We start from the raw sequence: 72,089 nt of genomic DNA on the forward strand, positions 1-72,089 counted from the left end.
ATAAATATGCTGCACATCAGATACCACTGAATGACTGCAATACATCGACTATTCTTTAGAAAGTTAGCGGAGTGTAAGCTGCAAGTGGAGCCACAATGTTTCTGACAGGAAGATTTATAATTCTTAGCTTCCCTGGGGGAAAGCACAGGCAGGAAAACTGTCACTGTAAAAGTGTGGGACAGAGAAACCATGGAGAGACTTGATGACTTGATCTCAATTCCTGTGCTACCAATCTGGGGAAATGCTATAATAAAAATGCTTTTGGCTGTCTGTGTGTGTGTGTGTGTGTGTGTGTGTCCAGAACAAAGAAGCAAAGTATATACTCTTTTTTTCCCTAAAGACTTGTAGGTTCTTTTACCATCATGCCCCTGTGTATCACTCTGAAGACAAATGAAAGTCATATATAATAAAATATAAAAATATTGAATTTGGTTGTACATTTCCAAGCTGTAAATTGGAATATCTTCTGTTCTCCATGGACACTTGATTACAATCAGTTGATGTCCCTCCTTTCTGACATTATCCACCCCAAGTGCATACAGTTCAGACGTTTAACATGAATGCTGTAATTTTGTTTCTAATGTTCAGAGAAAGAGGTTTCTTACTGTTAAGTGATCTTGAGGGTCTGATGCCCTCGTGAGACACAAAAGAACAATTGTCATCACCATTATTGTTCCTTTTATTTTCAGCCCATCCTGATTTCATTCTTTCTGTCTTCATTTAAAGAAAGATAAGCACAATGAGGCATTATCTCTACTAAATTTGGACACCATTTACTAGTAAATTTCAACAAAATAAAAATGAACTTGTCATATTTGGGAACACATGTTTTAAGAAGAAAATTGAAATTTGAAACTTTCAATAAAACATTATGAAAACAAAATCTAGAAGATATACAAGTATATTTATAGTAAGGAAATGCTATGTTCTAAATATTTTGGAAAGTATTAGTTTCTCATCCTTAATGTCATCCAAAGAAATATACAGATACTTCATACTTTTTAGTTTGTTAAACATATAAGACACTAAAACACAATTTATTTTAGGGAAGTATTTAAAATCATGCAGAGTATTTCAACCTCCCATTCCTGTGATGTAATCATTAACACTACAGAAAATTCATAAGTGGCAAAAAGATACACGTCCAGACAAGATTTTTTGTAACCACCACAACAAAAATTATGCATTAGTAATAAGTATAAGACAATAAATTTTTTAAAGGCATCTTCTAAGAGCTAATTAATTTAAAATATTGAAAAAATGATTTATAACAACTTTAAATGGTTTTAAAATATTATAAACATACTAAAGTATCTCCAAATTTCAAGAACAAAGAATTATGACTAAATTCTTCTGAATTTTTTCAGATTTCTCCTGTTTTAAGACATAACATTTCACTGAAGTACACACTAAATTATAACTGAAAAAAAAAAACCAAAAAATTGTAAAACAAGAAATTCAAATGCAATGGCTACTCATTGCCAGCAGTGCCCTGTTGCTGGCCTGTAGGGCCTGGGCAGGAGCAGCGGTGCCCCCCTGGGCCCGGCCAAGCACTTGTCGCTGTCGCTGCAGGGGCCCAGTGTCCACCTCTCTCATCTCATGTTAGGCGCTCTGACTCCAGGCGCAGCAGCAGCAGCACCATGTGGCGGTCGCGTTCGGTCCCTCGGCCCCCAATGCTGCTCACGCACCTGACGCTGCCCGCCAGCAGCCTGGTCAGCGCAGGGACCCTCCGATTAGCAGCGCTCAGGCAAGAGCTGACCACGCGGCTTCTGGCGCAGAGCGCCCGACGGGCTGGCGCCCTCGCCTGGCTCGGAGGCTCCGCGGCGCGCCAGCTCCATCAGCACCGGCGCCCACAGCGGCGCCCACGCACCTTCGCCCCTTTCCTCGCGGGGCTGCCCTGAGGGCCGCTCGGACAGCCTGCCCACCCCCCGCCGTGTGGAAAGTACCGTGCGACGGTCCCGCTTCCTCCCATCCTTCCCTCCTGCCTTCTCTGCACTGCCCTCCTCACTCCCAAATAGGACAGTCACCACTGTTTTGGTGGGAAATACTGGATATTCAGTATAAATTTTCTCCTGTGTTGTGCCAAAAATAAACAGCCAAATAATGACCAGATTTCTCATTTTTCTCCATTTTTGTTTACACTTTTCTGTTAGCAAAAAATATTTGAGCATCCATCTTGTAGGAGACATTATAATTATTCATGTTTTACGTACATTGCGATACTAATCAATTACATACACTCTAACATGTACCCCCAAAATACTTTAATAGAATGAGAGAAACAAAATGGAAATAGAAATTGCAGCAAGATATGGGATGGTTTGAGATAACATAAAACAGACAACACAACAGTTCCTCACCTGTAGGTTGGTGTAGAAACTCCTTTCTCCATTGTGTGCCCTGGGCAGTTTCTGGACCAAGTGCTCGCCGGCCTGTCTACAGTCTGAGTCTTAGAGTCAGCGTCACCTCCTGGAGTTAACTACAGTCTCCAAGAAGGAGACGATGGAGATAGTGGAGAGATAGCAAGGTGAGCCACACAGGTCATATGTGAAGGACACAGAGGGTTTAGGCATGTTAGAAGGTGGCAGTAAAAGAGAACTTCCTTTAAAACCTATAGCAACATCATACGTCATGGCAAAATATTGAACACTTTCCTCTTGAATCTGAGAACAATACAAAGATGTATATTATACTATTGTCATTCAACATTGTACTGAAAGTACTATTCAATGCAATAGTGCATGAAACAGAAAACAAAGGTATAAAGATTGAAAAGATTTGTAGATGATGATTGTGTATGTAGGAAACCTAAATGAATCCACAAGCAATCTGAATCAGCATAAGCATTTAGTAAGGTCACCCAGTACTAAGTCAGTACACTAAAATAAATTGTATTTCTATATATAATAAAGAATTAGAAAATGAAACTCAAAAATATCATCTACAGAAACATTAAAATCAACAAACATCTAGGATTAAATCTAACAGAAGAAGTCTTGTATACCTATACGGTGAAATGTACCAAACATTGCTGAGAAGAATTAAAGGAGAACTAAATGTTTATGGGTTAGAGGATTCGATATTGTTAAGATTAACAATAATGATGAAAAAAATGGTCTACAGATTGCATATAAGCACAATGAAAATCTCAGCAGGATCTGTACATGTTTGTAAGTTAACAATTTGATTCTAAAATTTATATGACAGAGCAAAAGTCCATGAAAACCTAAACAATCTTGAAGAAGAACAAAGTCAGAGGACTTTAGGTAGTAAGACATACTGTAAAAGTACTGTAATTTAGACAGAATGGAATAGAATATGGATGGGCGGAAATATCAACAGAACATAATGGAGAACCCCAAAATAGACCTGTACCTGACTGTCCACAAAGGTGACATTTCCAGGCAGAGGCTGAGTCAACTGGATATTCATGGGGGGAGGGAGCAGTGGAATGAACAGTGACCCACTGGCCCCTACCTCACTCCAGACACAACACCCAAAACCCCAGCAGGATGTGCACCTAAATGTGAAATAGTGAAAATTCTAAAAGACAACAGGACATTGTCTTTGGACAATGGAATAGGCAAGGATTTCTTAAATAGGACACAAAATGCACTAAGCATATAAGAAAAGATTGACAATTAGACTTCACTAAAATTAAGAAGTTCTGATTATCAAAAGGAATCATTAAGTGCCTGACGAGGCCAGCTAGGTGTATAATACCTCTATCTGATAAAGAACTGGTATCCAGAATATACAAAGAATTCCTATAAGTAAGACCCACAACCCAATTAAATAATGGTCAACAGATCTGGAAGAGGCATTCCATGAAACAAGAGCTACAAATGGCCAGTAACACGTGAAAAGGGGCTCAACATCATCAGTCGTCAGGGAAATGCAAATTCAAACCACAGGGAGATACCCACATACACCCACCAGCGTGCCCCAAATGACAATGACAGCACCAACTTGGCATTGAAGGGGAGTGACTTGAACTCTTATCCCCAGCTGGGAAACTGTTTGGTGGTAAATATATGCCTACCGTGTGACCCACCAACTTTATTCTTGGTAGTAGTCACCAACGAAAATAAACGCCACGTCTGACAAAAGGCAAGCATGGGCACTTCGGAAGACAGGGGCAAATGCAGGGCTCTCCATAGTGCCACCAGGAGAGACTTTACACACCAGCACATTGAATTTTTCAGTTTCCCAAGAGGGAAGGTGACCAGCGGGGGCGCTCGGGAGCAGCGGGAGTGGCCCCTTCCCACACAGAAGCGCACACCAGCCCCGCGGGCCTTGAGCCCCGGACAGTCCTGGACGAGGCACTTGCGTTCGGCAGAATCAGTGATTTGGGCCACCCGGGTTCACGGATTTCATTACAGCTGACTACAGCGAGGGCAGCCCACCTGAACAGCCACTTGGCTCGGAGGGAGTGCACTGGGGACCCAGGCGAGACAGATCTTCTCTCCTGTCTCCATCTGACGAAGCGGACCAGAGCCTCTTCCTCTCCGACTCCGTGCTGGCCTCCAGCAGCCCGCCCTTCCTGCCTCTGGCCCCGGGAGGAGAGAGATGTGGTTGTTACCAGTTAAGCTACGGAAGGCATGGAGGGGGCAGGGGTTCTAAGGCCCAGATTGAGGGACGGGTCTGGGTTGGGGGACAGATGTGTGTTTAGAGGTACGGGTTTGGGTTTGGGGAGGGGAGGTCTGGGGTTGGGGAGGGGAGGTCTGGGGTTCCGACGGCAGAGGGAGGTGGGCAGTCATGGAATTCCAGGAAGAGCGGAGAAGGTAGGGAGAGCAGGTCCGGGGCTTCAAGGGGCAGGTGGGTGGAGGTGGGCAGGTGTGGGGGGGGGAAGTTCTGGGGTTCTGAGCAGGGCAGATCTGGGGTTCCCAGGTAAAGTGGAGTAGAATTCCAGGGGTTAGGGGCGGTGGAGTGGGAAGGTCTGGAGTTCCAGGGGGAGCAAGGGCTGGTCAGGGGTTCCCAGGGCGGGGTTAGAGGAGGAGGATGCTCTCCGCAATCTTGGGGGAGGGGGGACAGGCCTTGGGTTCCGAGGGCTGGGGACTGGTGCTCAGCCCAGATCTGCCGGCTGGCTTGCGCAGCGCCCCAGCCCCTAGTCCCCTGTCGCTTGGCGTCCTGCCGTTGCCCGGGGAGACGGACCCTGGCAGCGCAGCGCAGCGCACTCTGCGGTCACAGGGAGGGGGCGGCGGGTACTGGGCGCGCGGCACTGAGGGCGGCCGCGGTCTTTTAGATTCATGGGTGCGCGGGGGCGACAGGGATGCGGGGTTTACTTGCGCTGTGCCAGGGGCCGGGGCAGGGAAGGCGATACCAAAAGGCTGCAGTCAGTGGCGCTCAGGCTGAGCACCGGTCCAGGTTCAAGTCCCGGGCTGCGGTCAGAGATGCAGCTGGAGCAAGGGCGGAGGCGCGGGCCAGGACCAAGAGGGTCTGGGTTTCCGAGCCGGAGAATCCGCTGTGGCCAACATGTCTCCGTCCCGGGACCTGCGCTCTGTCCCCACGTCTAGGCTGTCCTGGTCACACAGATCCGCCCTGGCATTCAAAACTGCTTTTCAAACAAAAGACTGGGCAGGTCACACCCCGCCCCTTCCTCCTCATCTCCCAGGACCGCCTGGCTCGCCCTACTCGCCCCCACCCTGGGACCGTCTCCAATCGTTGCTCGCCTTGCCCCCCAACGAGACGCCCCTGCCCTGGCCCTGATGTCAGGCTTCAGGTGGGGCGATGGGAATGCGGGTCAGGAGCTCTGATTCTTGGCGGCCTGGGACCTGGGTGTCCTCTCCCAGGTTCTGGGTGTTTCCATACCTGGAGGCGATGAAGTGGCCAGATCACCTCCTACGTCCAGCGAAGAAAACTGGAGTGGCCTTGGACCCCGAAGGGTGACTCTTCGGTCCCCGCCCCTCCCCCGGGTGTTCTGAGTTCCTGCCATCTATGCAGCCAGTGTTCCACGCCACCCAGACCCCACCCTCCAGGGCAGTTTCCTGGCTTCTTTGTCCCGCCTCTGGTCTGGCATCTTGGCGGGGTGGGAGTTTGGGGGGGAGATGGGAAAGACCCATCCACTCCTTCAGTGACTCTACTAGATCAAAACCTAAATGCCATCTTTATTGTGCTTAAATCAATTTTATTTTACGTTTAATTTTCCAAGATATCCCACAAGGGAGGTTCTTGTAGTGGCTCTTAGAGGACCCTAAGTGCTTCCCTTTGCTGAGATGGTGGCTTTCTGGCACCTTTACTGTCTTCACCCCAGGAAAGCCACTAAACTCTCACCAGCACCCCTTGCCGACTGGCCTCTAGGGGTTACATAAATCATGGCTACATTAAAAGATGGCCCTCATCTCCATCGGCTGCTTCCCAGTTTTATCTCCTTATTTTTTCAGAACTAGGGCAAGCCGATCCGCTGAGACCCACCAGTAAATAAATAGGCCACACACTACATGTACCTGCGAGCGTTTATTGTGCAAGCAGCGTTAAACTGCACCAAGCAAACATGCCCCGCCACCAGGGCACCGCTGTGAGCTCCAGTCTTGATGTCGCCGGCACCCAACGTCTCCCCTCCCTCTCCCCCTCCCTCACCCACTAACAGGGGTAAATTGCAAAATTCTAAGGGTCCCACCCGGCCCAAGGACCCCCTTGTCCGTGCGGGGCGGGAGGCAGGCGCAGGTCTGGTGGTCCCATTGGCCGAGAGTGGCAAGAGCGGCGCGGGGGTCGCGTGTGGGCGCGTGGGGCAGCTGGTGGCTGCACAGGCCAAGCTGGTGGCTTCTTCTGGAGGAAGGCGACGTGCCAGAGGAGGGGACCTGTGCTCACTGCAGGTGCCACGTGGGAGGGGCGCGGGTGGGCGCGGCTCATGGGCGCTGGACCGAGACTACAGTGGCCGCCCATCGCCACCATGCGCTGTGCCGTCCTGTCCTGGGCGGAGCTGCCCCGAGGGACAGTGGAGGCCCATGGGCCAGGGCTGCCTGCTGCCTGGGCCTCACCGCAGCCGGCGTCACTTCATGTTTTATATTAATATTACAGCTGCCTTGGCCGGGCGTGGAAAAGAAACTCAGGGAGCAGCCTCGGGTGGGAGTCACACCCAGTCGCCCTCTGGGGAGGCAGCAGGGCAGGCGCGGGCTGGGGCCTCTGTCTTTGTCTAAAGGCAGGTTCCCCCAAGGACAACCGTGCAGCCGCTGACACCCACCTCTGCCTTCCAAACCCTTACTGCTCTTCTTACACTTACACAGTTAATACGAGGGAAAAGTGTTCGGTGCTGTTTTTAATGAACTTGCTGGTTCGCGGAGCTTTGGTAGAATATGGACAGTTTGAGAAATGCTGGTGTCCTCAGTTGTTTGCTTTTCAACCCTAGAACTAAAGCGTATCCTTTCCTTGTTCCTCTCTCTTCCTTTTCCTAGAATTATTTAAAAAGGCTTTTTAACTATACGCAGCATTTTGCATGATTTTGGACATTTGTCTTTTTTCGGGGTCCGTGCCACCATTGAGTCATTCTTCCGTATTTCCACTCTGTGTGTTATCTGCCAAGCAACGTGAAAAGATGTCTGTACGTATTTTTCCCTTTTCTCTGTCATTGGTTTCAATTGCAGCGTGTGCCTGGAAAACTCTGAAGAAGAGAATCCCAGCCATCTTAGGTTGTCTTTTCAGAATGTAACAGAACCAAGGTCCTCCTTTCTTTAAATTGTGTTTGAACCCATCTTTCTAAAGTCTGGGATATACTTTTGATTCTGGCAGATTGGCCCTCCCTGGTGCTCAAAACTCCAGTTGCTTTCCCCCAAGGTTGCTGATGTTTTGTCCCAATTCTTCTATATAGGAATTTAATTCATGGTAGTGGCTCCCTAGTTGCTTTCTCTAACCTCTAAAAAGATGAAATTCTCCACAAGAGAAGCCAGAAACTGTACCAGAAATGGAGTCACGTATTAAAGGCAGCATTGTGAATGCCATACGTGTAATACCTGGACAGCTGGCTTTGTAACCTGGAGCAAATTGCTTCATTGATCTGGGTCTCATTTGTGAAATACTGGCTTTCACGGTTTGAGCTCCAGGTGTAACTAAGGTTGATGACCAAAGAAAACGTGTTAGAGTAGGGAAAAAACAATTCGCTAACGGAACCGGCTCTTTACTAACAGGGGTTTTCTATAGAGCCCATTGAGGAGGATGGCTGCAAGGAACAAAGGGCCACTGCACTTCCCACAGGAGAGAGGTCCTGGCAGCCAGCGATGAATGAGAACCAGAGTCTGGTACTCAAAGCCCAGGGGCGGGGCAGCGAAGGGCGGGACATTGTCAGTCACGTCCCTGGGCTCTGAGGTGGGGGCCTAGAGGGAACTCTGGGTGTGACGTTTTCCTTGTATCCAGGCGACCACAGGACACTAGTTGGCAAGGACAGGCCATGGCAAGCAGCCTTCAGTATGGAGGCTGCAGCGGAAGGAGGAGGAGCTCTGACCATGCTTTTTCCTGGCCGTGGCGGTGCCCTCAGAGTTTGTTGAGTCTCCATCCCTTTTAAATAAGCCCAGCTGGTCCCCACCCTCAAACCCGAGTCAGCTCAGAGGCGGCAGCGGCCGGCGGGAGCGGGGCAGTGGCCGAGGCTGGAGCCCAGCCCAGGGCAGGGCTGCAGGGACAGCAGGCGAGCAGCGGGCCAGCAGGGGCTGTGAGCGCGGTGGAGCTGGGGAGGGAGCGAGCGCGCGGGCAGCCCCGGACAGCAGCCGAGGCGCCCCGTGGGGAACACGCGGGGCTGGTGTGTGTCTCCCAGTGCCAGCCCCAAGCTGGGCCGGCGCACCCATCCAGCCCCAAGCCGGGCCGGCGCACCCATCCAGCCCAGCTGGACTGTGAGATCTACCAGGCGGTGGGGGGGAACCCAGCAGCAGTGGCGCTGGCACCCACTGCCATGAAGACTGCCAAGTTGGATTTCGGAGCTGGTGAGGGCCACCACCTGCAGCACATCAGTGCCCAGGAGATGCCTGAGAGGCACACTTCTGGCCTCTGCGACCCCCAGGGTCCCCCAGGAGGCATCCACACCCTGGGGCTCCTTCCTGCCCGGACCCAGTTCTCCCGAGGCTGGGCACCCGGGGTGAAGCCTGGCTCTGCCTCACAGCCCCACCCCTGATTCTTTCCCTGCCACTCGGCCTGTTTCTTCCCCTCCCTCCTGCCCAAATGCCCGGTTCTTGCTGCCTCTTCCCATTTCCCCAACTCCGCATGGGACCCTCCCTGAGGCCTTTTATTTTTGTAGCGCTATTCATCATCCCATGGGACTTGATAAAGATGTTTTTGGTATATTCCCTCCCATTTCTGAATGTAAACTCACACGTGCCGGCTTCGGAGTTCCCATCCCATCCTGGGTCCTTCCTGTCCAGATGGAACCAAAGTGAAGGAGCCGGGGAAGGGCCTCATTGTTCCTTCCTCCCACTCATTAAGTATCTGATACTTGGGACAGCTGAGACCCAAATGTTTGAGGATTTCTTACTTAAATTCAAAATAGAGGTTGCCATAGGACAGTCTATATGGTGTTCTTAACAGGCTGCTTTATTCCTTCCAACTGTATTTGAACATGAAGAAAGAAAATTGTGGGGGGTGTTTAAAATAACTGTGAAAGGTGTGAATGTTACTGCCAGAGCTGCAGAAATTTTGTTTTGCTTTGTTTATTTTTAAACAAAGTAGTTTACCGTGGAATTCTGATTACTTTAAAATTCCCACTTTGAAACAGATATGTCTTCAGCCCTCCTCTGTTATATAACCAACTTCATGTTCCTCCTGCAAAGGAGAGGTGGTGTGAAGGTTTGGGAGTTAAAATGCCAGACCCTGCCTGTGCGACACCGCTTGTTTCCATGGCTCCCCCTCCAACACCCCCCAGCGGAATCCCGTGGGAAGGTAAGAATGTTGAGGTTAAAGCTGTTCAGACTTCAAACCATTGCGGGGGCTGGGGGAGAGGAAACCTTTGAGTTTTTACTTCTAGAATTTTGGAAAGGGATGAATCTAGGTAAAAATAATTCAGGCTAACAGGGTGGTTCTTTAATAAAAATGAGTGTTTTGAAGTAGAAAACATTGTATCATAAAGACGTTTAAATGTGGTTGGCTCATTTGTTTCATTTAAATGCCAGTAGTTCTATTACTATAGAGGAAATGTTTTATAGCTCTTGTACTTAAACTTCATTGGCCTCAATCTATTTAAAAGTTGGAATAATGCAGCCTCATGACATGATGGATGTGCCTTTGTCACTGAGAAGTACTGTCTTCACTTTTGAGGATATTTAAAAATTGTGAAAGAATGAACAAAGATGTGAATTAATTGTACCTTTATACACAAAGCATGCAAATGCTTGTGAGAACTTCCGCTCTGCTTGGTGGTGTAAGGCAAGCCTCCCAGAGATTTTACAAACCAGTTAGTGGATGGGTAGCATAGGATGAGAGCTCAAAATAGTCTCTTTATGTTATTCTTCAGAATTTGCAACACATTTCATGTGTATCTCATTTGGCCCTTCCAAATACAAATAAGGCCTATGTACATTTTCCCTGTATTGCTGATGGAGAAACAGGGGCTCAGAGATCGGAATGACTATGTAAGTCCGCTGCTGAGTGGAAACGAGGTTCTAAGTCCTCAGACTGACATGGACGTGGTACATGTGCCAAATCTGGTCCTTAAAGAACTTAAAATCTGAGGGATGCATCTTATATTTTACCCATAAAGTAGACCTGTCTCTCAGAACTTACTCCTGGTTTGATTTGTTCCATTCAAAGTTTATTTTAAACAACTCAGTGGCATCATTTGCCTCTCTGTCTCTTCTTTTAAAGAGATGGGGTCTCACTGTTCCCAGGCTGGCCCCAAACTCCTGGCCTGGGCTCAAGCTCCCATCTCGGACTTCTGAGCAGCTATGACTATCGGTGTGGGCCACCCTGTCTGGTTTCATCTTGTTTCTGTACATTCATTTCAGTAGATGAGAGTAAAAGTAGAGGTAAAAAAATGGCCTAAATTTATGAGTCAAATAAAGGGGCTAATAAGTTTTAAAGAGTTTGTTCTGCTAGCTGTGAAGAATTCCCTGGACAGAAGAATATTAGGAGAAGCTGGCAAGAAGGCAAATAAGACACCAGACGTTAAGCACAGAGTAATGAAGAAGAGCGTTTAATCAGGAAACTTGAAAAGAATAGTTCGTGAGCACGGAGTTTACCATTTTATGTTTATGAGAATGACAGTTAAATTTTCATTCAATGTGTGTCTTAAAATTTAATTTTGTGGCATTCACTAAAGTGATAAGAGAAACCTCAATTTTAGCATTTCCCTATTATTCTTAACTTTCCATAGAAACACAATTAGAACACCAAATATAATGTATGGACACATTGAAAGTTTATGTTTGATATTTTATTTCAGATAATTTTATATTAGTTTCCCTGGAAACTGAGAAATTCCTACTTAGCTATAAAATATTTTAGCTTTTCTACATAAAGAATTGACTTACATTGGTTACTTAGATAAAATCATTTGTAGCTGATGCTCTGCTTTGTTCTTCTCCTCTGAGACATTTTGGAAGAACATGATTTCTTCAAGTCATTTCAAAGGGATATTCCTACCAGATAGACTAAAAAGTATTTTTACTACCTTGCCTTTATGTAACAGTGTATCTAAGATAGCTGATGGTGGTATCAATAATACGGTATAAGATACTAATGTCTATTTTTCAATTTCATTATTACTCATCAACCTTTCATGCAGCCTTTTATGTTCTGACTTTAGGAGCTTTGCTAACTTGCCGGGCAAAGGTGCTCTGTCTAGTGATCTCTTCCTCTCCCTCCCGCTGAGGGTGAGGACAGGGAAAGAATTGGCAATGTGATGTGGAGAAACCTCTGAGCAACAGATCTTTCCTCTTTCCAGTAGCTATTTTAAACACTTTTTATTGTTTGGGTTTTTCCAATAACAATATCAATGTGTTGATGTAAAAGATTTAGAAAGCACAGAAAAGTCATTCGTTATACTCAGAATACCCAGAGCTAACTTCTATTAATATTTTGGTATTGCTTCTTCTTAAACCTTTTGTATGCATGTAAATATAACATTTTGTGTATTTTACAAAAATGAGGCTCACTCTATATGTGCTGTTTGTAACATAAGGCAGTGAGATAATGATACAGTACTTCACCCCTGGAGAGTGCTCCAGGGTGTCTTTCCAGGCCAGTGCACACTGCTCTACCTCGTGCCTTCTGGTGACTCCTTGCTGTACCACCGAAGAGTTGGAGCATTATTTATTTACCTACCCTTTATTACTGAACATCTTCTCTAGTAAAATCCTGTACTGTCCCATTTCCTTTGATTCTGGGGACACAGATAAAAACATATTTTTTTATTTAAAAACATATTTTGATGCATCGTACCTCCCTATAGAATTCATATGGAATTTTTTGTCTTATAATGTAATTCACCATGGAGTGAATCATTTTGTAGTAAAGGCATTTTAGTATTAAATGTTCTTATGATAAAATTATATTGAAAACTAAGTAAAAATGTTGACATGTAGTCTAAGTAGTGAAGTTTTTACTGTGGAGCATTACTTTTTTCATAAATTCATAATTTTGACTAGAAATATTATAGTATTGGCTTTTTGTTTTTGGGTGACTTATAATGATGTTAACAAATCTGGACATATCTAAATAGCAAGAATAGATTTCTTAATTGAAACAGCAAAATGTAAAGCAAAAGTCCCAGGAGACAGTGTTCAAAATGTACTGAGCACGTGCAGCCTGCAGCCCTGGTGATACAGAGGAGAGACTGGCGTTTACCTGTTCGCTGAAACCACGTGCTGTGTGTGCAGAAGGAAATGCGTGCTGCTCCGAGGTCAGAAGCAGGATGAATGAGGTTTGAAAGGGAATATTTACTATGAGGTTTTCCTAAACTCCCGGCCTCCCAGGAGATGTTATTTCTAGCAGACTTGGTGGAATCTTGAGCAGCCCCAGATCCTCAACTAGGTCAGACATCAGCAAACTCTGGCCCATTGCCTGTTTTGGTGGACAAAGTTTTCCTAGAACACAGCCATACCCAGGTATTCACATATTTTCTGTGGCTGCTTTTGAGCAGAGTTAAGTAGTTGCAACAGAGATCATCTGGCCTGCTAGCCTAAAATATTTGCTATCTGGCCTTTGAACAAAAAGTGTGCCTATGTCCCCTGAACCTAGGTGGCCTTATGCCCACCTAAAATCTCTATTATCAAAGAATAGAATCTTTGGGGGCTACTACTATGTAAACAGCAAGGTTTTACCACATAAGGTCATTCTTGTTCCATGAAAGCCTTGATGGCTTGGTTTTCAACCTCCTTTATCTCTCAGAATTTTTTTTAAATGGCTAAAAATTGATTTTATAAACTTAATACTGTTTTAAAAAATATTTGTTTGTGGCATAGCTACAATTTCTTATTAAAAATAAGACCCCCATGTAATTTTAGAGAGAAATGTCAAGAAAAGTTTTGCTCCAGTTTTAGACCATCCTTCTGTTGTGTCACATCCTTGCCACCTATCATGGTCCTATTTCCAAAAACTTTAAATCTTTGAAAGTCTGGAAAACTACATTAAAATGAAATGTCATTGATCTGACATTTCTTGGCTGTCTTTTTTTTTTTCTTCTTCCCTCCAGTTAGATTTAGAAGTAACACAGTTGTTGAGATCTGGCTTCTCACTCCAAGGTGCTTTGTCAATTGTATTCTACCACAGCATATAATTTACTATCAAAAGCTTTTGAGAGAAAGTAGTTCAAAAATAGAGAAAATAAAATTACAGCCATTTGTTTATGAAGAAACCTTTGAAGTCAGCAGTTTCATAATCTCTCCTTTTTTCTCTTCTATGTAAAAGGAAGAAAAGGAGCTAATAACAGGCACAGAAAGAAAAATATTACCAACCATGCTGTTGTACGTGCCTGTCAGCATGATCTCAAGATTTGCCATTTAATATTTAGATTACACTGAGTGGTGGTAAGAAAGAAGTGATTACAGGCCGGGCGCGGTGGCTCACGCCTCTAATCCCAGCACTCTGGGAGGCTGAGACCGGTGGATCATTTGAGCTCAGGACTTGGAGACCAGCCTGAGCAAGAGCGAGACCCCATCTCTACTAAAAATAGAAAGAAATTAGGGGGACAACTAAAAAAAATAGAAAAAAATTAGCCGGGCATGGTGGCACATACCTGTAGCTCCAGCTACTCAGGAGGCTGAGGCAGGAGGATGGCTTGTGCTAAGGAGGTTGAGGTTGCTATGAGCTAGGCTGACGCCACAGAACTCTAGCCTGGGCAACAGAACAAGACTCTGTCCAAAAAAAAAGAATAAGAAGAAGAAGAAGAAGTGATTGCAATAGTACTAAGGAAGTTTATTTTGCATATGACTCTCACCTGACAGCCATAATCATAGTGAAAATTGGGCAACAAATTGAAATGGAGCACACAAAGCTTTTTCTTCAGGCTCCCTTTTTAAAAGCCTAGGACAACAGCTTGCACTTGGGTGCCTTCCTGTGAATTAGACAATGGCATCCACTTCAGGCTGTTGAGTTGCAAAAATCTGTTCTCACTCTGAGTAGAAGAATTCTGTCCGGGTGAGCTGCTGAGGAAAAGGCACCTTTTTCTTCAGTCTGATAGCAACCCCCTCTCTGTGTCCTGCGGGGGATTTTCTATAGAGCACGCGGTGGAGACCATTAGGGAAGCCTGGTCTTTGCCCCACTGAGGAAATTCAAAACTAGCCTCTGGCGGTCAGGTTCTACTCCGTGTCCACCGTTCTCAGGGTTTGCTTGGCATGATGAGGCAAGTGGCTTCATGATGTCCACACGAAGACAAAAGGAGTGAAGGTGACAGTGGAGCACCTGCTGGGTCCCACGCAGGAGGCTCGGGCCGCTGAGCATGCAGGCTGGTGCAGCCTGGAGCCAAGTCACAAAAGGGTGCCCCAGGGCAGATATCGGTGAGTGAAAAAGTGGTACTGGGAGCCTCTAGAAGCCAACCTGAGCCAACCTCAGAAGTGTTGAAACTCTCATGTCTTCTATTTTTCAAGAAAGAACTCTGGTCCTAAATGAGCCAGTCTGTCTGGTGTCTCTCACCCAGCACTTCATTTCTTTCCTACCATTTGTCACTTTCTTATTGAACAGAATTTAAAATTGATTTAGCACTACAGCTCAGACCTGCTTCTTTACATTCTAAGATGGGTCTGTCTTCCAGCTGGTTATGGGGGTAGAGTAACCAGCTAAAAACTAGGGACATCACATTCCCTTGCAGCATAGTTGGATGACGCCAAGGTAAAGGTTTAGTTTCCTGACTTTCTTCCCCTTCCCATTTCTAAGGAGGAGAAGGCTTCTGTGACCTCATTGTGGAGGAGGGTAGGGAGCCTTACCTCCACATGGTGCCCTCTGCATCCTCACTGGATTTTGCCATCAAGTGGCTCATCTGGTCTAGACCCATCTGGCCACTAGGGCCAGCGTGGTTGACCAACCAATTTTAGGAATCTCTTATGCCAGCCATCTACCTCGAGCCACAAGAGCTCTACCCACAGCTGCCTACTTGTTCTGACCACCGGCTGCTCTGCTCCTGTGCGTCCACGCACCGGTGCTTGGAATGTCTGGATCAGCAGTGCCACCCGCTGCTCTGATACCTTGTCAGGTTTTCCTGAGAGGCTCGCAGTTTCTTTATCTGCTCCTACAGGTGTTCAGGCATCCAGGAGGAAGGGGAGAAAATACACATTTTGTATAATAAGCTGAGCTTTCTGCAATCAAGGCAGAAATTCAATTAACATGCATTTATTAAGTGTATACTAAGGACATCCACCTTCAAAGAAAAATAGTCATTTGCATCTTCCTGAGGTAAAGCCACAGCAAAGGCCCAACGTGAGGGGAGTGGAAGGCTTAGGTGCAGAGAGTCTGTAGAGGCCTCACGTTACAGGTGAATCTGCACCACTTCCCAGCTGGGCCACCTTGGCCAAGTCTTGACCTCTTTGAACCTCAGGCTCAGCCTGAGGATGAAATGAAGGAACATGTGGGGATTCTTAGGAGGATTCGGACATGAGGAGGCCTGGATCAATCCCACTGCAGGAGGGTGGTAGAGGATCGAGCCTCAGGAAGCTTATGTAACTTGCTCAAGGCCACACAACTAGTGAGCGACAGGGCCAGATGTAGTATTAGAATGATTAGGACAGCTGGGGCCTTCACAACCAAACAAGAAGCCCTAGCATGTGTGGACGTGGCTCGTGGGTCCAGGCAGTCCTTCCTCCTCAAAGTACCATGGATCCTTGGTATGGGATCCATGGACTTTATGGCCTTTTGCTCTCCCATCTCCTCCCTTCTGACTCCCCTACTCTCTCCATTTCTCTCTTGCTGGCTCATTCATTGATGCCGTTTTTGGTATTATCTTCCGCTGGAAACTGAGAAGTTTGTTACATTAGACTGCAGAGGAAAAATAAACAATACCAATACATATGAAATAAATAAATAAATAAATAACTCAAAGAAATAAAAAAATTAATAAAAAAATAAGCAATACCAATACACATGAAAAAATAAAAAATGAATCAAAACATAAAAAAATTAATAATAGACTGCAGAGGAGCCCCCAGTACAATGTACATTGTAGCATTCAGATATGGCAGGGTCCCAGCAATCTGCCAATGCTTTGCTAATGACACCCTGAGAGATTTTGGTCATGCCCCTGTGGACATAGACCCTGATCACATTTGTTCCTCATATCCAGCATGTCATCCTCCTTTTACCTGAGGGCACTAGTTCTGTGCTATTACACGTTGTGGCACTGGGAGGGTGGGGGCACTGTCCCCAGAGGTGACTGTGGAAGCAGAGGGATTCATCTGTTAGGGCACAGAGTGCAGCAGCAGCTGCTGAAGCGGCTGTTTTTCCAGTCACCCTACGCTGATGGTTTCATAAATGTGCACAGAGTGGAAGACACCACCTGCTTTCTGGACTTCCCCTCCCACTGACCTGCACTTGCCCTTGTGAACTAGGCTGAGGTTTCTGACTCGGCAGTGGATGGAGAGGCTGGTGACGTGCCTTTCTGCATCGCAGGCACGGGTCCTTCCATCAGCTACCGATCTCATCCCGTCCTCATCCAGTCGTGAGATTGGCACTTTCAACATTCCACCCTTATAAATGGGAGAACCCAGGGACAAAATGATGTGAAATGACTTGCCCAAGATCGCACAGCTAAGTGTGCAGGGACCTGGCGTTGAACTGATACCACCAGGCTCCAGAGCCACTGCTGTTGACCCTCACACCATGTTTGCACTGGCCCCCGTGTCTGCTCCTCCACGCCCGCCTCGCTGGCTCTGCGCTCACACACTGATCCTCTGGCCCTTCTCGCTCCTTGCGTTCTCTCTGCCTGATTTGTTGCATGAGGAGCAGACATCACCGCCCTCACCCTCTTCTCCCACCAGCAAGGCAGAGTAGCCCATTTCTTAAGCAGTTTATGTTTCTTACAAATGCTGAGAATTTTACCTCCTCCTCCTAACACTTGACTTAGAATTACAACTTGTGGATGGGTGGCTTTTAAAAAAAATTAGAATAATTTTATGTACAGAAAGTTATCAAAAATATGTACCGGGAGGTCCTAGTTACAGTTCACCTCTTCTCCCCCAGTGTTAGCATCTCTTATAGCTATAGCACAGTATGTTGGTAGAGCCACAGAGCTTATGCAGATTTCACCAGGTACAACATACGCACCTGGCTTAGCTCGTACCGTTGGGCAATTTATGTTTGGATAAATTCAGTCTTTACGGCGGTCTGCTGCCATGGAAAAGGGGCAGGCTTTGGAGCCAGACAGAACTGGGGTATACCAGGTGCTTTACCACATGCTTTTCATATGATCCCTTCTTTAATGTTCACAATCACTCTGTATCAGTCATGAGCATTTCCACCGGCGAGGACCATAATGCCATGCCAATAGTTGCTGAAGTAATTAGGGCTGGTACAGTGGCTAAGTGACATAGACAAAGATCCAGGCAGAGACCTTCTGCCCGGAATATTCATGTATGCATGTGTGCACGTCTGTGCAGTTCTATAACATTTTACCGTGTGTGTGGCTTTATGTAACTACTCCCACAATCAAGATGCAGAATTATTCCATTACCACAATGCTTCCTCATGCTTCCCCTCATTAGCTACCTGTGCCCCTCACCCTGGGTGGGTTGCTTTGGACCAGTCAGGCTTCTTTGAATGGCAGCCACCTTCCCTCCTCCTGCCCAGGCCCAGACCCTGAGCCCACATGGACTCAGCCTGGCTGGTATCATGGGGACATGCTCTGCCAGTGAGGGGTCTGCAGTGAGCCTTGCTATCCACGGTCCAGAGGCTGAAGAGTCAGAATTGAGTCTCTGGAGACCTGTGTGCTCACAAAATTGCAGTCTGCTGCCTGTGACCCGGAACCCAGAAGAAGCCCCTCAGGTTACTAAGTCTGCGGGACTGGGCTTCCTCCCTGCTTCTCACGCTGGCTGCAGTTTCTCAGGCTGAATTTCATCCTGTCACCCTCCTCTGCCACTCTGCTTACTCCAAAGGCTGGCCCTTCCCCCAGCCTCCAACGGGGCTCTCACTTGAGGACATTCCTGCTACAGACTAGCTGTCACCCCCAGAACTTTTGTTCTGGCTGCTGGTGACATCTCTGTGCATGACTGACTGCTCTCACTTACGACCTGCTCTTCCTTCAGGGATTAGTTTCTTTCTGCCAAGACGGTATTTCTTAGTTCTTTTGTTGAAATCTGTGAGAAGTAGTATGTTTTTAGAATGTGTTCCACAAAAGCTTTTTGTTGTTGTTGTTCACTGATAATGGTTTATTTCACTAGACACGGACTTTTAGGCTCACATGTAGGTTCCTCGGTTCTTGGAAGCTCTTTGTGTTCCGGCATCTGTCGTTGCCAATAAAAAACCTATCGCTGGTCTGCTTCATGTTCCTCTGTAGAAGATCTGGCTTTTCTCTCCGATTTTCTCTGCCCCAGCACCGGGACACAAGCAGTTGTTCCGTTTCCAGCCTTTGTCCAAGAGCAGGGAGCACAGCTGCGGCTCGCGCCTGTCCTGCAGAGCCTCGTGTGTCGGGACGGAGCGTCGGGGAAACAGGTGCTCACACGGCCGGCGTTTCTCCACGGTCACAAGGGCTGGATTATTTTATCATCTCGCTCAGGACTCAGTGAAGATTTTCTGAGGACTCATGTCCTGTTCTCTGATTTTAGAACTCCTACTAAATAAATCCTGAATGTATTTTATGGCTCTTAACTTTCCTTTCATACTTTTTTTTTTCTTTGTCTCTCTGTGTTGTATCCTGGGAAATTTCTATAAGTCTGTCTTTTTAAAAAATTATATGTTCAGGTGAAATTCATATACCATAAAATTAACCATTTTAAAACAAACAATTCTATTGCACTTGGCACGTCACAGTGTTGCCACCATTGCCAAAACATTTCCATCACTCTAAAATGTCTTATCCATTAATCGGTTGCTCATCATTTCTCCCCACCCTAATCCCTTGTAACCACCAACCTGCCTTCTATCTTGATGGATTTATCTATTCTAGCATTTCATACACATGCAATCAATTACATAACACATGGCCTTTATGTCTGGCTTCACCTTGCACAATGTTTTGGGGGTACATCTGCGTCGTAGCATATATCAGTACTTCATTTATTTTTCTGACTATGCAATGCCCATTCTATGGACATGCCATATTTTGTTTATCCATTCATTCATGGATGGACATTTGGGCTTTCCCACCTTTTGGCTATTGCAGATAAAGCTGCTGTGAACTCTTATGTGCTTATATGTTTCTGAGTCCCTGTTTTCAGTTCCTTTGGGTATATACCTAAGAGTGGAATTATGGGGTCAAGTGGTAATTTTGTGTGTAACCTTTGGCTGTACCATTTTACATTCCCATTTTTTGCCAAATTATTTTCCACAGTGGCTGTACCATTTTACATTCCCACCAGCAATGTATGAGACTTGAAATTTCTTCACATTTTTACCAATATTTCCTTTTCCTATTTTTTTTTTATTTCAGCTTATTATGGGGGTACAAAAGTTCAGGTTATATATATTGCCCATGTACCTACCGCCCATCCCCCCAAGTCAGAGATTCAAGCGTGACCATTCCCCAGACAGTGTGCAACACACTCATCAGGTAGGTATACACCCATCCACTCCCCCCACCCCCCACCTCAATCTGATACCAAATTGGTGTCATTCCCAAAATGTGCATTTAGGTGATGATCAGGGAAACCAATTTGCTGGTGAGTGCATGTGGTGCTTGTTTTTCCATCCTTGGGATACTTCACTTAATAGAATGGGTTCCAACTCTCTCCAGGAGAACAAAACGGATTCTATATCACCATTATTTCTTATAGCTGAGTAGTACTCCATGGTATACATATACCACAATTTACTAATCCATTCACGAATTGATGGGCATTTGGGTTGTTTCCACATCTTTGCAATTGTGGATTGTGCTGCTATAAACATTTGGATACAGGTGTCTTTGTCATAGAATGACTTTTGTTCCTTTGGGTAGATGCCCAATAATAGGATTGCTGGATCGATTGGTAGGTCCTCTTCAATCTGTTTAAGGCATCTCCATAATGCTTTCCACAGGGGTTGCACCAGTTTGCAGTCCCACCAGCAGTGTATGAGTGCTCCTATCTCTCCGCATCCACGTCCACATGTGTTGTTTTGGGACTTTTTGATAAAGGCCATTCTCACAGGAGTTAAGTGATATCTCATTGTGGTTTTGATTTGCATTTCCCTGTTGATAGGGATGTTGAGCATTTTCTTATGTTTATTAGCCATTCTTATATCTTCTTTTGAAAAATTTCTATTCATGTCGTTTGTCCACTTTTTGATAGGGTTGTTTGATTTTTTCTTGGTGATTTTACTGAGTTCTAAATAGATTCTTGTTATCAGTCCTTTATCTGATGTGTAGTATGTGAAAATTTTTTCCCATTCTGTAGGTTGTCTGTTTATTCTCATGACTGTTTCTTTGGCTGTGCAGAAGCTTTTTAATTTAATCAGGTCCCATTCATTTATTTTTGTTGTTGCTGTGATTGTCCTAAGGGTCTTCTTCATAAATTCTTTGCCTAAGCCAATGTCTGTAGGAGTCTTTCCTACATTTTCTTCTAGAATTCTACTCATTTCACACCTAAGGTTTAAGTCTGTTATCCACTGTGATTTGATTTTTGTGAGAGGTGAAAGGTGTGGGTCCTGTTTCAATCTTCTACATGTGGCTATACAGTTTTCCCATTACCATTTAGTGAATAAGGATTCTTGTCCCCAGAGTATGTTTTTTTCTGCTTTGTCAAAGATTAGATGGCTATATGAGGATGGTTTTCTATTTGGATTTTCTGTTCTGTTCCACTGGTCTGTGTCCCTGCACTTGTGCCAATACCAAGCAGTTTTAAGAACCACAGCCTTGTAGTATAGTTTGAAGTCTGGAAAATTAATACCTCCCATTTTGTTTTTATTGCTTAAAATTGCTTTTGCTATACTGGGTCTTCTCTGATTCCATACAAAGTGTATAATTATTTTTTCTATATCTGTGAGAAATGATGTTGGTAATTTAGTAGGGATTGCATTGAATCTGTAGATCACTTTGGGTACTATAGACATTTTAACAATGTTGATTCTTCCGATCCATGAGCATGGTATGGTTTTCCACCTATTTACATGCTCTGCAATTTCCTTCCTCAGTGTTTCAGAGTTCTCCCTGTAGAGGTCCTTTACCTCTTTAGTTGAATATATTCCTATTTTCATTGTTGCTATTTTGAAGGGTATTGAGTCCTTAATTTGGTTCTCTGATTGACTTATTGGCATATATGAATGCCTCTGATTTGTGTGTATCTATTTTATAACCTGAGACTTTACTGAATTCATCGATCAATTCCAGGAGTCTCTTGGTTGAATCCTTGGGGTTTTCCAGATATAACATCATATCATCAGCAAAGAGTGAGAGTTTGATCTCTTCTGTCCCTATTTTGACTCCCTTGATTCTGCTCTCTTGCCTGATAGCTCTCGCAAGGACTTCCAATACTATGTTGAAAGGTAATGGGGACAGTGGGCAGCCTTGTCTGGTTTTGGTTCGAAGTGGGAATGCTTTCAATTTTTCCCCATTCAGTATGATGTTGGCTGTGGGTTTCTCATATATGGCTTGTATCATTTTTAGGTAGGTCCCATCTATGCCTATATTGTTAAGCGTTCTTATCATAAAAGGGTGTTGAATTTTGTCAAATGCTTTTTCTGAATCTATTGAGAGGATCATATGGTCTTTATTTTTGCTTCTATTATGTGGTGAATTACATTTATAGATTTGCATTTTTTTTTTTTTTTTGAGACAGAGTCTCACTCTGTTGCCCGGGCTAGAGTGAGTGCCGTGGCGTCAGTCTAGCTCACAGCAACCTCAAACTCCTGGGCTTAAGCAATCCTACTGCCTCAGCCTCCCGAGTAGCTGGGACTACAGGCATGCACCACCATGCCCGGCTAATTTTTTGTATATATATATTTTTAGTTGTCCATATAATGTCTTTCTATTTTTAGTAGAGATGGGGTCTCACTCTTGCTCAGGCTGGTCTTGAACTCCTGACCTCGAGCGATCCACCTGCCTCGGCCTCCCAGAGTGCTAGGATTACAGGCGTGAGCCACCGCGCCCTGCCTAGATTTGCATATGTTGAACCATCCCTTCATCTCTGGGATGAAGCCCACTTGGTCGTGATGGATTATTTTTTTGGTAAGCACTTGGATACGATTTGCTAGGATTTTATTGAGAATTTTTGCATCTATATTCATAAGAGATATTGGTCTGTAGTTTTCTTTTTTTGTTGCATCCTTTCCTGGTTTTGGTATCAATGTTATGTTGGCTTGGTAAAACGTGTTGGGGAGGATTCCATCCTTCTCGATATTGGAGAATAGTTTATGTAGGATGGGCACCAGATCTTCTTTGTAGATGTGGTAAAATTCAGGTGTGAAGCCATCTGGTCCAGGGCTTTTCTTTTTTGGAATGTTTTTATTGCTGTTTCCATTTCAGTTCTTGATATTGGTCTGTTCAGGAATTCTATTTCTTACTGGTTGAGCCTCAGGAGGCTGTGTGTTTCTAAAAATTTGTCCATTCCCCCCACATTTTCCAGTTTTTCTGCATAAAGCTTTTTGTAGCATTCATAGATGATATCTTGTATGTCTTTGGCATCAGTTGTGATTTCTCCTTTCATGTTACTGATGGAGGTTATTAGAGATTTTTCTTTTCTGCTCTTGGTAGTCTATCCAGAGGCATGTCAATTTTGTTTATCTTTTGAAAGAACCAACTTTTTGTTTTATTAATCTCCTGTATGGTTTTTCTGTTGTCAATTGCATTTAGTTCTTATTTGATCTTATTAATTTCACTCCTTCTGCTGGGTTTGGGGTTGGTCTATTCTTTCTCCAGCTCTTTGAGTCTATTCATTAGGTTGTCTATTTGTAAGTTGTCTGTCTTTTTGATAGAGGCATTTATGGAAATAAATTTTCCTCTCAGGACTGCTTTAGCTGTATCCCACAGATTTTGATAACTTGTGTCTCCTTTTCCTTTAATTCAAAGAATCTTTTGATTTCCATCTTGATTTCTTCATTTAAAAAACAATTGTTCAGGAGAAGGTTGTTTAGCTTCCATGACTTTGAGTAGGAATGAGAATTTCTGTTAGGGTTGATTTCTACTTTTATTCCACTGTGATCTGAGAAGATGCATGTTATAATTTCTATTCTTTTAAATTTTTTAAGACATGCTTTGTGTCCTAGGATATGGTCAATCTTATAGAATGTCCCATGAGCTAATAAGAAAAACATTTATTCAGTGGATTTTGGATAGAATGTCCTATAAATGTCAGTCAGGCCCATTTGTTCCAGCATTCTGTTTAAGTCCATTATTTCTTTGTTTATTTTCTGTTTGGAGGATCTGTCCTGTGCTGTCAGGAGGGTGTTGAAGTCTTCAGGTATTATGGTGTTGCTGTTTATCATTTGGTTTAGATCAAGTAGGGTTTGCTTTATGAATCTGGGTTCACCTAAGTTGGGTACATATATATTAAGTATAGTTATGTCTTTTTGTTGAACTGTACCCTTCAGCAGTATATAGTGACCATCTTTGTCTTTCATTACTTTTGTTGATTTAAAAACTAAGTTATCTGAGGTTAAAACTGCCATGCCAGCCTTCTTTTGGCTTCTGTTTGCTTGAAATATCAATTTCCACCCTTTTATTTTCAGTCTGAATGCATCTTTGCAGGTTAGATGGGTTTCCTGGAGACAGGAGATACTTGGCTTGTATTTTTTTATCCATTGGGCCAGCCTATGTCTCTTGAGTGGGCAATTCAAGCCATTGACATTTCTTGAGAGAACTGATAAATGGGGCAGATTTCTGTTCATCCTGTTGGGTAGAACTTCATTGCTATGTTTTCTCTCTTGAGCCATTGTGGTATCTGGGCTTTGATCTTTAGCTCTTGAGTAGCTTTACATTCGTGGGTCTTTCTTGGGCTGGTCCGTTTGCAACTCTGTTTTGAGTACTTCTTGGAGGGCTGGTCTTGTCTTGGTGAATTCCCTCAGCCTTTGTTTATCTGAGAATGTCTTAATTTCTCCTTTGTATACAAAACTTAACTTAGCTGAGTACAAGATTCTAGGCTGGGCATTATTCTGTTTCAGAAGAGTGAGAATGGGGCTTCAGTCTCTTCTTGCTTGTAAGGTTTCAGTTGAGAAATCTCGCATTATTTCGATGGGTTTTCCTTTGTATGTTACTTGTTTCTTCCTCCTTACAGCTCAAAGAAGGGCCTCTTTAGTGGATAGTTTGGTCAGTCTGATCACTGCGTGATGTGGTGTCTTCCTATTTGCAATGGATCTCCCAGGGGTCCTTTGAGCTTCTTGAACCTGTATATCTAGAGTTTTAGCAAGACCTGGGAAATTTTCCTCAATTATATATTCAAATAGCTTATCCAACCCTTGCGTATTATCTTGTTTACCCTCAGGAATGCCTATAACTCTCACGTTAGGCTTCTTCACATAATCCCACATTTCTTGCAGACTGTAGTCTTTTATTTCTTTGCTCTATCTCTGTGACTGACTTCTTTAATTGGAAACTGTTATCTTTGATCTCTGATATTCTTTCTTCTATTTGATCTACCCTGCTCTTGAGGCTTTCTACCGTGTTTTGTGGTTCCCCAAATAAATTCTTCATTTCCAGAAGTTTGGTTTGATTTTTGTTTAATATTTTAATTTTTTTAGTGAATTTTTCTTCCAAGTTCTGGATTTTTGTTGTTGTTGTTGTTTCTTTATATTGGTTATCCATTTTTTCTTGCATATCATTCAGTTTTCTTACAATCTATGTTTGAAATTCTTCCTGTGACATTTTAGTGTTCTGAATTTGGTTAATGCCATTGCTAGAGAGCTGGTGTTCTTCTTCCAGGGTGTGTGTTCCGTTTGATTCTTTGTACTTCCAGAGTTCTTTTGCTGAGTCCTTCCCATCTGGATAAATGGTTGCTTCCCTTTTTTCAGCCTTCCTCTGGAAAGTAACACACCTTGTGCTCTGTTCCTAGGCTGCCTAACAGTCTAGGTGTGTTGCTTCCTTTGTCAATAGGGAGAGCCACTTATGTATTGTTCAGGGTTTTTCTACCTCAGTTGGGGGGGCTGCTCCTCCTGGGTCCAGCCCCAGAGTATTGATTTGACCTAAAACCGGTCTGACGAGTTAAGTCACTGGTCTGGCAACTTTTGATCTGCAGCCAAGATTCACACTGGTTGCAGAGAGAAAGTGACTTTTTCTTGTCTCTCCCTCTCCAGAGGTGGTGTCTACCACTTTCCACATGAAAGATGCCAGCTAGGGGGAGGGAGTGGTGCCACTGTATGCCCAGCACCCCAGCAGCTGCAGATCCTGCAGGTGATGGTCTGCCTCACCCCAATGCCTGCAAGGTCCATGCACTAATCTCTCATGACTGGGGGAGCACTCAGAGTTCACACATCAAAATGGGACCATTGGCCATATGTTGCACAAGGGTGGAGCTCGTAGGGAGAGTCTGCAGGGTGGAGGAGGGAGCCACTCGGCACCCTATTGCACCACAGCAGCTAGGCTGTGGACCCCTAAAATGGCAACCGCCTGCCTGCAGATGGCCAGCACTGGGGGTGAATGTTCAGGGGTTGACAGGTGCCAGATTGTGGGGCTGTGTCATCAGTGTGCGCCCTTGTCTGTTTTATGTCACCCTCCCACAATCTCATGCCTGTGCGGCAGGAACTCTCACTTTCTCTGATCCACCCTGAGCGGGCCTAATTGCCCACAGCGATTTCCAGTTTAGAGTCCCCTAATTAGTTTTCACCTCCATCAATCTGTACCCACTGAGTGGTAGAGGCAATTTACCTGTCTCCTAACTGCCTCCAGCAGTAGCCCAGGCCAGTCCCTCCCCCACCAAGTGCAGTCCTGGCACAGAGCTTGGGAGTTCAAGATGCTTTCCACTGATGTCTCCTGTCCACAGAGCCCCACGTCTCCCATGGTGATTTTTCACCAACTTCAGGCAGATCCTTGTCTGAGTGGGTGTGGAGGCCAATGGGGAAGGAAGACGTTCTCCTGTGGGACCGATCCCACTCCACTCGCTGGCGAGGCGGGTGCAGCCCTCCCACACTTTACTCTCTATTGTTTGTCTCACACTCTCCAGATTTTCACGATCTTATCTCCCATTCACCTTTCCTTTCTTGCTTTTTGTGTCCCTTGCTGATTCTCTGTAGATTCACAGTGCTGTTCTTGCAGAGGAGTGATCCACTCGTGTGTAGCAGGTCGAGATCTATGCCTTCCTCTCTGTGAGCAGGAATCCAGGAGGTTACCTCCACTCCACCATCTTTTCTTTGTATTTTTCCTTTTTTTTTTTTTTTTTTGTTGAGACAGAGTCTCACTTTGTTGCCCAGGCTAGAGTGAGTGCCGTGGCGTCAGCTTAGCTCACAGCAACCTCAGACTCCTCGGCTTAAGCGATCCTACTGCCTCAGCCTCCCGAGTAGCTGGGACTACAGGCATGCGCCACCATGCCCGGCTAATTTTTTCTATATAGATTTTCAGTTTTCCATATAATGTCTTTCTATTTTTAGTAGAGACGGGGTCTCGCTCAGGCTGGTCTCGAACTCCTGACCTTGAGCGATCCACCCGCCTCGGCCTCCCAGAGTGCTAGGATTACAGGCGTGAGCCACCGCGCCCGGCCTGTATTTTTCAATTTATGTGTTAGATCTTTGAATTTGATGTTAATAATACTGAGTTGATAGAGTCAGTTAATTTACTTAACTTGGAAAGCCAAGTTTTCAAATGGATATGCTTTTTCTTCAAAAAAGTAAAGTATTCTAAAAAAAATGAATCAATGTGTAAATGTATAATACAAATATTGAAGTAAAGTAATTTTTGATTTAATTCAGTGATGAAAATCTTTTGAGCATGTTTGGAACATTGTGGGTTTGTGAATCTAATTTTCAACTTAAAATTTAATTACATTTAAATATAGAACAAATATTTTTAATAAAAATTTGGTGTCTCAATTGATATGAACTGGAAACAGAAAATACATGCTTTGTTTTAAACATTTTATACATAAAATGTAAGATGTCCCATTATTAACTTTTAAAATTTATTACCTGTTCAAACAGTGTTTTGGATATATTACTAATAGCTTAAATAAATATATTAGTAAAATTAATTTAATACTTATAATTACTTTTAAAAATATGGTCACTAGAATATTATTAAATTAGCTATGTGACTATATTATATTATTTTTGAATTATGCTTACTTAAATGATTAAGGTATGGTGGTTCCCATTGCATCTCTGGTAGTTTACTACTCTAACCTTTGCAAAAAACATACCATTCTTGAAACTCAAGTAAGTAGAAGTTTTCCCCCATCCAAGTACTAAGTACTAACCGGGCCTGACCCTGCTTAGCTTCCAAGATCAGACGAGATTGGGCGCGTTCAGGGCGGTATGGCCATAAACGAGTAAGTAGAAGTTTTAACGCCAGATATGGTACCTATGCCAGGGCAGATTAACATGGTCTTATGTACATACTATTGATTCGGTAAATAAGCTCTTTTCCATGATTACTAGAAAAGAGTATCAAGAACAACATCATATTTACATGGAGCAGAAATCTTCTATTTACAATTTTGCCCAGGACTACGTTATCTCCTGTTCTTGGTCATAATATAGTTGAAAGAAATCCAAGCTACTTTGACATAATGCAGAAAAAACAATTAAATCCACCAAATTGATGACAATATGCTAATTGAACTGGGTAAATAAGAAATGGTTACCACACTGAAGGCCTTGTAAGACACATGTCCTCTAAAAGGTGGGAGATAAACTTTATCAAACTCACAGGTCAGCCACAAAAATAAACGTTATAGAAAGATGCATCATACTATCCAAGAAATGATGGTATATCCAAAGTTTAAAAAAAAAAGTGGACAACACCTGATACACATTTTTGATTTCAGGAGGCAGCATATTCCACACCCGGGTTATTATTTTGATCTACATAGTGGGTTACACAAAAAGATACTAACTTTGAGTGAGGTCAATAACAGAAAAAGGATCTATAGCAATCTAGGATGCAGTGCAAGCAACTCTGCATTCATAGAAGTGCTAAGTATCTAAGGTACTAGAGATATAATTATTGAAAAATGATTTTATGTGGCATTTATTGCATGCCTTAATGGGATAATTACAAATCACATTACTAGAATTCTGGAGTGAAACCATACTATCCAAAGTAAAAAACAAACAAAAAAAATATGCTTTTTTTAAAAAAAAGAATCTTGTCATGCTACTGGGTCTTGATAGATACAGAGCATTTCCTTATGGGGGCATCAAATGACTATACAGCCACAATTACTCATCCTGAGCTGGATTCTTTCAGATACACCAAGCCATAATGTTAGGCAGATCCAGCAACAATACACAGCAAATTGAAAGGAATACATCCAGGATTGAACAGAAACAAGGCCAGAACATTCAAGCAAAGATATGATCAGATAGCTCAGACTCCCATTCACCCACTACTCTTGCAGTGGCATACCTTACCCTCATCTCACAACGTTTACCATATGGGGCATCCCTTACAACCAGCTGATAGAGGAGAAAAAAAATCCCTGAGTGTAGGTCACAGATTGAAAAGCTCAGTGTATGAGAGTAAGGTGAAAATGATGGCAGTTGAAATATAGGGCTATGTAGGGATGGTTTTGAAAGACAGTGTTAAGGGAAAAACTTCCCAAAGGATAACACTTTCCAAAAACGCCTGTGACCATTTACTGTGTGGAAAGAGAAGTGGCTCAAGGTTGGAAGTTAGAACCATTTGTGCAATGGCAAAAAAGCTTGACCAACAGGGAGGAAAAATATGAAAGTATTGGAACTAGGGAGGTCTGGGGTAGAACATATTTGAGTGGACAGGAAGTATGAAAATCTTTTAGTTTCTGATAACATATTTTCCATAGAAGAGGCACTAAATGACCAAGAGGTCAAAATGACATTGCCTGTTAATGTCCAATAGGTTCTATCATCAGCTTTGCTTATGTTGACACACAAAAAAAACATATAAATGGAGTAGCCAGTCTGGCAATGATACAGGCTATAGCTAGTCTCAACAGCATATGCTCCTACATGCCAGTGCTGATATACTGTGGTCATGGAAAATCTAACCTGACAGCATCAAACGCCAGTGATGAGTTGATGATATGAAACAATCCTTTCGGGACCACACTGCCAACATGGTGGTGAATTGACTACATAGACCGTTTACACCATGTAAGAGCCAGTAATTCATTTTAATAGAAATAAGCACATATTCTGGGTAGGATTTGCCACTTTTTCATTAATAGAGTGTTTGATTGATACATCAGCACATCAGAATTGGAGTCCGACTCTATAGGAAAAGGGGCTGTGGGAGTGAATTCATAATGACAGGATTGAATGGCTATGTCAAATACTGAACCACCCAGAGCTGACATTGGAAGAGCCTGTTAAAAGAAAAACTAAAGCACCATCTCAGAGGCAACAGTCTGAAAATGAACAACATTATCCAAGGAAAAGTATATGCTTAGATTCCAGACTTTTTTATGGTGCAGTGACCCAAACAGGAAGAATACATCTGTCCAGAAACCAATGAATTCATTTATAATCCCTCTTATTGACACTGTTGGGGACTTTTGTGTTTCCTGCCTACAAATAAGCACTTACATTTATATGGCCAGTTGATTTTTAAACATGGTTCAAAATAATTACATTGATAAGAAAAGTCTATCCAAAAAATGATGCTGGGACAACTGGATATCTGTAAAAAACAAATGAATTTAGAGCCTTACTTCACACTACACACAAATAACCAATACAAAATGGATCACAAACATAGATATAAGAGCTAAGACTATAAACTTTATTTTTTTTAATTTTTTTATTTTTTTGGAGAGAGAGTCTTGCTCTTTTGCCCTGGCTAGAATTCCATGGCTTCAGCCTAGCTCACAGCAACCTCAAACTCCTGGACTTTAAGCAATACTCCTGGCTCAGCCTCCCGAGTAGCTGGGACTACAGGTATGGGCCACAATGCCCAGCTAATTTTTTCAATATATATATTTTTAGTTGTCCATATAATTTCTTTCTATTTTTAGTAGAGACGGGGTCTTGCTCTTGCTCAGGCTGGTCTCGAACTCCTGACATTGAGCAATCCTCCCACCTCAGCCTCCCAGAGTGCTGGGATTACAGGCATGAGCCATTGCACCTGGCCAGAAATGTTTTGAATTAAAAGATAAAATCTGTGTGATCTTGGGATAAAGAGTTCTTACATATGATACCAAAAATATGATATGTAAAATTTAAAAAATAATTGGGCTTCATTGGAATTATAAAATTTACTCTACAAAAGACACCATTGAAATGAAGAGAATTCACAGCCTGGGAGAAAATATTTGCAAATCATATATTTGATAAAGCCAAACATTTATTCACAGCATAAAAAGAACTCTTTCAAATCATTAATAAGTATTCAAACAACTCAAAGATGAGAAAAATTTGAAGAACATTTCACCAACTAATATGTACAAATTGCTATTAAACACATTAAAAGACTTTGTACATCATTAATCATGAGGAAAATACAAATGAAAACCACAGCTGATCAACATGATAAAAATTGTTCAGCTTCAGTAGCCATCAGGGAATTAATAATCAAATTCCAGAGGGCATACCGCCAGTAATCTAACAGAGTTGATCATAGTTGATAATATTTAAAAAGTAACTAATAGTACTAGATGAAATGTATTTGGTGGTATCTATCAATTGGAGCACATAAAAATCTTAAAATTCATATGTTTGCCAGGAGACGTGGACATGAATGTTGACAGCAGCACTTTTTACAATATTTCCAAATGAGAAACAACCTAAATGTCTATCAGTAATCAAATGTATAAACAAATTGTGATATGTTTAAGCAATGGACACCCTTAACAATAACACTGTATAATACTGCAAACACCAGCCACATGAAACTATTGAGTACTTGAAATGTGACTAGTCGGAACTGAGATGTGCCATAAGTGTAAAATGCACACTAGGTTCCTAAAGCTTCATTTGTAAAAAGAATAAAAAATATCTTGGAAAACATAAATAGAAGCAAAAACAAAGACTATAGATCCTCTCAATATACACAGAAAGAACATTCAACACCCTTTTATGATAAGAACGCTTAAAAAAATAGGCATAGGCAGGGCTTACCTACAAATGATACAAGCCATATATGACAAACCCACAGCCAACATCATACTGAACGGGGAAAAACTGAAAGCATTCTCACTTAGAACTGGAATCAGACAAGGTTGCCTACTATCTCCACTTCTATTCAACATAGTGCTGGAAGTCCTTGCTAGAGCAATTAGAAAAGAGAGGGGAATTAAGGGCGTCAAAATGGGGGCAGCAGAGATCAAACTCTCACTCTTTGCTGATGATATGATATTATATCTAGAAAACCACAACAATTCAACCAAGAGACTCCTGGAACTGATAAATGAATTCAGTAAAGTCTCAGGATACAAAATCGATACACACAAATCAGAAGCATTCATATACCCAATAACAGTCAAACTGAGAATCAAATCAAAGACTCAATACCCTTCACAATAGCAACAAAGAAAATAAAGTGCCCAGGAATATATTTAACTAAGGAGGTAAAAGACCTCTACAGGGAGAACTATGAAACACTGAGGAAAGAAATAGCAGAGGACATAAACAGGTGGAAAATCATACCATGGTTGTGGGTTGGCAGAATCAATTGTTAAAATGTCTATACTACCCAAAGTGAACTACAGATTCAATGCAATCACTATTAAAATACCAACATCATTTTTCACAGATATAGAAAAAATAATTTTACACTTCGTATGGAACCAGAGAACACCCCATATAAAAAAGGAATCCTAGGCAAAAAGAAGAAAATGGGAGGCATTAATTTACCAGACTTCAAACTATACTACAAGGCTATAGTAACTAAAACAGCATGGTACTGGCACAAGAACAGAGACATAGACCAATGGAACAGAACTTAGAACCCAGATATAAAACCATCCTCATATAGCCATCTAATCTCTGACAAAGCAGACAAAAACATACACAGGGGAAAATAATCCTTATTCAATAAATAGTGCTGGTAAAACTGGATAGCCACATGTAGAAGACTGAAGCAGGATCCACATCTTTCACCTCTCACAAAAATCAACTCACATTGGATAACAGACTTAAGCCTAAGGTGTGAAACTATAAGAATTCTAGAGGAAAACGTTGGAAATACTATTCTAGATATTGTCCTAGGCAAAGAATTTATGAAGACCCCAAAGGCAATCACAGCAACAACAGAAATAAATGAATGGGACCTGATCAAATTAAAAAGCTTTTGCATAGCCAAGGAAACTATCATCAGAGAGAATAGACAACCTACAGAATGGGAGAAAATATTTGCTTTCTACACAACCAAGAAAGGGCTGATAACAAGAATCTATATAGAATTTAAGTAAATCAACAAGAAAAAAACAAAAAAAAAACCCCATCAATAAATGGGCAAAGGACATGAACATAAACTTTTCAAAAGAAGACAGTATAATGGCCAGCAAACATAAAAAAATGCTCAACATCTCTAATCATTAGGGAAATGCAAATTAAAATCACAATGAGATATCACCTAACTCCAGTGAGAATGCCTTTATCAAAAAGTCCTAAAACAACAAATGCTGGTGTAGATGCAGAGAGATAGGAACACTCATACACTGCTGGTGGGACTGCAAACTAGTGCAACTTCTGTGGAAAGCAATATGGAGATACCTCAAAGAAATACAAGTAGATCTACCATTTGATCCAGCAATCCCATTACTGGGCATCTACCCAAAAGAACAAAAGACACTGTATAAAAAAGACATCTGCACTGGAATGTTTATAGCAGCACAATTCACAATTGCAAAGATGTGGAAACAACCCAAGTGGCCATGAATACATGAATGGACTAATAAAATGTGGCATATGTATACCATCGAGTACTATTCAGCTATAAGAAATAATGGTGATATAGAATCCGTTTTGTCCTCCTGGAGAGAGTTGGAACCCATTCTACTAAGTGAAGTATCCCAAGAATGGAAAAACAAGCACCACATGGACTCACCAGCAAATTGATTTTAACCAATCAACACTTAAGTGCACATATAAGAATAACATTCATCATGTGTTGGGCAGATGGGGGGGAGGAGAGGATGGGTATATATATACATAATTAGTGTGATGCACACTGTTTGGGGGATGGACACGCTTGAAGCTCTGACTTGGGAGGGTCGGGGGGAAAGGGCAATATACATAACCTAAACTTTTGTACCCCCATAATATGCTGAAATAAAAAAGAAAAAAATCTTGGCAAAATATTTTGTAATGATTACATATTGAAATAATGATATTTGAATAAATAAAATGCATTTAGTTAATTTCATCTTTCTTTTTACTTCTATTATATATATGCTAAATATTTAAAATTATGTTTGTGCCTGATACTTGTGACTCATATTTCTATTAATTGGCATCACTCTCAACAGCAATGCAAATGATAAAACTGCCACATTCAAAAATTTGATTATTCTCACAAATATAATTTTTACCCAAAGAATCCACATACAAAAGAATTCATAGTGTATGATCCCATTAACATAAATTTGAAAATTAGCAAAAGTAGTCTATTGTTCTTTGGAAGTTATGAAAATGTTTCCACTGGAGAAGATGGGTGTTTAGTGAATTTTAGAAGACATACATGGTGCTTTTGTAGTGCTTGATATACTATTATGAATAAACTTACTTTATGAAAAATCATTGTTGTAATATATATTTTTTATGCATGGCATACTTCAATAAGCAATCTTATTTTTAAAAATATGTGTGATGTAGGTTATGTAAGGTTTTATTTTTATTTTTTGAAACAACAGTGTCTGCCACCCAGGCTGAAGTGCAGTAGCATGAACATAGCTCACTGCAGCCTCAAACTTCTGGGCTCAGGGGATCCTCCTCCCTCAGTTTCCCAAGAATCTATGACTACAAGCACATGCTACCATACCCAGATAATTTTTTTTGTAGAGACAGGGGTCTCACGTGTTGCCCAGCCTGGTCAAACTCCTAGCCTCAAGCAATCCTCCTGCCTCAGCATCCCACAGTGTTAGGATTACAGACATTAGCCATGGAACCCATCTGGTAAGGAGTTTTAGAAGAAAATGTAAAGCATTATTATGTATATTATATATGGAGAAAAAATGCAAAGGATGAGGTAAATATTTATTTGAATAGGAGAAAACAAACAGTATAATGTACTCAAAGGAGCAAAAGGAATGGAATAAAAAAACATAAACACAGAAATATATGCAATAAAAAGGAAATACAAAATAAAGAGTATCCAAAAAGGTTGGCAATTTGAAATTGATCAAAATAAAGAGATAAAAGATAAATGAAAATATCAAAATAACAAAATGGAACATAACCACAGAATGTGCAATCATATATAAGGTAATACCCCAATATTACAATCACATTTTTGTCCTACATTTGAAAATTTACCTGAAATGGAAAAGTTGATGGAATAACCACCAAGAGAAAATATTTTAAACATAGTATCTTTAAACACAGACTAGTGAAATATATTCTAAGGACAGGATAATGGCAAAGATATATCAAACTATGTTAAGTAGTTTTGTTTTGTACTACTACTGGTATTATTTTGAGACACATAAGACAAATTGGTAAGTAATTATACTGATATTATCAAAAACAAGACTTTCAGGAAAAGATAAAATATTTTAAATATATACAAACAACTAATTTAAGTAAAAATTCTATAATTCTAATTTGAATTAGAAATATAAAATTATAGTTTCTTTTTCTCTTTCTAGAAAAAACATAATTATTAACTCTCTATTGCAAAAACATAAAAGTCATGCTAACTAGTAGCAGTGAGAACCAGAGTTTCCCAAAAGTGGTGTTTAGATATAATTCTCAGGTAAATTAACTAGGATTTCTAAGGAAATGCTAAAAATGATCCTAAAACATATTCTTCTTCAGAAAGCAAGAAAGATATCAAAGAGCAATGAGGTCAAGTGAAAAGGAAGCAAGAGTACCTGAAGTAGTTCCACTGGGTAAAATTTGGACACTTTGAGCATCAAAAAATATAATAATTGCAGCATATTGAAACATCCAGATTTTAAGAAACTTCTCATTTCCTAACAATCTCTCTTCCCCTAAATCAGATTATTCACCTCTGGAGGAATACACATCCTGACTCTGTAATATGAATTTCATTAGTGTAACCAAAATTGTTACAGAAAGTTTTCATTATAAAATGCAGAAGTAATAACAGAAATCACAATCATCATTGTTCCTTCCTTGATGAAATCATGGATCCAGGCAAGTATCATCAGTGCCTCATAAATATTAATAATTAGTGAAAATTTGTAACAATCTAATGTGATGGCTCAGGGAACTAGAAAAACAAGAACAAATCAGACCCAAAGCTGCCAGAAGACAAGAAATAACAAATCAGAGCAAAACTAAATGAAATTGAAAGCAAAAGAAAATAAAAGGATCAATGAAATGAAAAATTGGTTTTTAGAAAAGATAAATAAAATAGACAGACTATTGACTACACTAATCAAGAAAAGAAGAGAGAGGATTCAAATAAGCTCAATCAGAAATGAAAAGAAAGATGTTACAACTGACACCAAAGAAACATAAAAGATCATCCAAGAATACTAAGGACATCTCTACATATACAAACTAGAAAACCTAGAGGAAATGTATAAAGTTTTGAAAACACACAACCTTCCAAGCTTCAATCACAAAGAAATGGAAACTTGGAACAGACTAATTTTGAGTACTGAGATTGATCAGTAAGAAAAACTTCTCAAGAAAAAAAAGCCCAGGACCAGATGAACTTAACAGCTGAATTCTACCAGACCCATAAAGAAGAACTGATAAAGAACTCGTACCTACCATACTAAAACCATTCCATAACATCAAGAAGCAGAGAATCCTCCCTAACTCATTATACAAAGCCAATATCACCTTGATACCAAGGCCAAGAAAGGACACCACCACCACAACAAAAAAAACTACAGACCAATATCCCTCATGTATATAGATACAAAAATACTAGCAAATACAATCCAATAGCACCATGATTAAGTAGGTTTCATCCCAGGGATGCAAGGATGATTCAATATTTTCAAACCAACAAATGTGATTCACCACCTAGACAGAAGTGAAAAAAATAAAACCCATTTGGTCATATCAATAGATGCAGAAAAGACATTTGATAAAATCCAGTACCGCTTCCTGATAAAAATTCTTAAACTAGGCACAAAAGGAACATACCTCAAAATAATAAAAGCCATATATGATAAACCCATACAACATCATCTTGAATGGGGTAAAGTTGAAAGCATTCCCCTAAGACCTGGAACAAAACGAGGATGCCAACTTTCACCACTTCTATTCAACATAGTCCAATTAAAAGAAGGCCTAGCTAGGGAAATAAGCCAAGAAAAATATACAAAGAACATCCAAATTGGAAAAGAAGAGATCAATATATCCCTTTTTGCCAATGATATGATCTTACATCTGGAAAGTCCTAAAGACTCCTCCAAAAGACTCCTAGAATTAATAAATAAATTCAGTAAAGTCTCAAGTTACAAAATTAATGTACACTAATCTGTAGCATTTCTATACAATAATTGCCAAGCTGAGAAGCAAATCAAGAACTCAATATCATTTACAATAATTGCAAAAAAAAAAAAAAAAAACATACCTAGGAATATAACTTACCAAAGAAGTGATGGATCTCTACATGGAGAACTACAAAATACAGATGAAAAAAATTATTGATGATATAACCAAATGGAACAACATCCCATGGCCATTTATTGGAAAAATCAATATTGTTAAAATGTCTATTCTGCCCAAGTGATTTATAGATTCAATGCAATGTCCATCAAAATACCAATGTCACTTTTCACAGAATTAGAAGAAGCAATCCTAAATTTCATATGGAATCAAAAAAGAGCCTGAATAGCCAAAGCAATCCTAAGGAAAAAAACCTGGAGATATCACATTACCTAAATTCAAATTATACTGCAAAGGAATGGTAATCAAAACAGCATGGTACTGGTATAAAAGAGACACACAGATTAATGGAACAGAAATAAAACCATAAACCTACAACCAACTGTTCATTGACAAAGTAGACAAAAATATACACCGGGGAAAGGATACCCTATTCAATAGGGAGAATTAGAGAGACACATGCAGAAGAATGAAACTGGATATCTCTCACCACACACAAAAATTAACTCAAGATAGATTAAAAACTTAAATATAAGACCTGACACCATAAAAATTCTAGAAGAAAACTTAGAAAAAACACTTGTGGACATTGGCGTAGGCAAAAACTTGATGACTAAGACCCCAAAAGGAAATATAACAAGAACAAAAATAAATAAATGGTAATTAAGCTAAAAAGTTTCTGCATAGCAAAACAAACAAACAAACAAACAAACAAAAAAACCCCAACAGACTAAATAAACAATCTACAGAATGGGAGAAAATATTCACAAACTGTGCATCTCATAAAGAATTAATATCCAGAATCTACAAGGAATGCAAACAACTCAGCAAAGAAAAAACAACCCCATTAAAGAGTGGGCAAGTGATATGAAAAAAATTAAAAAATATATATATATATATATATACACAAATGGCAAAAAGCATATGAAAAAATGCTAAACATCAAAAATCATCAGGAAAATGCAAATTAAAACCTCAGTGAAATATGACCTTACTCCTGTCAGAATGGCCAATATTAAAAAGTGAAAAAAAAATAGATGTTGGCACAGATGATAAAAAGGGTTTTGCTTTTACACTGTTGGTGGGAATGAAAATTAGTACATCATCTATGGAAAACAGTATAGAGATTCCTCAATGAACCAAAAGTAACCTACCATTCTATCCTGTAATTTCACTACTGGGTTACCCACCTAAAGGAAAAGAAGTCATTATATCAAAAAGACACATGCACTTGTATGTTTATAGCAGCACTATTAACAATTCCAAAGATATGGAATCAACCTAAGTGTCCATCAACTAATAAGTGGAAAAAGAAAACATGGTGTGTATATATGCACCATGTAATACTACTTAGCCATAAAAAAGAATGAAATAATGTCTTTTGCAATAACTTGGATGGAACTGGAAGCCATTATCCTAAGTGAAATACCTCAGGAATGGAAAAACAAATGCCACTTATACTCTCCAAAGTGAGAGCTAAGCAATGAGTACACATGGTCATACAGAGTGGTATAATGGACTTTGGAGACTCAGAAGTGGGGAAGGTGGGGCATCAAAAATTACCTGTTGAATACACTGTATGCTATTTGGATCACAGGTACACTAAAATCTGTGACCTCACCACTATGCAATTCATTTATGTATCAAAAAAACTACTTGTACGTCCTAAATCAAAAATCAAAATAAAAACAAAGAAAAAAATTGATCCAAGTCACAATAGGTGAACACACAGATAAAACTGGTATCAAAGTGACCAAATTGGAAACCAGGGCCTCATGTTGAGATGCCATAGGAAGTACCCAGCATCATCTTTGAAGTAGCTTTGACAGTATAATTGAAACGCAGCTAATCAAGCCTCTTGACCTGATTATGAGTTCTCAAAAAGAAAATAAATATATCACATAAAAGGGCAGGAGGTATGGGTTCAAGTCAAGTTAAATCACAACACAAGAAAGTAACCAGAAAGATACAGAATATAAAATATTCTATAGGAAAAGAAATGTCTCAAAGAAATAAATAGCATGATCAAGTAGTAGAGAGGGCCAACTTTGCCTGAGTTTGGCTTCCCCAGGAGTAGATACTAAGATAGAAAGTTGATATATGTCACTTAACTGAGAGTAGGGGACATAAAGAATTGATACAGGGATTGGAAGAAAGTTTATAAGGAGTGTTTTATTAAGTAAGCTACTACAGAGGGCAACTGCAACTCAATCTTGTGGCTCACTCATGATTCTAAAGAATATGTGGGGTAAAGCACATACTCCAATTGTGAATTGTGCTGCTATAAACATTCAGGTGCAGGTGCCTTTTTTATAGAATGACTTTTGTTCTTCTGGGTAGATGACTCGGGGGGGATGGGGGTGGGGGGAGGGGATGGGTGTATACCTACATGATGAGTGCAATGTGCACTGTCTGAGGAATGGACATGCTTGAAGCTCAGACTCAGGGGGATGGGAGTGGCATGGGCAATATATATAACCTGAACTTTTGTACCCCCATAATAAGCTGAAAGAAAAAAAAAAGAAAAAAAAATCACATACTCCACAGAATCATCCTTGCTGGTGGGGGAGGACACAGGACCTGACTCTCACAGGTGGATGGTTGAGGGCTTCTGTGATGGTGGTATTTATTCTCTGGGACTTCTAGTCTGTGTACAAATGGACAGAATGTTGTGGTCAGGGCTAAGGGTGCCAGCTGTAAATTCATATATAATTAAAAACACTTAATTGGCATAACAACCCAGTGCAACATGTGAAGTTTTTCATGTCCTCATCCAAATAAATCAATTGTAAAAAGACACAAGATTATTGAGATTACTGGGAAATATGTTTATAAATGTGATATTAGATGACATTATAGAAATGGTGTTGTCTTAGTATAATAAGGTATTGTGGTTAAATGAAAAGGAGGAAACTATTAATTAGAGGTTATGTATAATAAAGGAGTGACAGGATGTCTAAACTTTGCTTTAAATACTGCATAAATGCGTGTGTGTGTGTGTGTGTGTGTGTGTGTATGTTGGGTGGGTAGACATGAAATAAGCTTTGGTGGAGCCATGATCTCGTTCCTCAAAATTTTTTTCTGTAATATGGTGTTCCATTTGAAAATTTCTGTTAATTTGTTTTAGAAAGATGGGTATTTTTAGCAAAAGGAAGGAAGGAAGAATGAAAGGAAGGAAAGGAGAGAGGAAGGGAAAGGGAAAAGAAAGTAGAGAAAAAGAGAGGAAGGGGAAAAGGGAAGAGACAGAACAACTCTTTGTGTGCTGCTCTTCTTCACATTCTTTTCCTCCTTTTCTTTTCTTTTCTGTCACAATGACGATGTCGCAGGAAAACCTAGGCAGAGGCTCTGTCTTCCTACGTCCCTCAAGTAACACTGAGAAGTGGCACTTGTTCCCCCTTCCAACACTGCTGCACAACAAGAAGTAAACTTCACTTGGATTAAGACATTATAAATTTTTGTGCCTAATTTTTATTATAATTAATCTATTATGAATAATATAACTGTTTTGAAGAAAATTAAATCTACTGAATTTTAATAAGGTTCTTGAGAAAATGTTAATCATAGGGACAAACATAAAATGTAATTTCTACCAAACAATGTATAAAATCAACCTCATGGATTAAAACATATATTTAAAACAAAAACTTAAATATTTATTTTAAATTATAGTCAAATACTTGTTATGTCATGGGTAGACACCAATTTCTTAAAGAAGTTATAAAAAGTGAGAACTAGAAAGGTATCATTGACAAATTTAACCACATTGAAATTAAGAAATTTGTCCATTAATAAATATTTCAAATGGGTGGAAATTCTAATTATACAGTAAGAGGAACAATATACTAAGTAAAAATATCAAATGTGTATATATTAACACTATTCCTTGATTCATTTTAATATATTTACACAAATCAACAGAAAAATAAAAGAAGATATGAGCAGTTATTTCACAGAAAAAGAGATACACATTGCCAGTAAACATCATGAATAATGGTTAAGAATGCTTTTTTTAATCTCCATCAAGCAGAAAAAATAAAAATTCAAACAATACCAAATGTTGGTGAGTATGTTTATTGGCAGAACAGTTTAGAATTTGCTGATTAGGATGAAAGCTGATAGAATCACTTAGGAAAAGAGATCAGTGTGTTATGTTGGACATTGGACATTCACATTCTACACAGTTCAGCCTTTCTACTTCTGTCTATACAACCCAAGGAACTTCTTCTATTATATTAGGAGTCATAAAAAATATTTTTTAAAAAGCCTGTTTTATAGCAGAAATATAAAAATCCTTAGTGTTTAAATAATTTGATAAATAATTTATGTTGTAATCATACAATGGAATATTTTTCAATAGTCAAAAACAGTGAGTTTGAGGCCATGGATGGTTTCTCATGCCTGTAATCCCAATACTGTGGGAGGCTGAAGTGAGAGGACTGCAGTGGGTTATGATCCCACAACCGTACTCCAGCAGCCTGGGCAACAGAGGAAGACTTTGTCTCCAAAAAAAAAAAAAAAAGAAAGAAAGAAAAAGAAAAGAAAAAAAGAGAGACTGAGCAATTTAATAAATATAAGGATGAATCTTACTGATACTATAAAGTATGTTCAGGAAGTTTACTTGCTGCACAGTAACTTCTCTAAAAATTTATGAAGCATTAAACAATTAAAACAAAAGATGTTTAAAATCTATATTTAGATGAGATAAAACTAAATAAAAATAAGAGGATGCTGAACAATCGGTTTAGAATGGTGGTTCCTTCCAGTGGTAGAAGTAGGAAAATGGAGTATGGAAAGGCCACATTTTGTATGCAAATTGCCATTAAGTTTCTAGGTTTCATATTGGGTGAAGGGTTCAGGTGTACTTTCTAGATAACTAACAAGAGTCTTCTTCAAATATTGCATGATTTCACTCATGTGCAGGAACTAAAAAATTGAGATAGAAAGTAGAATGATAAATACCACAGGCTGGGAAGGGTGTATGGTGGGAGGAGGGATGAAGAGAGGTTGTTTAGTGGGTCCAAATATAAAGTTAGATAGAAGGAATAAGTTCTAATGTTTGATAGCAGAGTTACTATAGTTAATGGTAATATATTATATATTCCAAAATAGCTAAAATAAAGGACATGAAATGTTTCCAACACATAGAAATGATAAATACTTGAGGTGATGAATACCCCAAACACCTCACTTGATCATTATACAGTCTATGCATGTAACAAAATATCACATGTACCCCATAAATATGTATAAATATTTGTATCAATAAAAATAAAAAGGGTCTTTTACCCGGCATTAAGCACTATATATGTTTCTTTCAGGGAGGCACCTATGTGAGAGGCTCTGGAGAATCAGGGTGGGAAGCTGAGCTCCTGAGTCCTTGGATCAGTATCCTCATGACTAAAATAATCTGCAATGCCTTAGCACTCTGATGCCTACCTACGATTGAAAGTAAAAATATCAGTAATGTACTATGGCAAGTAGAGACGAAAAGGACCTCAGAAATAAAATGATCCAATAGCTCTCACCTCTTTTATTGTACAAATATAGTACACATGAATATACATATGCATATTTAATTTAAATTCATTCTAAAGTGTTTAAGAAAGATTGTGGAGTCTTCTATTACTCAATTAGTATCAAAGTTTGTAAACAGAAATTGAAGGACACTTCTAATTTCCCTTGTAATCTAGATAAATTCTGCAAAACTTTAATTCATTTATTTTCCCTTCCAACAATGGGGATGGGGTTTTTCGCTAACAAAGACAGAGAGAGACTAATCACCAGCACCTGTGTGTCTGTGCTCCAAGCATGGAAGAGACAGGCCTTAATTGGAAGAGTAGTGTTCACAGTCTCATTAAATCAGGCTTGTGGGATTGTGGTAGAGAACTTTTAATGAGTTTGGCAAAGTTGAGCACCCACAGAGCCTTGTTAAATAGCCTCCCAATTAGCAAGAGTTAAAACTTTATTTTGTTCCCTTGGAACTTGTGCTTAATTTGGAGCCTTATTCTATTAGAGAAATTGAGGGAAATCCCCAGATCATTAAGAATCCTTTATTAGCACATTCGAAGGAGACAAAGTTGTGCGGTTGGCATGGTAACACTTGGCAATGACTCTCATAAGAGTAAAATTACCTTGAAATCCCTATTAATCTGAATATCGTAGGTACTTCATATAATATCTAGCTTATTTCATTTAACATAAGATTCATTCATGTTGTAGCACCAATCAGAATTCCATTCCTTTTTAAGGCTACATGTAACATTTCATTGCATGTAAATACCACACTTGGTTTCTCTCTTCATCCGTTAATGGACATTTGGGTTGTTTCCACCTTTTAGCTATTCTGAATAAAGGTGTTATAAGTATGGGTAAACAAATATCTAACTCTCCGCTTTCAATTCTTTTGTGTATATGTCCAGAAGTAAAATTATTAGATCATATGGTAATGTGTAAGTCTTTAAATAAACGGTTCCAATTTACTCACATCCTAACATTTGTTTTCTGTTTTTGTTTGTTTCCTTACTTGTTTTAATAGCCATCCTACACATATGAAGTGGTATCTCATTGAGGTTTTGATTTACATTTCCCTAATTATTAATGATGTAGGACATACGACATCTTTTTGCATGCTTTTTTTTTTTTTTTTTAATTTTTACACAAGCTTCTTTTGTATTTCAATGTTGTTTATTGAGGAGTGAATGAGAGACTACTGCCAGACATGCCAATGACACTTCACATTCAAGGGCTGGAAGCTGAAAAGCTTCCAAACTGAGTCACTGCATAAGCCTTTTGGGGAAAAGAACCAAAAGTGACATCAATGTGACATCTTCATTGCATGCTTATTGATCACATGCTTATCTTCTTCGAAGAAATATCTATCCAAGCTCTTTGCCTATTTTTTAGTTGGATTATTTTCCTGTTATTGAGATGTAAGTTTTTAAAATATATGGTATATATTAATCCTTTATAAGTAATTTGCAAATATTTTTCCCATTATGAGAGGGCTGCCTTTTTACGTTTTTGATAGTATCCTTTGAGACAAAAAATGTTTTATAATTTTGATGAAGTAAAATTTTTTAATTTTTGTCTTTTAATCCCTGTACTTCTGGTTTTCATATACAAGAAATCATTTCTGAACCCAATGTCATGAAAGATTTTTCCCTTTATCTTCTAAGAGTTTTATAGTTTTAGCTGTCATATTAAGTCTTTGATCCATTTTGAGTTAATTTTTTATAGTTGATCACACTGTTGTTAGTATATAGAAGCACAATTGATTTTTGCATGTTGATTTTGTATCTTGTATGTTGATTTTGTATCCTTTTATCGAATTTATTTATTGGTTCTAACAGTTTTTGGTGGAGTCTATATATAAGATGATGTGATCTGCACATTTTATTTCTTCTTTTCAGAATTAAATAATTTTTGTTATTGTTGTCACCTAATTTCTGTATCTAGGACTACTAGTACTATGTTGGATAGAAGTGGTGAGAAGGGCTATCCTTGTCTTGTTCCTGATCTTAGAGGAAAATATCTGTTTTTCACCATTGCATAAGATGTTAAGTGAGGCCTCATTGTGTTGAGATACATTTCTTCTCTTCTTAATTAGTTGAGAATTATTTTTATTATTATTAAAGAGTGTTGAGGTTCCAGCAGGCCCGAAACTGCTGAACTGCTGTGCTCTGCAAGGTATGGAGGGGCGGGGGCGGGCCAGGCACTCCCTGGGGGCTTGGAGGAGCGCTCTTTGCTTCTCTCTCCTGTCCTTCACTCCGCACTCAAGGGCACCTCCCAGTCATTTCCCTCTCCTTCTTAATCACGCCACCCCCCTCCCCCCAGCAAACTATCGGTCCCTCGCAGTCCCTCTCCAGTTACTCCTCCTGACTTGAGCCTGGCCTCACCGGCCTCACCGCCATGAGGGCTCCTCATCCCTAAGGTATGGCCTTCCTGTGCAAGCAGAGACAAACCGGGCCTACATCAATCTGAACTGCATGCTGGACCAGACGGCTTCCTAGGGCACCATCAAGGGCCATAGGGTGGGGGAGGCAGCACAGCCCTGCTCAACAAGGAGAACACATTCCCGGCTGCTCCTTCAGCGAGAATGGCAAGCGCAGCCAACACGTTCTGCATCTGCAGTAGTAGCAGAAAGGGGCGGATCAACTCGGAGCTCTATGAGACTAACCTGTGCTGGTCCTTGGAGAGACGAGCATGTTCAAGGGGAGAAATGCCATTTCCCACGTGGCTTCCAGGAGCTGCGTAGTCTGACCACGCAACACCTGGATTACAACACTGAGCATCCACACCTCCACACCATCGGGTTCTGCCCCTACAGGCCGCGTTGCTACTTCATCCACAACGTGTAAGAGCGGTGGCTTATGTTGGGGAGCGCTTCCGGCGACCTGTGCACCTCCAGCAGTGAGAGATGCGGAGCCTCTGCCCAAGCACCAGCACAGCCTCAGCTTCTCTGGCTTCCGGTCGGCCACCTCCAGCCCCCGTGGGGTCTCGAATTGCAGCCGCCCTCCAGCTCCGCGGCCTCTGCCGACTCCACACGCTTGTGCGCCCAAACGTGCTGCGCCTGCGCGAGGGCAGCAACTGCGGCCGCGCTGCTCTACTGCACCGGGCTGGGGGCGCCGAGGACGTGGGGACAGTCTCCTGCGCTAACAGCTCCTTCACTTTGGGCCTGGAGCTGAGCAGCCTCACTCCGCTCGCCATCCAGACCCACTGGTTCTCAGCCGCGGCCGCCTACTACCGGGCCGCAGCAGCAGGGCTGGCGCCCCATCTTGCGCAGCCCCGGGCACCGCCCAGTGCTCTCATCCCCGCCTGTGCCATCGCTCCGCCCTCGCGCCCTCTGGCTTCCAGCTGCCCCGAGGCCTGTCCGAGTCGCCCGTGTAGCCACGGCCTTCTCCAGCCTCGTGGATTCGCTGTCGGACTGCGACAGCTAACTGAGCAGCCGCCTGAGCTCGGGCAGCCTCAGAGGCTCCTGAGTCTCCCAGCCTCGACCCGGGTCGCCGCCTACCCATCTTCAGCCGCCTCTCGGTCTCTGACCACTGAGGTAAGAGAGCGCCAGGAAGGAGGCCAGAAGGGAAGGCCGTTGGGAGGGGAGAGTGTTGGAGGTCGCCCTCGCCCCTGCTGGGGACACCGGGATTGGGGGATGACATAGGCAGACAGCAGACAGGACGGAGCACTTGAACTCGAACTCTGTGCTGGGAGCGGCCCTACACCTCGTTTTTCTATTTGTTCTTGTTTTGTTTTGTTATTTATTATTATTATTACGAAGTTTCATTCTTCAGCAAAAAGGAAAGCCAATAAAATTTTTGTATTGATGAACAAAATATTCACAACAGGGCAGTTAAGATGCGATTAGAACAAAAAAACAAGCACTTAAATTTTTTTAGGTCTCAGATGAGTTTGTCAAATGATTTTCCGTATCTATTAAAATTATCATATAATTTTTATTCATTCTGTTGATGTGTTCTGTCACATTTATTGATTTGCATTTGTGAAATCATCTTTGCATCTCTGGGATAAATCCCACTTTATTATAGTGTATGGATTTTTTAATGTGATTTTGAATTTGGTTTGCTAGTATTTTATTGAAGATTTTTGCATCTGAGTTCAATAAAGATACTGGCTGTAGTTTTGTTTTTGTATTAATAGCATCTATGACTTTGAATAAGGGTAATGCTGGCCTCGTAAAGTGAGTTTGGAAGTGGTCCCTCCTTATTCAATTTTCAGAAGTTTGAGGTTTGGCATTGATTCTTCTTTAAATATTTGGTGCAATTCACCAGGGAATCCATTTGGTACTGGGTTCTCATTGGGAGATATTTTATTACTGATTTAATCTCTTCATGGACGACAATTTTTCCACAGAAAGCCGGGGGCCGTGGAGCTCAGGCTATGATGTGTGGCACGGTTCCTAACAGGCCATGTACCAGTTCTGGGCTGCCGCCTGGGGGTTGGGAACCGTAGCTTTGCAATATAATCATTTTCGTGTCTGTAAAATTAGTAGTAATGTCTCCTCTTCCATTTGTCATAGTAGTAATTTGAATCTTTGAGTTCTCTCTATCTCATCAATCTAGAGAAAAGTTAGTAAATTTTGTTGATCTTTTCAAAGAAACAACTTTTATGGTATCAGATCTACAATTAAGTCTGTAATCCATCTTGAGTTAATTTTTGTATATGGTGAGGGATAGTAGTTCAGTTTCATTTTTCTGCATATGTTTCTCCAACTTTCCCAGCACCATTTATTGAATAGAGTATCCCTTCTCAGTGTTTTTGTCCGCTTTGTTGAAAATCAGTTGGTTGTAGCTATATGGCTTTATTTCTGTATCTAAACATATATAAACATAAAAAGATACAGTAAAAATGCAATAAAAAGATTAAAAATGGTACACATATATAAGGCGCTTACTATGAATGGAGCTTGCAGGACTGGAAGTTGCTCTGGGTGAGTCAGTGAATGAGTGGTGAGTGAATGTGAAGGCCTAGGACGTTACTGTAAACTATTGTAGACTTTATCAAACTTAGGATATACCACTTAAGTACACTTAGGCTACAGCGCTTAATTTATCTTTAAAAATTGTTTTTTCCCTTCAATAATAAGTTGGCCTTACCTTATTGTAGCTTTACTTTATAAACTTTTAATTTTTTTTAACTTTTTGACTTTGTTTTAATAACAGCTTAAAATACAGATTGTATAGCTGTATAATAATATTTTCTCTCTTTATATCCTTATTCTATAAGCTTTGTTCTGTTTTATATCTTTTTATTACCTTTTAAACTTTTTTGTCAAACTCTAAGATAAAACACACACATTAGCCTAGGCCTACACAGGGTCAGGATCATCACTATTACTATCTTCCACCTCCACTTCTGTTCTACTGGAAAGCCTTCCCGGGCACTAACATGCCTAGAACTGCCCTCTTCTGTGATAGCAATGCCTTCTTTTGTAACACCTCCTGAAGGACCTGCCAGGTGTAGTTTTACAGTTGAATTTTATAATAAGTGTTACATAGAAAGAGTAACTCTAAAGTAACAATAAAATGGTAGTATAATAAATACATAAACCATTATGTATTTCCAAATATTATGTACTGCACATATGTGGGATACTTTTATATGACTGGCAGCACCTTAGGTGTATACACAAGCATCAACACAACCACACAAATAATGGATTGCACTACCATGTCTCTACGTGAGAAGAATTTTTCTGCTCTGTTTTAATCATATTGTGGTCCATCATTGACCAAAATGTCATTCTTCAGCACATGACTGACTGTACTTAGTACAATACATTTTTCTTTCCACATTGCTTTAGCAATGTCTCACAGATTTTAAAATCTTGTGTTTTCATTTATATTTAATTTTATGTATTTTTAAATTTCACTTGAGGCATTGTCTTTGATTCAGTGATTATCTAGTAATATGTTGTTTAGTTTGGAGATTTTCCAAATGTTTGAAGATTTTTCATGTAATCTTTTTGTTGTTAATTTCTAGATTGATTTTACTGTGATCTCAGAATACACTCTATGTGATTTGAATTCTTTTATATATGTTCAGTTTTTAATGGATTTATCATAGTTGGTGTTTGTTAAACACTTGAAAAGAAAGTACATTCTATTGGTAGGTCAAGTTATCTATAAATTTCAATTAAATCAATGTCTTTGATGCTTGTATCTGTTTTCTAGGGCTGCCATAACAAAGTACCACAAACTGGGTGGCTCACCCTACAGCAATGCATTGTTTTACAGTTGTAGGGTCTACACGTCTGAGATCAAGGTGTAGGACAGGGTTGATTCTTTTTCAGTCTTTGAGGGAAAAATCTCTTCCATGTCTCTTTTCCCCCTCCTGGTGGTTTGCTGAAAATATTTAGTTTTCCTTGACTTAAAATGTATCACTTCTCCATACATGGGATTCTCCCTGTGTCTGTCTCTATGTCTAGATTTTCCTTTTTTATAAGGACACCATTATATTAAATTAGGGCCCACCCTAATGACCTTATCTTAATTTTATCATCTACAAAGAACCTATTTCCTACTAAGGTCACATTCACAGGTACTGTAGGGCTTCAATATATTTTAAGGGGTATATGATTCAACCCATAATAATCCTGTTGTTTAGCTCTTCTTGTCCTTGCTGATTTTCTGTGTGGTTGTCTTATCCATGTTGAGAGATGGTTTTCGATACCCCAACTACGATTGTTGATTTGTCTATTTCTCCAGTAGTTCTAGCAGTTTTTGCTTCACATATTTGGAGCTCTGTTTTTGATACATATACATGAAAGATTGTGATGTTGGCTTAGTGAATTGATCATATGGATGTGACATCTCTCTCTGTCTCTAGTGATTTGCTTTGCTCTGAAGTCTGGTTTATCCAATATTAATCTATCCCTTCTTGTTTTCTTTTGATTAATGTTTGCATGTGTATCTGTTTTTTATCATTGATTTTTAGCCTGTGCATGTTATTATGTTTGAACTGAGTTTATTGTAGACACATCTAGTTGGATCACTTTTTTTTAAGTCCACTCTGCCAACCCTTATCATTTGATTAATGCATTTAAACTTAAATTTAATGTAATTAGCAATAATTTAGGGCATATGTCTGTCACTTTTGTTATTTTTATGTTTGTTGCTTTTCTTTCCCTGCCTTTCCTGCCTACCTTTTTAACTTGTTTTTGTATTTTAATTCCAACTTGAATCATCTATAATGTGTTGGACTATATCTCTTTGTATAGACTTTTTTAGTGATGTGTCCAGGTATTACACTATACATACAGAACTTATCATAGTCCACCAGTGTTAATATTTACAAGTTTGAGTAAAGAAACTTTATCTCCCTATAAGTCTTTTACCCTTTTTTGTTTATAATAAAATAGTGTTAAGCATTTCTTCTATATACATTGAGTACTACATTGAATAATGTTATAATTTATTTTTAAATGTTAAATATAATTTAGAAAATTCAAGGGAAGAAGGAAAGTCTATTATTTTACACGTTTTATTCCCTCCTAATAGTTCATGATTGCCTCTTTTTTTATTTCTTTTCTGTTCCAAGAACTTTTTAAAGTTATTTGTTTAGTTAGGCCAACTCATGGTAACTTCTCTGTTTTCCTTTATTCAAGATGTCTTTATTTTTTCTTCATTCTTCAAGAATATGTTCTCTGGATATAAAATTCTGGGGTGACTGTTCTTTCTACACTTGAAAATGTTTTGCCAATTCCTTTTAGTTTCTATAATTTCCATAGTTTTCATGGTTTCCATGAAATCTACTGTCATTTGATTTTTCTCCTTATGTGAGGTGCCTTTTTATTTTGTTGCTGCTTTCAAAAATTTTATTTTGTATTTAGCTTCTCAGAAGTTTAACTGTGATATGTTGTGGTATGGATAAGTCTGGGTTTTTCCTCTAGTTTTGTGGCTAGCTTATGGAATCTATTGGTGTGTGCATATATATATATGTATATATATGTGTGTGTGTATATATTTATATATTTATATTTTTTACTAAACTTGAGAAGTCCATAGTCATTCTTTCTTTGATCACTTTTTACCTTTTCAGCCTTGTCTATTTTTAACTCCTTTTGGGAATTCTGATAATATGGATATTAGATCTTTTATTTTAGTTCCACAGACCTCTGAGTCTCTGTTCATTTTTACAAGTCTATTTTCTGTCTGTCTCTCTCTCTCTTTTTAGGTGGGTTAATGTCTATTGTTCTATCTTTATGTTCACTGATTCTTTCCTATATCCTCTCTATTTAGTTGTTTAGCCCATACAATGTTTATATATATATTTTTTAACTGTTGTTAAAATTTTGGATGTTGCATTTTACAGTTCTGATTTTTTTTTTTTTTTTTGAGTCTTGCTCTGTCACCATGGCTAGAGTGCAGTGGCGTCATCTTAGCTCATTGCAACCTCAAACTACTGGGCTCAAGCAATCCTCTTGCCTCAGCCTCCCAAGTGAGTAGCTGTCATTAGACTACAGATGTGAACTCCCATACCAGACCAATTCTGAAATTTTCATTTAACTCTTTCTATCTTCTATTTTGTTCTTGATATTTTTAAAATTTCTTTGTTGAGGATTTCTTATTCTCATTTATTTCCACTGTGTAATTGATCATTGAATCAATTTTGTAACAGCTATTTTAAGATCCTTGTCAAATAAATCAAACACTTGTGTTATGTCAGTGTCCACATTTGTTGGTCATGATTTTCAGGTTGTGATTTTCTTGTTTCTTTGTACTACATGTGATGTATAATTGTATCCTAAGTATTTAGTTATTGTGTTTTGAAACACTGTATCCTATTAAAATCCTCTGTTTTACCAGATTTTCTCTGATATCTCACCACTGGAGGAAGAACAGACTGTCCACAAAACAAGAGAAAATATTTGTGGCACATTATGTTTGACAAAATAATTTTATCTAGAATACAAAGAAAATTTTTACAAATTTTGGTATATATACAAACAAAAACATTTTGGCCAAAGATATTGTGAACTAAAATAAAATCCTAAGCTCCCCTCCCAACTGAACAGACCCACTCTTGGCCAAAAGTACCTCAGAAAAACCTTAGAACTGATTTCCTGGCCATGAAGGGAAGGGAGGTAAGACACTCCTCAGATAATAAGACACTAAATTATTAAAAGAACCTAAGACCATGCAGGGCAAAGACTAAAATTGCCTGCAAGCCATAAATTTGTTTAACAGATCACTTGAATCAGTATAGTATGGCTGGTCTCCGATTAAGGAACTTCCTTATCTTAACTTAAAACATTTCAAGCCTTCAGACAATGCTTTATTTCTTTAACCAATCACAAATCAGAGAATATTTGAACCCACCTATAACCTGTAAGCTGCACCCCCTACCAAAGCCATGCACACCTTCTATGTATTGATTTAGGATTTTACCTGCAGTATCTGTCTTGTATAAAGCCAAGCTGTAACCTGGCTGCCTGGCCACCTGGCCACCTCAGACACATTTTCTCAGGACCTCTTGAGGCTTAGTCACACAGATTGTCTTGTAATAAACCTCTTTAAGTTATTTTATGGAGTTTGGTTTTTTTTCTATTAGCAATATAAAGATAGCCCTCATAAAAGAACATGTATCAATTATCAATAAGCATCTAAGACTGTGTTGAACTTCATCATTCTTTAGGGAGTTGCAGATTTTAAAATGATAATAGAGCTAGCTACATGCCACTAGAAGGGTTAAAATTAAAAACCTTGGCAACACAAAATACAGGTGATGATGAGGAATGAGAGCTCTCATACATTGCTGGTGGAGGGTACAATGTACAACTACCATGCTGGAAAACTATCTAGCAGTTTGACCTCCAATATAAGCCAGTTATTTGCTCACATAAAGTGAAAACATATTTCCAGAAGACTTGTATTATAATGTATATGGAGACTTTGTTCATATTGGTCATGATTGGTCATGTCTCATTAGCTCTCTGGAGGCACGACATTTTTCTCAGGCGCCATTCCCACGCCCATGACCACTGCGGGGAGTTCGGGACAGATCATGTGACGGTGGGCTCCCAACCCAGTGCGGGCAGCACCAAGTGTCTCAAGGCCTCCCTGCCCAGCGGGGGCCTCTCAGAGCCCCAGCCCCCAATAAACTGCTCCATGAGCGGCTGCGCCAACTGCGCTGGGTGGAGTACTCGGAGGTGCTGCTGCAGCGCTACCAGGATGGCCGGGAACTGGCCCTGCCTGCCCTGGAGAAGCATGTGGTGGACGAGAACATCAAGGCCATCCTCAGGATGGAGATCCTGCTCCCGACGAGGCGGAGAGCCTGAGCCAGCTGGCAGGCACACCCTCAGCCTGGACAGAGAGTCCAGCCCGGCAGCTTCTCAGGCCTGCTTCACGCATACCCGATATGGGCTCACTGCGTACAATGGGAAGAGGAGGAATTAGTTACTGACTTTACCTGAAAAAAAATAAATTCTCTGTGGTGCTTTAAAAAATAAATAAAAAGATGATCAGAAGTGATACTATAAAATTTTAGAAGGAGAAATAGAAGGAAATATTTATGACTTGGGATTAGGCAAAGAATTATTAGACACATTAGCAAAGATGTGAAAAAAAAATCCAAGAAACAAAATCAGAAGAAAAAAATTAAGAAAAAAAAATCCAAGTTGGGCTTAATGAAAATTAAAAACTTTTTTTGTGACAGATTGGGAGAAAGTATTTGTAAATCACCTATCTGCCAAAGGATTTATGTAGAGAATGCATACATAACTCTCTAAACTCAACAGTAAATAAAAATAAAATCCAACCAAAATATGAGTGAAAGAGTTGAAAAATTTATGAAGAAAATATATGGATGTCAACATACTCAAATCACAAATCTGACAAAGATAAAATACAACTTCATACCTATTAGAATAAAAATATTGATAATACCAACTGCTGTAGAGAATGCAAAGCAAGTGGATCTCTCAAAAATTGCTGATGGGAATGAAAAATGGTACAGCTATTCTGAAAAATAGTGGGTAGTGTTTTACACAGTTAAATTTATTATACAATCCAATGATTACAATGATTCATCTTACAACCCAATGGTCCTGGATATCTAACCTAGAAGAAAGACAACTTGCAGTCACACAAAAACCTGTACACAAATATTCATAGCAGCATTATTTATAATAGCAAAACCTTTAAACAACACAAATGCCCTTCAGTGTAAATGTATAAACAAACTTTGGTGCATTCATATATTAGAATACTACTCAGGAATAAAAAAAGAAGAAATATCCAAATGGCGACTTGATAATGTACTATGATTATTTAATATAGTATCATTAGGAGAAGCTGTGTGAAGGGTACACAAGAATTATCTGTACCATATTTTGGCATGTCCTGTGACTCAAACACAAACACCAACAAAAAATTTCAATGCAAAAAGGTGTTATCAAAAAAACAAAACAAAAACCAGTAATGTTTAAGATATAATTTCCTCCTAAATTAAGCTAAATTCTTACTGAAATCTTGCTCTCTCTATATATATTGATATATATTAAAAAACCAGCAGTTTTTGTCTGTGAAATTACAAGCAGATTCTAAAGTTTCATCAGGAATGAAAAGTATGAAAAATAGGAAAATTTCAAACAGAAATAAAAAAAGAACAATACTGGATACTTATATAAAAATTTTTTATAAGAGTACAGAAATTGACCCAATGGTATTTGTTCAAGCATAGAAATTTAAACAAAGATGAAAATATAGGCAATCTGTTAATTGCCCCACATGGATACCTGATTAATAACAATACCTAATCTACCTACCACTGAAGTCTTTTCAATAAATAATGCTTGGTCAATTTGGAATGATCCTATAATATATAAGCAAAAAATAATTTGGAAGGAATTATAACACCAGGTAGGATATTTTTAAGACTTGGGTTAGGCAAAAATTTCTTAAACCAGACCAAAAGAAAAAAACATGCAATAACAGATTGATGAATTGACCTTCATAAAACTAAAACTTTCTGCTCATGAAAAGGACTCCATTAAGAATGAAAATGCAGGCTCAGTGCCCAAAGTACCACAGCTATTAGGAGATCGAGGCAGTAGAGGCCAGAATGAGGAGCCTTCCAAGGAGCCCTTGACCCTAGAACCAAGTGGAGATTTTCATTTTGCCTTTATGTGTTTACCTACAGAGTCCGATTCCTGAAAAAGACCTCCTGGTTGTGGAGTACAAGGCACTGCTGGTACAACTATCCCTATCAGCCACTCACAACTGGCCTTCACTATTACATCTTGGAGCTGTCATTTTATTGGTCTTTAATACTGTCCCAGTTCACTGATATCAAAAGAAAGGACTGTGGCATTACATTCTTGCACCACCTTGTTAACTGTTTTCCTTTTTTTTTTTTTTTTTTTTGAGACAGAGTCTCACTCTGTTGCCCAGGCTAGAGTGAGTGCCGTGGCGTCAGCCTAGCTCACAGCAACCTCAAACTCCTGAGCTCAAGGGATCCTCCTGTCTCAGCCTCCCGAGTAGCTGGGACTACAGGCATGTGCCACCATGCCCGGCTAATTTTTTCTATATATATTTTTAGCTGTCTATATAATTTCTTTCTCTTTTTAGTAGAGATGGGGTCTCGCTCTTGCTCAGGCTGGTCTTGAACTCCTGAGCTCAAACGATCCGCCCACCTCGGCCTCCCAGAGTGCTAGGATTACAGGCGTGAGCCACCGCGCCCGGCCTAACTGTTTTCTTGATTACCTTTTCATATGTCAACAATATGACCCGAGTAGGGACTCTGGTCCTTTGCCTTCATGATTCAGCTGATGTTGCTCTAGAGTTTCTCCACCTTTGAAGTATTTACTGTTATTGTGAATATAGAACAGACATGCTCTCAAATAATGATCTGTTATTGCAATATAAGCAGAAATCTTATGCCATAAAATTGAATCTACTGTAAAGGCAATTAGTTAAGGTTTGAAGTATATACAGTACTTTATTAAAAACTCTGGTCCTTTAATGTTATAAAACAAAAATGATCTAGATAATTCAAATAATAATTTAACACTATGATCTTTAAATGATTGAAGCTAAACTCTATTCAACATATATTTTTAAGGAGAAATATAATTAGTATAAGGGAACTCCCCTGGAAATCAGTTACCATTTGGTTTAAGTATGCTTGGAAGTAAAAATCTATACAGCAACCTACAGTTTTGAAATCAATCCTGTACAATCAGCCAATTGTAATGCCTGTGGAAATAACTGGCTGGCATGGTGGTTGGTCATGACATGATTCAGAAAATTTGACTGAATTGTTGTCTACTATTTTTACCCTGAAAAGAAAAATAACCCAGAAATCCCAGTCATGTGGCTTAAAAACAAATGTTCTTCATCACCTGGATTCTATTTAACATTATAAAATAAACAATGCTTGAGAAACTCAATTAATGAGATATATCAACTGCCTACTCCTCAGAATGAGATCGATGGCCTAGACAATTCTGAAAAGTTGTTCTTTAATGCTTACTTATGGAATACTAGTGAATGAATGTAAAAGAAAAACTACATGGTTTACCTGGCCAGAAGAGGGAAGAAGGTGATTTTTCTTTTAACATAATTCATAATGTTACACACAAAGTATTCATGAAATTAAAAGCTCATAATCCCTTTCCCTACGTCAGCCTTCTGTGTTATTCCAGAATGCCTCTTACTGGTTATAAATCTTTACTTATGCTGTTTGTAAATGTTAGTGTACAAATATTATTAGCATTTCTATGGACTTTAATATCAGGTATCAAAAAAGACCCCAAGTGATTTTGTATGATAAAACAACTGGCACTTGGGAGGAAAAACATGGCAGAGTGGAGGTAACCTCCTGGATTCCTGCTCCCAGAGAGGGAAGCGTAGATCTCAGTCTGCTACACATGAGTGGATCCCTCCCCCACAAGAACGGCATTGTGAATTGGTGGAGAATCAGCATGGGACACAAAAAGCAGGAAAAAGAAAAGGTGAATGGGAGATAAGATCACAAAATCTGGAGAGTGCGAGACAAACAATAGAGAGTAGAGCATGGAATGGCTGCACCCACCTGGCCAGAAAGTGAAGTGGGTTCAGTCCCACAGGAGAAGGGACTGGTCTTGGCTACCACTGGAGACAGTTACAAGACAGGTAAATTGCCTCTACCACTCAGTGGGTCCAGATTGACAGAGGTGAACACTAAATAGGGGACTCTAACCTGCAAACTGCCACGTGCTCATAGGCCCACTCAGAGTGGATCAGAAAGAGCGAGAGTTCCTGCTGGACAGGTGTGAGATTGTGGGAGGGTGACATAAAAGAGACAAGGGGGCATCCTGATGACTTAGCATTCCCTGACCCAGCACCTGCCAACTCCTGAATAGTTGTCCCCAGTGCTAGTGCTTTGAGGGTGGGCAATCGCCATTTTAGGGGTTCACAACCTAGCCCCTGTGGTGTGATATGGTGTCAGGCAGCTCCCTTCCCCCAGCCCAGGGAGTCTTGTGACAAGCTCCACCCTTACACGACCTACGGTCAACTAGTCAGACCCGTTTTGATGTGTGAACTCTGAGTGCTTCTGTAGTCATGAGTGGCTAATGCCTGTGTGACTTACAAGTGCTGGGGCATGGGAGACTAATGCCCATGGGACTTAGAGGCACTGGGTGGACTGTGGCACCACCCCGTACCCCTACCCAGCATCTTTCATGCCAAAAGTGGTAGGCACCACCTCTGGAGGTAGGAAGAGACAAAAAAAAAGCCACTTTCCCTCTGCAATTAGCTTAAATCCGTGGGGTCTTGGTGAAGATCAAAAGTTGATAGCCCGATGACTTTACTCATCAGACTGGTTTTGGTCATCCAGTCAAAAACTCTGAGGCTGGATTCCTGCCTTCAGTTGGCTGCCAACAGTGGGATCCATGGCCAAGGAACAAAAACCCTGGCAAGAAGCCAAAGCAGGCTCCCCAAGAAACCCCTCCCATCAGGAACAACCTCCCAACTGTGGTAGAAGAACCCTGAACAACATATTAGAGGCTCTCCCTAGCGACAGATCAAGCAACCATAGAAGCTCACACATCCAGGCTATTAGACAGCAGCTGTGAACTACCTTGCTTCAACAGGATCTACTGGAACAGAGCCTGCACACGATGTGTTACCTTCCAAATGAAAACTGAAACATGGGAAGCAACGACTGATCCAGATAGGAAGGACTCAGCAAAAGAACTCTGAAAGTATGAAGAGTCAAACAGAAAACACACCCCCAAAGAGGAACACCAGCTCTCTAGCAATAGACATTAACCAAATTCAGAATGCTAAAATGACTGAAGAAGAATTTCAAACATGGATTGTAAGAAAACTCAATGGTATGCTAGAAAAAAATGGAAAATCAACACAAAGAAACCACAAAAAAATTCCAGGACTTGGATGAAAAATTAACTAAAGAAACCAAAATATTAGTGCGATCCACACTGTCTAGTGGATGGACACTTTTGAAGCTCTGAATCAGAGGGAAGGGGGGCAAGGGCAATATATGTAACCTCAACATTTGTACCCACACAATATGCTGAAATAAGAATAAAAACACACACACACACAAACAAAGATATCAAAATTTTTTTTATTTCAGCTCATTATGAGGGTACAAAAGTTCAGGTTATATATATTGCCCATGCCCCCCCATCCCCCTGAGTCTGAGCTTCAAGCGTGTCCATTCCCTAGACAGTGCACATTGCACTCATCATGTAGGTATGCACCCATCCCCTCCCCCTACCCCCATCCCTCCCAGTCAGAACTTCAAGCGTGTCCATTCCCCAGGCAGTGCGCATCGCACTCATCAAGTAGGTATACACCCATCCCTTCCCCCAGCCCCCACCTCTGTCTGATACCCAATTGGTGTTATTCCCAAATGTGCACTCAGGAAAACCAGTTTGCTGGTGAGTACATGTGGTGCTTATTTTTCCATTCTTGGGATACTTCACTTAATAGAATGGGTTCCAACTCTCTCCGGGAGAACCAAAGAGATGCCATATCACCATTATTTCTAATAGCTGAGTAATATTCCATGGTATACATATACCACATTTTGCTAATCCATTCATGAATTGATGGGCATTTGGGTTGTTTCCACATCTTTGCGATTGTGAATTGTGCTGCTATAAACATTCGGGTGCAGGTGTCTTTTTTATAGAATGACTTTTGTTCTTCTGGGTAGATGCCCAATAATGGGATTGCTGGATCGATTGGTAGGTCTACTTGAATCTGTTTAAGATATCTCCATATTATTTTCCACAGGGGTTGCACTAGTTTACAGTCCCACCAGTAGTGTATGAGTGTTCCTGTCTCTCCGCATCCACGCCAACATGTATTGTTTTGGGACTTTTTGATAAAGGCCATTCTCACTGGAGTTAAGTGATATCTTATTGTGGTTTTGATTTGCATTTCTCTGATGATTAGAGATGTTGAACATTTTTTCATATGTTTGTTAGCCATTTTTATATCTTCTTTTGAAAAATTTCTATTCATGTCCTTTGCCCACTTTTTGATATGGTTATTCGATATTTTCTTACTGATTTTCCTGAGTTCTAAATAGATTCTTGTTTCCAGTCCTTTATCTGATGTGTAGTATGAAAAATTGTTTCCCATTCTGTAGATTGTTTGTTTACTCTCATGACTGTTTCTTTGGCTATGCAAAAGCTTTTTAATTTGATCAGGTCCCATTTATTTATTTTTGTTGCTGCTGTGATTGCCTTAGGGGTCTTCTTCATAAATTCTTTGCCTAGGCCAATGTCTGTAAGAGTCTTTCCTACATTTTCTTCTAGAATTCTAATAGTTTCACCCCTTAGGTTTAAGTCTGTTATACACCGTGAGTTGATTTTTGTGAGAGGTGAAAGCTGTGTGACCTGTTTTAGTCTTCTACATGTGGCTATCCAGTTTTCCCAGCACCATTTATTAAATAAGGAATCTTTTCCCCAGAGTATGTTTTTGTCTGCTTTGTAAAAGATTAGATGGCTATATGAGGATGGTTTTCTATTTGGATTTTCTGTTCTGTTCCACTGGTCTGTGTCCCTGCACTTGTGCCAATACCAAGCAGTTTTAAGAACCACAGCCTTGTAGTATAGTTTGAAGTCTAGCAAATTAAAACCTCCCATTTTGTTTTTGTTGCTTAAAATTGCTTATGCTAAACGGGGTCTTCTCTGGTTCCATACAAAGCGTAAAATTATTTTTTCTATATCTGTGAAAAATGATGTTGGTAATTTAATAGGGATTGCATTGAATCTGTAGATAACTTTGGGCAGTATAGATATTTTAACAATGTTGATTCTACCAATCCATGAGCATGGTATGGTTTTCCACCTATTTACATGCTTTGCAATTTCCTTCCTCAGTGTTTCATAGTTCTCCCTGTAGAGGTCCTTTACTTCCTTAGTTAAATATATTCCTAGGTATTTTATTTTCTTTGTTGCTATTTTGAAGGGTACTGAGTCCTTAATTTGGTTCTCTGTTTGACTGTTATTGGCATATATGAATGCCTCTGATTTGTGTGTATTGATTTTGTATCCTGAGACTTTACTGAATTCATTGATCAATTCCAGGAGTCTCTTGGTTGAATCCTTGGGGTTTTCTAGATATAACATCATATCATCAGCAAAGTGTGAGAGTTTGATCTCTTCTGTCCCTATTTGGACCCCCTTGATTCTGCTCTCTTGCCTGATAGCTCTCACAAGGACTTCCAATACTATGTTGAAAAGTAGTGGGGACAGTGGGCAGCCTTGTCTGGTTCCAGTTCTAAGTGGGAATGCTTTCAATTTTTCCCCATTCAGTATGATGTTGGCTGTGGGTTCGTTATATATGGCTTGTATCATTTTTAGATAGGCCCCGTTTACACCTATTTTGTTAATTGTTCTTATCATAAAAGGGTGTTGAATTTTGTCAAATGCTTTTTCTGCATCTATTGAGAGGATCATACGATCTTTATTTTTGCTTCTATTTATGTGGTGAATTACATTTATAGATTTGCATATGTTAAACCATCCTTGCCTCTCTGGGATAAAGCCCACTTGGTCGTGATGGATTATTTTTTGATAAGCAATTGGATTCGATTTGCTAGGATTTTATTGAGAATTTTTGCATCTATATTCATAAGGGATATTGGTCTGCAGCTTTCTTTTTTTGTTGTATCCTTTCCTGGTTTTGGTATCAAAATTATGTTGGCTTGGTAAAATGTGTTGGGGAGAATTCCATCCTTCTCAATGTTGGAGAATAGTTTATGTAGGATGGGCACCAGTTCTTCTTTGTAGGTATGGTAAAATTCATGTGTGAACCCATCTAAACCAGGGCTTTTCTTTTGGGGAAGGTTTTTTGCTTCGAAATTGCTGTTTCGATTTCAGATCTAGATATCAGTCTATTTAGGAATTCTATTTCTTCCTGGTTGAGCCTGGGAAGGTTGTGTGTTTCTAAAAATTTGTCCATTTCCTCCACATTTTCTGGTTTGTGTGCATAAAAATTTTTGTAGAATTCATAGATGATATCATGTATCTCTGTGGCATCAGTTGTGATTTCTCCTGTCATGTTCCTGATGGACATTATTAGAGATTTTTCTTTTCTGCTCTTGGTTAGTCTAGCCAGAGTTGTGTCTATTTTGTTTATCTTTTGAAAGAACCAACTTTTTGTTTTATTAATCTCCCTTATGGGTTTTTTGTTGTCTTTTTCACTTAGTTCTGATTTGATCTTAATAATTTCTCACCTTCTGCTGGGCATGGGGTCAGTCTGTTATTCTTTTTCCAGCTCTTTGAATCTATTCGTTAGGATGTCTATTTGTAAGTTTTCTGTCTTTTTGATATAGGCATTTATGGAAGTAAATTTTCCCCTCAGGACTGCTTTAGTTGTGTCCCACAGATTTTGATAAGTTGTGTCTCCTTTGTCATTTAATTCAAAGAATCTTTTGATTTCCTCTTGATTTCTTCATTTATAAAATAATCATTCAGGAGAAGGTTGTTTCGTTTCCATGACTTTGAGTAGAAATGAGAATTTCTGTTAGGGTTCATTATTACTTTTATTCTGCTGTGATCTGAGAAGACGCATGGTATAATTTCTATTTTTTTTTAAATTTTTTAAGACATGCTTTATGTCCTAGGATATGGTCAGTCTTAGAGAATGTCCCCTGAGCTGATGAGAAGGAAGTATATTCAGTGGATTTGGGGTAGGATGTCCTGTAGATGTCAGTCAGGCCCATTTGTTCTAGCATTCTATTTAAGTCCATTATTTCTTTGTTTATTTTCTGTTTGGAGGATCTGTCCTGTGCTGTCAGTGGCATGTTAAAGTCTCCGGTTATTATAGTATTGTTATCTATCATTTGGTTCAGATCAAGTAGGGTTTGCTTTATGAATCTGGGTGCACCTAAGTTGGGTGCATATATATTAAGTATAGTTATGTCTTCTTGTTGAAGTGTACCCTTCACCAGTATATAGTAACCATCTTTGTCTTTCATTACTTTTGTTGATTTAAAAACTAAGTTATCAGAGATTAAAACCACCATGCCTGCTTTCTTTTGGCTTCCATTTGCTTGAAATGTCGATTTCCCCCTTTTATTTTCAGTCTAAATGCATCCTTGCAGGTTAGATGAGTTTCCTGAAGACAGCAGATACTTGGCTTGTATTTTTTTTTATCCATTGGGCCAGTCTATGTCTCTTGAGTGGGGAATTCAAGCCATTCACATTTAATGACAGAACTGATAAGTGAGACAGATTTTTGTTCATCTTGTTGGCTGGAACTTCATTGCTATGTTTTCTCTCGAGTCATTGTGATAAGTGGGTTTTGATCTTTATCTCTTGAGTAGTTTTACATTCATGGGTCTTTCTTTTGCTGGTCCATGTATAACTCTGTTTTGAGTACTTCTTGGAGAGCTGGTCTTGTCTTGGTGAATTCTCTGAGTTTTTGTTTATCTGAGAATGTCTTGATTCCTCCTTCATATATAAAACTTAGCTTAGCTGGGTACAAGATTCTAGGCTGGCCATTATTCTGTTTCAGAAGAGTGAGAATGGGGCCCCAATGTCTTTTTGCTTGTAAGGTTTCAGTTGAGAAATCTGGCGTAATTCGGATAGGCTTGCCTTTGTATGTTACTTGTTTCTTTCTCTTTACAGCTCGAAGAAGGGCCTCTTTAGTGGATATTTTGGTCAGTCCGATGACTGCATGACGTGGTGTCTTCCTATTTGGTATGAATCTCCCAGGAGTTCTTTGAGCTTCTTGAACCTGTATATCTAGAGTTTTGGCAAGGCCTGGGAAATTTTCCTCAATTATATCTTCAAATAGCTTATCCAACCCTTGCTTATTGTCTTCTTCACCCTCAGGAATGCCAATAACTTTCACGTTAGGCTTCTTCAGTAATCCCACATTTCTTGTAGATTTTAGTCTTTTCTCTTATTTCTTTCCTCTATCTCTGTGACTGACTGATTTAATTGGAGAGTGTTATCTTCGATCTCTGAGATTCTTTCTTCTGTTTGATCTACCCTGCTCTTGAGACTTTCCACTGTGTTTTGTAGCTCCCTGAATAAATTCTTCATTTCCAGGAGTTCAGTTTGATTTTTTTTCAATAATTCGATTTCTTTAGTGAATTTTTCTTCCAAGTCCTAGATTTTTTTTGTGGTTTCTTTGTGTTGGTTATCCATTTTTTCTTGCATAATATTCAGCTTATTTATGATCCATGTTTGAAATTCTTCCTGTGACATGTTGCTATTTTGAATCTGGTTTGTGTCAATTGGTAGAGAGCTGGTATTCCTCTTTGTGGGCAAGATTTCAGGTGGATTCTTTATACTCCCAGAGTTCTTTCACTGAGCCCTTCCCATCTGGATCAATCCTTAGATTTCTTCTTTCAGCTTTAGTCTGAATAGAGGCATGCTGTGCGCGCTGTTCTTAGGCTGTATAGCAGCCTAGGTGAGTTGCTTCCTTTTTCACTAGGGGGAGCCTGTTATGTGTTGTTTAGGATTTTGCTCCCTCAGCTGGGGGGCTGCTCCTGTTGGGTCCAGCCCCAGAGAATTAATTTTACCTAAAACCGGTTTGAGGAGTTAAGTCACTGGGCTGTGCTGGATGGAGACGGAAAGCGTCTTTTTCTTGTCTCTTCCTCTCCAGAGGTGGTTTCTGCCTCTCTCCGCGCAAGAAACAGTGGCTGCCGTGGGGGCGGTGCCCTTGTTTGCCCAGCACCCCAGCTGCTGCAGGTCCCATGGGCAATGGTCTGCCCCACCCCAATGTCCGCAAGGTCCACGCTCCACTCCCTCACGACTTGGGAAGCATTCGGTGTTCACGCAAAGGCAGAGCTTCTAGTCGGGGTCCATGGACTAGGGGAGGGAGCTGCCCAGGGAGCCACACGTACCCAAATGCTCCGCAGTGACTAGGCTATGGACCCTGACAATGGTGGCTGCCCATCCGCAGATCGCTGGCGCTGGGGGTGAATGTTCAGGGTCTGGCAGGGGCTGGAGGAGCCAGGGATTGAGGGAGCCCAGCCACCTGCTGTCTCTAGGCTAGAAACCCACCAAGTAATTGAGATAGTTCGGCATCTCCTAGCTGCCTTTCACTGCAGCCTAGAGCAAACCCTCCCATGCCAGGCGCAATCTGCGCACAGAGCTCCAGGGGTCCAAAATGCCTCCCGCTAATGTCTCCTCTCCGCAGACCCCCACGTCTCCCATGGTGATTCTGCACCGACTTCAGGCAGATCACTAAATGAGTGAGTGTGGAGGTCAGTGGGGAAATAAGCCGCTTTCCGGTGGGGCTGAACCCACCTCACTGGCTGGTGAGGTGGGTACAGCCGTCCCATGCTCCACTCTCTATTGTCCATCCTGCACTCTCTCCAGATTTTCACTATCTTATTTCCTGTTCACCTCAGTCTTTTCTTGCTTTCTGTGTCCCACACTGATTCTCCATGGATTCACACCCCTGTTCTTGTGTGGAAGTGATCCTCTAGCATTGTGGGAGACCGAGATCCATGCCTTCCTCTCCAGGAGCGTGAATCCAGGAGGTCACCTCTGCTCTGCCATCTTCCTAAACTGATGTATCTTTATGTAGTGCTTACCGTATGCATCACACACTTATTAATGCTTTCCTTATTTTAATTATTTTCATATTTATGACATTATATGTTAGGATCCAATAACATCTTGCTTTTACAAAGCAAACAATACTGAGTTCTTGATTTAATTATCTGGCATTCAGAATTATTTATCTTTCTTTGTACTTTAAGGCTCTTACTTTTAGCTTAGGACACTGAATCTCTCTAATCTTAAGTAATCAGAATGCTGCATGTATAACCTATAAATGGCCTCAAACTCTCTAGTTAAATTTTTCTTTCACCAAATTAAAAAATTCTGCACTTCGCATCAGAACTTTTAAAGTATTGTGTGAACTGGCAGGGGGTGAGTACAACAGTGAGAAAGTTGTAGCCCAAGCACAGGCAGAAAGAAGAATGGCTTAAATACATTTGTAGAAGGGAATGAAGATAAAAAGATAGCAAAAAAACTGGAGATAATTATGAAATCAGAGAAGCAGAGCTTCCACTTATAAATTCCAAGCATTGGTTGTTCTGTAGGTCTCCTCTCTGCACATGCGAAGTCAGTGCCATTTTTTCACCCTGGACATTTTCAATCACTTACCTGGAGCCACAAAATCACTCCCACAGAAATATTTACTGCTAATTATAAAGCATCTATTACATACATAACACTGTCCTGTACCTGTTCCTTCTATTTAAATATCAAAACAACCCCATAATTTATAAATCCTTCTTAGTGTTTACCTGAACAAATTACCCTGACACAGTCAATAAATCAATTAGGTCAATGAGCAAAAGTAAAAGAAACAGTAACCAAAAGTACTTTCAATACGCTCCCCAAATTAGAAGGAAAATATAGAATGTACTAAGTAAATAAAATAAAATTAATACAAAGTGGAATTACGGCCGGGCGTGGTGGCTCACGCCTGTAATCCTAGCACTCTGGGAGGCCGAGGTGGGCGGATTGTTTGAGCTCAGGAGTTCGAGACCAGCCTGAGCAAGAGCGAGACCCCATCTCTACTAAAAATAGAGAGAAATTATATGGACAGCTAAAAAATATATATAGAAAAAAAATTAGCCGGGCATGGTGGTGCATGCCTGTAGTCCCAACTACTTGGGAGGCTGAGACAGGAGGATCCCTTGAGCTCAGGAGTTTGAGGTTGCTGTGAGCTAGGCTGACGCCACAGCATTCACTCTAGCCTGGGCAACAAAGTGAGACTCTGTCTCAAAAAAAAAAAAAAAAAAAAAAAAAAAAGTGGAATTACTTATACCTTCAGATTATTTTATGAGAACCATTAAATTTTATGAAAATCATTCTTATACTTGAGAACATGTCATATAAAGATTACTTAATGACTTTTGAAATAATAAAATATACATTAGGCCTAGTATGAGTAATAAGCATGTAAGAACAGAGAATTGGCATGGGCAGGTTCTGAAACAGAAGCTTTAGGGTTTTACACAAATTAATTCAACATAAAGCAAAAAAAAAATACTTTCTGAATCTTTGAAGTTTCTAGTTTGCTAGAAAATTCTCAACACTTTTGAAATTACCTATTTTTTTTCCAATATTTCTTCTTTATATTTCAAAATAGGTATATAGCTACATTGACACAAACATAATTACTTACTCTGTAAATGTATTACAACTAAAGTTCATCTTAACTATGATGTATTTGTATGTTTGATTCCATGTAAATAAAAAATGTGTTTCTTTATACTTCACTGGCTAGAGAGGTTGCATGTTGAAAGAAAAATGTAGGACAAAATGTAACAAGTAGTCATTCAGTGTTCAGAAATGGATGGATTTTCATTAAGTGGACAATCTTTATTATAAGCATTACAATAACAATGTAATTGCAAAAATAATAAAAACTAAAAATTTTGGGAACATTATTCTTCAAAGTATTAGAAATTTAAAGCCACTAAAAAAAGGATCACAAATGATTTCATTTTAGTATGTAACCCAATTGTACATTTTTATACACAATCCATTATCTCCAACCTTGAGTAACATCGGATAGGTTATTATTAGTGGCAAAATAACACTTCATTCAATCTACAATATGTTTAACACATTAAAAATCTTTTTTAGTTTAATAAAAAAAATTAAGTTTACATGTAATCTAAATATATTTCAAAATTCACTCTATTTCATCATCCTCATTTGCAATTAGTAAAACAATTTATTTCTAATATTATAATTGTTTCATTCTGATTATAATGAGAAGAATATTAGTCTGTATACTTACATTATACATCACTTGAAATACTGTTTTTAAAAGTCAGCCACAAAGCACCTCTCCATTTCATACATGTTACATTTGTTTTTAATCTTCCATGGAAAAGTACATGAATGATGCCTACTTAACAGAAAGACTTCTAATAACTGTGATGTAGCTACCATTAACCACACACATTCACATACACACTAGGAATGAAAGCATAGCATCTAATGCTCTGAGAGTTGAATCACATCAATATTTGCTTCTCAAAAAATGCAAAAAAATTATACTTTGTTACATTTTCACCCCACCCTGACCAGAAAGTATAATTTACATGTAATTATAACTCTCCAAAAATCTCTCTCTTTTTTAAAACTTTCATGCAAATAAATTATCTAACTATTTTAACTGGATTATTCTCTATAATCAACAACCTGGTTTAAAGAAATGGGTGAATGTGTTAGTGCATTAGTGCATTGTACTGTGAATCCTCTGATATCTATTTAGACTTGATTTTTTATTAAATCTGTTCTGAAATTTATTAGATCTGTAAAGTAGTTTTAAGTATCAATTCTGTGTTGTTCTCTAAGGTATACCTTTTGCATAAATATTTTTTCACATTCATTAAATTTGTAAGGTTTCTATCTATTAAAAATTTTCTGATGTTGAGCAATGCTTGAGAAAATATTGGAGGGTTTCTTCAGTGTAAGTTCTCCCATGTCCAATAAGATCTGTGATAGAATAAAGGTATGTTCAGTGCTCTACATTATTATTCTTTACTTTCAGCATAAGTACTTTTGTGCATTTTAAGGCTAATGCTTTGGGGAAGCACTTCTATAGTCATTACATTTATCTCACTTTTATCTAGTATGATTTCTTTGATGTTGAGTAAGATGTGAGCAGTTATTAAAGGCTTTGCCACATTCTTCACATTTGTGGGGTTTCTCTCCAGTATGAATTCTTTTATGTTCAGTAAGACGTGAGCACCTGGAAAAGGCTTTGCTACATTCTTCACATTTGTATGGTTTCTCTCCTGTATGAATTCTTTTATGTAGAGTAAGGTTTGAGCACTGGCTAAAGGCTTTGCCACATCCTTCACATTTGTAAGGTTTCTCTCCTGTATGAATTCTTTTATGTTGAGTGAGGTCTGTGCACTGGCTAAAGGCTTTGCCACATTCTTCACATTTGTAGGGTTTCTCTCCTGTATGAATTCTTTTATGTACAGTGAGGTTAGTGCACCGGCTAAAGGCTTTGCCACATTCTTCACATTTGTAAGGTTTCTCTCCTGTATGAATTCTTTTATGTTGAGTGAGGTCTGTGCACTGGCTAAAGGCTTTGCCACATTCTTCACATTTGTAGGGTTTCTCTCCTGTATGAATTCTTTTATGTACAGTGAGGTTAGTGCACCGGCTAAAGGCTTTGCCACATTCTTCACATTTGTAAGGTTTCTCTCCTCTATGAATTCTTTTATGTTCAGTAAGATGTGAGCACTGAGTAAAGGCTTTGCCACATTCTTCACATTTGTACGATTTCTCTCTGGTATGAATTTTTTTATGTACTTTAAGGTTTGAGCACTGGGTAAAGGCTTTGCCACATTCTTCACACTTGTAGGGTTTCTCTCCTGTATGAATTCTTTTATGTTTAGTGAGGTTTGTGCACCAGCTAAAGGCTTTGCCACATTCTTTACATTTGTATGGTTTCGCTCCTGTATGAATTCTTTTATGTTCAGTAAGATGTGAGCACTGAGTAAAGGCTTTGCCACATTCTTCACATTTGTATGGTTTCTCTCCAGTATGAATTCTTTGATGTAGAATAAGGATTGAGGACTGGGTAAAGGCTCTGCCACATTCTTCACACTTGTAGGGTTTCTCTCCACTATGAATTCTCCTATGTGTAGTAAGTTTTGAGTACCAGTTAAAGGCTTTTCCACATTCTTCACACTTGTAGGTTTTCTCTCCTGTATGAATTTGCCTATGTCCAGAAAGTTTTGAGATGTGGTTAAAAGTTTTGCCACATTTATTATGCTTGAAACTTCCCTCTCCTGTATGTCTTTTCTTATGTGTATTTAGGTTTGAAGATTTGGTAAAGACTTTTATACATTTATTTTGTTTGAAGATTTTCCTATGGGTAGTTGACAAACATTGAGTAAGACCATCATAATATACTTTCTGCCTCTTACTCGCACCCGCACACTCCCAGTCTTCTCTTAAGTGTACATTTTCAAGGCCACAGCTTCCATATAGTCGCATTATTGATTTCTGGAATGAATTTTGTATGCCTTGCTCTGGCAATAGGTCTCGGGTGCAATGGGAAGACAATTCTGAAACAAATGAAAATAACAAAGTAGCTCACTAACTAGACTCAGGTGAGCATACTTCACAATTTGAATATATAAAACTATACCAAGCACATTAGCAAGAAAGCACAATAGAATACCATGGTCTTACTTCCATCACAGATGTATTACTTTAAAAGTATACTTACAAACATGACGTTTTGAGAAATCATAACTGCTAATAGTTCATAGCACCCCAGATGAGAATGACACCAAGAACCAAATGGAACTGGAAGCAAAGTTTGTTACATTTACCTACCAAAGCCCTTCCTCTGTGCTGATATAGAGGAATCACATTAGTAGTAAAATCCCATCTCCTGGACTCCCTTTCAAAAGAGAATGAAACTATTGGCACATATGTCCATACATCTGTTTTTTTATGACCTTTCCAAAAGCTGGTTCCTGTCTTCTATGACAACCACATAACTCTCTGGGAAAGGTGTGTACATATCAAAAATAAAATTCTGCAGTAATATAATGATGGGACAAAAACTTTTAATTTGCTATAAAATTTGAAAGACAAAATTAAAAAAGAGAATTACCATATGTTAATTGATATACAATATAAAAAGACATAATTATTGACATCAATATCATAAGTTTGGGGGCAGACATAAAGATTAAGAATTTTTTTTTTTCCCGTGTTCAAAGAGGTCATTTATTCATAACCTGACAACAGACAGAGATTTTACTTTCAAGCATCTAAAATTACACAAGTAATACATGTTAATTTGAGAATAGATAAATGTTATGAAGGAAATCATTATTCTATACGCAGTCCACTTGCGGTAACGCTGTACCTTATTTCTTTTTCAAAACTGGGATCATATTGTATATTCAAGGATTAAGAATTTTTGTATGCAACTGAAGTTGAGTAGTTATCAGTTCAATGTATGTAGCAACTTCAAAGGGTTTTAGGTACTTCTCACAGTGAACATCAGGACAATGTTTATAGAGATACACAAAGGAATATCAGTGGCACACAATGCAGGAGAAAAGGAGAGGAAAGAAAGAAAAAATAGTGACACAAGTTATATAAAACAATTAATATTAGGGAAATTATAAGTCCTTCCCTTTGAGAAAATTATGTAAATATTTATGTACTATTATGTCAAGTCAGAAAACACAGTTAAATAAAGGGATTAAAAAATCCAACCATATTCTCTCTAAAGAGACTTTACCTCCTATCTTGTGAAAACAATAGACTAAAACTGGCAGGATATAACAAGATATACCATGAAAACCTTAAAGATGTAAGAGCAATGGAGTTCAAAATTATATTAGGAACATTACATTTGAAGTGAAAAATGTTATAGTTTATAAAATATACTTTAAGCCAAAACTGTCACAAGAGACAAGGACATTTAATATAAAAAGAGGTCATTCACTGAGAACCCATGAAAATAATACATATATATGATATCTATCTTTATCTCACATCAAGGTTCACAAATATATAGAGAAAACATTCACAGAATTGAAGCAAGAAAGGGACAGCAAAATAATAGGATACTTTGATATTCCACTTTCAATAATAATAAAGCCAGTCAAATTAATAATAATAAAACAGAAGATTCGAAAACACCATAGAGCAATTAGACCTAACAGATATATAGAGAACACTCTATAGAATAATAATAGAACATACAATCTTCTTGATAGCTCATAAAACATTCTTCCTAAAAAACTACCTGTTTGGCCACAAAACAAGTCTTAACCAATTTTAGAAAACTGAAATTTTACACACTTTAATTTCTGACCAGAATGGAATGAAACTGTAAATAAATAACAAGAAACACAGAAAAATTCATAAATATATGAAAATAACACACTTTTGAACACATTCTTGTTCAAGGGAAGAAGACTTAATGCTGTGAAGATGTTGATAGTGGTCTACAGATTCAATGCAATTCCTTTCAAATTCTCAATTTAATTTTTTCAAAAATAGAAACAGCAAACCCAAAAATAATATGGAATCTCAAGAGACCACAAAGATCTGAACAATCATCAAAAAGAGAAACAATGCTATTGGTGCCATACTTCCCCATTTTAAAACATTAAAAAAGCTACAATAGTCAATGAAGTTTTCTACTGGCAGAAAGACAGAAAACTGGATGAATGAATGAGAAAGAAACACAAATATAAACTCTTGCATATATTGTAAAATAAAAAGGTATCTTTGCACTCATATTTATTTCATCATTATTCACAAAGGCCAATAGGTGAAAGAAACCCAAACTGCCCTTACCAAATGAAAGGATAAGTACAATTTAAAATTTATAAATAATGGATTATTTCCCAGCTTTAAAAAAACTGATAATCTAATAACATCCGCAGTAGAGATAAACCTTGACAACATTATGCTTAATGAAATGTCAGGCACACCGAGACAGATGTCTCATGATTATACTTGTATGATATTTCTAAACCAGTTACACTCCTAGAAACAGAAAACATGATATTGTTTGTCAGTTAGGCAATGGGGAAAATGGGTAGTTTTCTCATGTGTACTGAATTTTAGTTTTACAAAATACATACATTCTAGACATATTTTGCATGAAGATGTAAATATAGTTAACATGACTGGTGTGAATAATTAAAAGTAATTAAGATTGTAATTTTTGTGATTTTGCAATAATTAAAATAAAAATATCTTCAAGAGATACACAGTTATGAGGCTTTTAAAACTT

At 39.5% G+C, this 72,089-nt stretch overlaps 1 protein-coding gene and 1 pseudogene across 1 annotated transcript; one reads left to right on the forward strand and one right to left on the reverse strand.

Annotated features, from left to right (window-relative positions):
- Positions 1-18,228: 18,228 nt before the first annotated feature.
- Positions 18,229-53,128, forward strand: LOC138376557 (mRNA decay activator protein ZFP36L2-like; annotated as a pseudogene).
- Positions 53,129-67,991: 14,863 nt separating this feature from the next.
- LOC138376558 (zinc finger protein 678-like) lies at positions 67,992-69,313 on the reverse strand. Its single transcript, XM_069460940.1, is given in 2 exon segments — positions 67,992-68,027; positions 68,030-69,313. Coding segments are annotated over 2 exon segments (1,320 nt in total).
- Positions 69,314-72,089: the final 2,776 nt, after the last annotated feature.

The sequence above is a fragment of the Eulemur rufifrons genome, chromosome 28, assembly GCF_041146395.1.
Source record: "Eulemur rufifrons isolate Redbay chromosome 28, OSU_ERuf_1, whole genome shotgun sequence".
Taxonomy (NCBI): Eukaryota; Metazoa; Chordata; class Mammalia; order Primates; family Lemuridae; genus Eulemur; species Eulemur rufifrons.